At 41.0% G+C, this 67797-nt stretch overlaps 1 protein-coding gene, 1 long non-coding RNA gene and 1 pseudogene across 8 annotated transcripts in view; 2 read left to right on the top strand and 1 right to left on the bottom strand.

Moving 5' to 3' along the window:
- Positions 1–45260: 45260 nt before the first annotated feature.
- On the bottom strand, positions 45261–45350 carry LOC142137204 (U6 spliceosomal RNA; annotated as a pseudogene).
- A 1913-nt stretch (positions 45351–47263) lies between these two features.
- Positions 47264–60742, top strand: LOC142137056 (uncharacterized). Its single transcript, XR_012687725.1, has 3 exons — positions 47264–47349; positions 51486–51588; positions 60683–60742. It is a non-coding gene; the product is annotated as an uncharacterized LOC142137056 (long non-coding RNA).
- Positions 60743–65478: 4736 nt separating this feature from the next.
- SLIT2 (slit guidance ligand 2) overlaps positions 65479–67797 on the top strand; it is a 216233-nt gene continuing 213914 nt past the window's right edge. For 2 of the 7 annotated variants that reach the window (XM_075194718.1, XM_075194719.1), the window contains exon 1: positions 65486–66620. In XM_075194718.1, coding sequence (XP_075050819.1) covers positions 66415–66620 — 206 coding nt within the window. In that variant the 5' untranslated portion in view covers positions 65486–66414. Of the gene's footprint in view, positions 66621–67797 lie in introns of all 7 variants that reach the window. The other 5 variants (XM_075194722.1, XM_075194716.1, XM_075194717.1 and 2 more) reach the window with 5 other exon arrangements.

The raw sequence follows: 67797 nt of genomic DNA on the forward strand, positions 1-67797 counted from the left end.
CTTTTTCATCACTGTGTGTCCCTCCTCTTCTTCATCAATTTGTGCCTCTCTCCCCCTCTTCTTCATCACTCTGTGCCTTTCTCCCCTCTTCTTCATCACTCTGTCCCTTTCTGCTCCCCTCCCCTTGTCTCCATTCTTTTACTTACCTGCCTATTGTCTTCTTTTATCTCTTTTCTTCTCTTCTTGTCTTCTGTCTTCTTTCTTCTTTCTTCCATGCTGGGTCCTCTATGCGCCACTCCTCATTGAATGTCGGCCCCGACATTCAATGCGAACGGAGCAGAAAGGAGGGAGGAGGGGTGCCGGCGCCGCGACGTCGTAAATATATATATATATGTATATTATTTTTATTTATTTTTTAAAAAAACTGCTCCCACCACCAATGAAGGGGGCAGAGTTTACAGGGGACAGGGCCTACCGAGGGATATCCCGGCTCCCCAGCAGGCCAGTCCGACCCTGCTATTAGGCGCTCTGCTTTCCTTTTCCTTTTAGAATATCCTTGCCGGACCTACCATCCGGGTGATTGCAACACAGCTGCCGCTCACAGAAGTGTTTGGGTGCAATATATGAATCTGGCACCACCTATGTTTGTATATCTACATCTAGACAATAGCTCCCATTACCATAGTAGCTGGTACATATTCAAAAAGTAGAGAGGGCACTCACCATTTAAAACAGATAGATCATTCTTTATTGTCAATCTAGTTCCTTTATATTACAGTCTATGCTTGTTTTGTCTGTTGTTCAATGAAAATCTGTCTTGAAAAAGGTCTGGATGTAGGACTGAAACGTAGATTATAATATAAAGGAACTGGATTGAAAATAAAGAATAATCTATCTGTTCTAAATGGCGAGTGCCCTCTCTACTTTTTTAATATATATATATATATATATATATATATATATATATATTTATATATATATATATATATATATATATATATATATATGTAGTGGTGTTACTAAATCAGCTAGCAGATCTCACAATTCAGTAGAGATGCCATTGTTTCTCTTCTTTTCTATATAATTCCTGTGTTAAGTATGATAATCCTCACATAGTGCAAAACTTGTGCTTGTGCTGGTAGAAGGCATGTGTGTGATGTCATTTGACATCAATGGGTCATGGCCAGGCCCAGAAATGACAAATAATATGACAGAGTGCAGGTAAAGTAGTAATGGGGTGGCTTGTAGTCTGCACAGAGCGCTACCTTAATTCTATGTCTAGCCTATACATTACCGGGTAAGGAAATTACATTTCGAAGTTTACAGTCCCTTTAAGGCAAACAATAGGGCAGCCACCGTTTGTATCGATGCCTAGAATATGCAGGGGAAATAAGATTCTTTGTGCAGGATAATTTGCATCTATACTTTCTGGAAAATGAGCCTTCCTATTGTGAAGATGTGAATTAAGGTTGCTTTAAATTTTGAGCAGATGATATATATCAAATCACTGGAAATTGAGCAATGGAATAATAAGCTGTTCTGTAATTACTGTGTATGTTAAATAGTGGACAAATCTTACTCCATATGTTAGTGTTTTTATTAATAAAATGTTTAACTAGAGAATTGCAACAGGCTATATGGTGATGTACATCTGCCGAAAAGTCTGCTTAATGTCCCAATAACAAGGTAAATACATTATACAAATAATGTTTCATCAATTCATATTTTTTGCCAATAAATAGAATTAAATTAATCACAAAATGAAAAATAATTTCATCCATAAACTCTTAAAGACCAAATTATTTAACGTAATGTTCACCTTATTTAGGCACTATTTGTTAAATCCATCTGGACATTAATTTCTTGACATTTTTGATGGCAGTAGAACTGTAATGGTACACATTTTATAATTGCTGGGTTTAAATTTATTTTAGCTTTGATTTGGGATATTGTAGACCAGACCCCAATCCCTCAACCCAAACTAAAACCAAAATGCAAGGTCAGTTCCCCTTTTGTCGTGGATGTCATGACTCTCTCACAATAAACAAGACTAGTGAGGGCAGATATGGGAGGATGATATGGACACTTACATTTCTCTGGGAAAGTATGTAAACAAAGAATTTGGTGCACAATATAAATCCATGCAATAATTAATATTATTTTTGATTTCTAAAATAACAACATATTATGTAGTGCTTTACAGAGGAAGCAAAACATACGTTAAGGGCATTATAACAATTGTAGGTACAACATTTATTATGCAGAGTGCTGGTAACAAATGGTGTTCAAGGTGATGTTTCCTGTAGTTTAGAGCACCATGCCTAAAATATGCTTGTTCAATGGGCAATTCACGCATGTCTCGGATTCACTCAAGCCACACCCAGGTTAGCCAAAACCACGCCTCTGATCCACCTGTAGCACACCATTTTCAGTGAGAGCATGACCACTTTTCCATCAGGCCACACCCCTTTCAGCAGCCAACAATATGGACTGTAGGGAGGTATGGCAGATGTAACAATCCCTGAACAGCAGCAATTAATATGATACGGGCAGCACAGTGGCTAAGTGATTATCACTTCTGCCTCACAGCACTGGGGTCATGAGTTCAATTCCCGACCATGGCCTTATCTGTATGGAGTTTGTATGTTCTCCCCGTTTTTGCGTGGCTTTCCTCCGGAAGCTCCAGTTTCCTCCCACACACCAAAAACATATTAGTAGGTTAATTGGCTGCTATCAAAATTGACCCTAGTCTCTCTCTGTCTGTTTGTATATTAGGGAATTTAGAGTGTAAGCTCCATTGGGGCAGGGACTGATGTGAATGAGTTCTCTGTACAGCACTGCGGAACCAGTGGTGCTATATAAATAAATGATGATGATGATGATGATGAATTAATTACACTACATTTTTCTTTATACAGAACTTTCTGGGTTTCTGGAGATTTAACTGTAAATAACATGCAGAATATGAGAATGAAAAAAAAATGAAAAATGACAAACCAGATGATTTTTACATGCCACTGCATCCCCTTACCTCCCCTGAGTTATTTAATTACAATGTCAGGGCAAAATGAGCCATTAAACAACAGTACATTGGAGTGGGGATGGGGAAGAGCAGACAGTGCTTAGACATGTCTTTATACTTGAAGCACACCTGGGGGTAAATGTATCAAGCTGAGAGTTTTCCGGCGGGTTTGAAAAGTGGAGAAGTTGCCTATAGCAACCAATCACATTCTAACTATCATTATGTAGAATGTACTAAATAAATGATAGCTAGAATCTGATTGGTTTTTCAAACCCACCAGAAAACTCTCAGCTTGATACATCTACCCCCTGGTGTGCCTGTGCCTGGATCAATTGAATACATGTAAGCCACAGAGCAAAATTAGGAGACATACAATTTATATGGTAGAAATAACACTTAAGGGCAGATTAGATTAGCCAATTAGCCACAAGTTTTCGTAGGAACCTCACGGGAGGTGTTTCTGTGCAAAATACCATCAATTATGGTACAGATATCTTCACTCATCTTTGCTCGTACTTATATGATGTGCAACAAAAAAGTGAGCTTTTAACAATAAACATTTCCATGGAACCTTGTTACCCCTTTGTGTCAGCAAGTTTTGATAAAAAATTAAATATATTTTCAAAGTCAACAACCTATTACTTTGGACTAATTTTGTTGTTATGTTAGTATGTAAATAAGATACCAGCCACACTACCTATACAGAAAGTCACATTAACTCCGAAATACTAAATATTCTTTTTACATGAACATTTTACGCATATAACTTTGCCTCATTAGGAGCACAGTCACTGTACATATATTTAATTCACTAGCAGCAGATGAGTAAATGAACGGGTATAGCATAAGATCAAGCTTTTATATAAACAGTCATCTGTCAACTTCCAATTTCCTTGCCAACTTCTAGTGAACGTATGGGATTTTCATCCTTGAATGGATCTCTTTGAAAACTGCACTCATGCAATATGTAATCCCAAAGCACTGATACTTGCCAAACTTCCTCACTTCAGAGTGAACACAACTGTAGTTAAAATAAAGGACAGCCGATGAACAGAGTAATTATGTACTTAATAAAGAAGGATGACTCTTGCATCTCTGCAGACGATACACCTCAACCTCAAAGTTCAATAAAAGCCATTTGTCTACACATTAATAATGCTGGCTTTATGATACTAAACACATCAGTTGCATGACTGATGTACACAAAAGGGGAAATATTACTAAACGCATCACAATTCGCTTAACAAAAAGTTAAAAAATCTAAAAAAAAATAAATTTGAGCAAAGTTAAGTATAATTGAATTTTGTACTTCATTACAAAATGCATCCTGGCTCAGTGGTTAACACTAATGCCTCACATTGCTTTGATCGATTGCCACAATGGTCTTGTCTGTGCGGTGTTAATGGGCTTTCAAGAAAATATGAACCTTTGTGTGTGTGTGTGTGTGTGTGTGTGTGTGTGTGTTATAGAATTTAGATTTTAAGCTTCAATGGGGCAGAGGCCAATGTGAATGATTCCACCCAAGATGGCTGCCTTCACCTCTGCAACAATGTACAGTGCTTTGAGTTCCATTAGGCAGCATGGTGGCTTAGTGGTTAGCAGTTCTGCATAATAGCACTTGGGTCATGAGTTCGATTCCCGACCGTGGCCTTATCTGTGCAGTGTTTGTTTATTCTCCCTGTGTTTGTGTGGGTTTCCTCCGGGGTGCTCTGGTTTCCACCCACACTCCAAAAACATACTGGTAGGTTAATTGGCTACTATTAAATTGACCTTAGTCTCTCTTGGTGTGTATGTTAGTAAATTTAGACTGTAATCTCCAATGGGGCAGGGACTGATGTGAGTGAATTCTCTGTAAAGCGCTGTGGAATTAGTAGCACTAAAATAAATAATAATGATGATTAGGAGAAAATCGCTATATAAATAAAGAGTTATTATAATATACCTGCATGTAAAGAAAAGCACTAACCTGATTTTTGTGGTCTACAGCTTTACGAAAACTGGCAAGGTCAAAATTGATGTGCTGCATATATAAACCTTGATATGGATACTAAGGAGTCTATTTACAAATATGCAATGAGCCATACAACTGGAGAAAACAGCTGTTTTTTCCATATAATGGCCATTACGTCATTAATTAAGAGTTCAGCGCAGTAGAAATCATTGATTTCTCCTTCCATAACCCATTTAACGTTTCTGAACGCAGCCCCCATATAGTAATATGGGTACTGCCAAACTATGCCATTTACAAAGCTGCAATTCCACATTGCATCGGTAGGCATATAAGTTTTATTAAATACCCGCGATACTACATTATGCATCGTATCGTTATGATGTGATACATAACGTTGCCTATCGTAATTCACTAGGCTAAAATAGTAAAAAGCCCCCTAACTATGTGTACAAGTTAGTGTGTTTGTGTATAAGAAATATTACCTAGTGATTATTGTTGTAATGTCCAATAAACAGACAAAATTATAAACATTTACTTGCAATTATTTGTATCGTGTGTCAAATATCATTATGACATTGTGAATTGTCTTTTTTAAAAACTACCCAATTTTCACAAATTCTGATTATTCTGGAAATACTTTTTAGACGATTTACATTTTTATCCATATGTTCCTAATTCCAGCATTAATGAATGTGAAGGAGGAAGAGCAATCTGATTTGCACCGAGAGGGCACTTTATTAGGTATACTTTGCCACTGCTTGTTAATGCAAATATCTAATCAGCCAATCATATGGCAGCAGCTCAATGCATAAAAACATGTAAACATGGTCAAAAACCGCTGATCTCCTGGGATTTTCATGCACAACAGTCTCGAGAGCTTACAGAGAATGCGCAAAACAATAAAACAGTACGCTCTGTGGGTGAAAACGCCTTGTTAATGAGAGCTGTCAGAGGAGAATGGCCAGACTGGTTCAAACTGACAGGAAGGTAACAATAAACCCAAATAACCATGGTTACAACAGTGCTATACCGAAGAGCATCTCTGAACGCACAGAACATCGAACCTTAAAGTGGATGGGCTACAGCAGCAGAAGACCACACAGGGTTCCACTCCTGGTAACTAAGAAAAGGAAACTGAGACTATAGTGGGCACAGGCTCTCCAAAACTGGACAATTGAAGATTGTTAAAACGTTGCCTAGTGTGACGAATCTTGATTTCTGCAGCAATATGCAGATGGTTGGGTCAGAATTTGGGGTACACAACATTTAATCCATGGATCTATGACATCTATCTATGATCTGCCTTGGTAGTGGTGTAATGGTGTGGGAAAGGTTTTCTTGGCACACATTCGGCCCATTAATACCAATTGAGCATTGACTAAATGCAGGGCTGCCATCAGAAACTGTGGTGCCCAGTATTAATTATCTGGCAGGGCCCCCTAGTTTGTTCGGGCCCCTCACAGCTATACCGGCCGTACCCCGTTGATGGCGACCCTGGACTCAAGTGACTCAGAAATGTGTAGACACAAACAAAACCTGGTGGAGACAAGAAGACGAACTAATATGCATGTTGATAGGAGAATATATAAATAATTAGAACAATGGCTCGTAGTCTCTCCAAATCCAGTACACTGCGGTCTGTATGTCACAGCATTTAGTGAAAGTTATGGAGGCATTTCAAAAGTCTAAATAATATAACATAAGGCTCAGAGCCCAACATTAAACAAATGGTTCCCTTGGTGGGATAGTAGTTTGAGAACCCTCTCTTCCGATCACAAAGTCTTTTCATGAACTGAACCTTACAATGTTATCAACAGTGGCACCATATACACATTATATCAGTATGATGTTACAAGCAGTACCCATACATGATCATACCAGCAGTTCCCCTATATACGTATGAGAACTGTGCCTATATATATGACTTTACCCAGCATTGCCCATATACAAGAATTTATCCAGCAATGCCCATATACATGAATTTATCCAGCAATGCCCATATACATTAATTTATCCAGCAATGCCCATATACATTACTCTGAGCCCAGCAATGCCCATATACATGACTCGATGCCCAGCAATGCCCATATCATTAATTTATCCAGCAATACAATGCTCCACCATCCCCCACCTTATCCTATTATATGCTCTGGCCCCCCTCTACTGGTATATGCTCACCCCCTTCCCCATATAAGTGCACTACTTCCCTTACCTTGTTGCCCGGCCGCCTGTCTTCTACCCCCCTCAGTGATGCGGTGGCTCCCAGTCATTGATAGACTGGGCACGCGGCAGACAGTGATGACATCACTGCGTTGCACGCAACCCAGCCTATCACTGCCTGGGAGTCGCAGCATCGCAAAGACAAAAGGGGCCTGGTCGGTCAGACAAAGGGGTCTGGACAGTCTAGGGGGCCTGGACAGATGGAGAGATCTATCCAGGCCTGCTAGTCTCTCCTGGCCCCTCACAGCTGTAGGGGCCGTATCCCTCAAATGGTGGCCCTGATTAAATGCCACAGTCTACCTGAGTATTGTTGATGACCATGTGCATCTCTTTATGTCCACAGTCTACCCATTTTCTAATCGTTACTACCAGCAGGCTAACGCAACATGCTTTAAAGCACATGTCATCTCAAGGTGGTTCCACGAACATGACAATGAAATGGCCTCTTCACTCACCAAATCTCAATCCAATGGAGCGTCTTTGGGATATCGTGGAATGGGAGATTCGCAGCATGAATGTGCAGCCAACAGATCTGCAGCAACTGTGTGATGCTCTTATGTCAACATATATCAGAATCTCTAAGGAATGCTTCCAGCACCTTGTTGAATCTATGCCACAGATAATTCTAGGGACAAAGGGGGTTCCTACCCGGTACTAGAAAAGTGGACCTAATTAAGTGGCCACTGAGCGTGTATATTAAGGCTGCATGCAATTGTTCCTTTCTACAAATATCTGTATTACATTTCTCACAAGCACATTTAGTCTAACAATGAAAATGACTAACACACTCCAACACGTGTACACGTGTAACTGGTAAATTAGTCTGCCAGGGAATGCTCAGAATGCTGCATCTTTGTTATCAGGAATATGTAACCAAGTTTACATAAACTGTCATTATAATAAGTGAATTCATTTCCTGACCTGGCTGATGATATCAGGAAGATCAAGGAATAACTGTGAGCAGCTTAGTATAGATACCACCAGCACAGTTTGAGGTTAAAGGCATAAATCTTGGCACTAGATATATAAGAAAAAAATATCAATTAACATAAAAAATGTCTAAACACATGTAGAAATATTAGCATATATCTTCTTTAGTGTCTCATATCTGAACTCTTAACATTCTTCTTGGGCACAATGGAGTGAGCAGTAAATAATATACACAGGTAGCTCCTATGTAATTGACTGTTCAGTCAGTCCTGTCTGACTATATTTACAGACAGCGGGAAACATTTCCTGTTCTGTAGGTGGTATAAATTAATATTTATAACATAAGTAAAGTACATTATAACCATGTTTAGTTAACATGTCATGCTAGAGACTTTAGCTCACCTAGAGCCACCTACACGTGTAGGACAGAATTGAATTAGCCACAAAGTGTCTCAGGAATGTCCGTGAGCAGAGCCGTAACTTAGAATTCTAGCGCCTGGGGCAAGAAAGACAAATGCCGCCCCCCCTAGCACTCAAAATTAACCTAAAATATTCCTTAATTGCGCCCCCCTTCAGCGTTGCGCCCTGGGCGATCGCCCCTGTCACACAGCCCTAGTTACGGCCCTGTCCGTGAGACACTGCGCAGCGGAGCTTTGACAGAAATCTCTGCTCAAAATGAGCGGAGATTTCTACCATAATTGTTGGCAATGTCCGTGCGACACATCACCTAATTGAATACTCACTGTAGAGAGCTTAAGTTCCCCTGCCCACCAACAAGTAGCTCTTTGATTTTTATAACAGAATGATTCTAATATCTGGACTTGAGCTGAACAAACCTCAATGTTAATAGTTCTAAGAGAAAGAAAAGTAAGATATATGGAAAAAACACTACAGCAGCTTTTTGTACTTAGAATTATAAATTTAAATATATGTTTACATTCATTAATATCCCAATTTACAGATTATTTCTTGAATATAACGAGTTCAAAATATAACACAGGGATGTCAGTATACTTAAAGTTGCCTGTTAGTAATTACGGGTGAGTTTTCAGAGGAAATTACAGTTACAATTACAATTACAGTTACTAAATGTAAATTCTTTGTAATATAAAAAATAAATAAATACAAAAGTCATTAAATACATTAATATAACATGTAATTAATAACATAAAGAAACAATGACATAAACCATGCTATCTGTAAATATGATTCCTAATGTAAATGGATATTAGAAGGAGAATCTCCAACAGTTTAATTTGACACAATGGGCAATAATTTATTTTCAGATTTTCGATTCACAAATTGTACATGTATAAAATTTCATACACAATGAAAATCTTTGTCAATTTGCTTTTATTTTTTATGCTTTTTATATAATTTTATGTTTAAAAAGGCACATCTTAAAAAACTATTTTGTTTTAAATTTTGTTTCAGTATATGTGAGAAGGATTTTGCAGAATCACTGAATTTCAGACAATGTTGAACATTTCCAAATTGTTTTGCTCACGGACTATATACAGTATAATCCAAAAAGTTTGACATATATCATATGTCAGGGCGGCGCGGGGGACAATGAACAGCACTGTAGTCATGGGCTCCATTCTGACCAGGTTACTATCTGTGGCTGGATCACTTATAAATAACTTATTCTTTAAATACATTTAAATTATTAGCACAGTGCGCCAATTTATATAATTGCAAATGTACTGATTTTTGATACTGTGTATTAGAAATGTACTGATGTCTGAGGTATTGATTTCTGAGACAGTATGTCATGTTTGGGTTTTGTGACATTTCTATAGGAAATCCCAAGTAAGCATATGTGGGAAAAGGATGTGTTTTTGCAAAAGTCTGGAGACAGGTAATCTCATGTTAATTAGACCTTTTCATCGCTAAGTGACCAACACATCTGTTAAGCCTGAAAACACAGGAGGGGTAGACTTTCTATGGCTGTAAGACTCAGGATGCAAGTGGTCACAGATTAATGTGAATTATGCAAATTTAATGCGTTAAAAGCATAATTAGAGAAAATGTTATAACCTGATAGTAAACATTCAATGTAAAACCTGAAATGTTATGGTGCCACTAGCAGTAATGTAAAAAGGTGTTAAACCCCTCCAGGCTGCATGAAGTACCTGGATTTTTTAGAGGGGCAGGAGGCTGGATTACTTCCTGCCAGGGTATTGTATTGACCATGTAATGTAGTAGTAGTATTATATCATCTGTAACTTCTGGAAAGATTGCTAGTATCACGCATGTAACTGTCCTTATTAGTACACTTGATCTAATAAAACATCACTGCTTCAAGATCCTGCTGTGACGCCTACTTACCTGCAGAAATTCCTGTGACCTACAGATTAGGCCAATCTAATCCGTTATCCGGCTGTTCTGCGGTTGGGACCCAGTACCAACACTATGGTTGCTATCCTGCAGCTCCTCCCAGTGTGATAGGTGAGGGGGAACCATCCACAGCAACCCTGATCTAAAGTAAGAGGTCAGGGGTACCCGCCAGGTGCCCAGCGATGGGGTATACTAGCAATGAAACTTACCCAGAAGGAAGTGGTTCTAGATGCTGGTGAATGAGCCTAGTGGTGGCAGCAGGCCCCTCCTACTGCGGTTAGCGGAGCGCAATTTGGGATAAAGAAAGGGGATGGTGGCAAGGCAAGCCCAGTCGGTCTCCAGCAACAGATGGACAGGGTGGCATAGGCGGTCCATCGTGTCACATTTTCTTGTAGAGTTTGTACACACCTGTGTTTGCATGGTATTCCTCTGGGTCCTCCCACAAAAACATACCCCTAGGATAAGGTCAGTGTGTTTGTGTGGTAGAAGATACTGTAGACTGTAAGCTTCACTGAGGCAGAGACTGATGTGGATGATTAAAAACACATTAGGGAGGACAAGCAAGGCTTGCAAAGGGGTTAATTGCTCCGTGGATGACTTTTGTTGTTACAGGACAGTGCTGGCAAGAAGAGATGCTGCATGTAAAGAATTTCTCCACTTTTGGACAACCCATTTTCATTTTGACCTGTCCCTCATGCAGCAAATATAGGGAGTCCCACCCTTGGGACCACTGTTACCTACAGCCAATATCTGTCAGGAATCAATATGCACTGTGCGCCTAGTGCAGGAGAACTGAAAACGAAAATTTCTATTCAGACCAGAGCTTATCACACATTGTAAATTAATAGCGGAAGTACTCTCCAGGGGGCAGTGGGGAAAGTTGTCAAAAAGTGAACAAATCCTTTAATTGACTCAAGTAGACCATCATAATTTTATACTGAATCTGTATCTCAGTAATCAGGTATTGTATGAAATAGTTAATTGCACTAGAGTCTATAATGAAACAAGGTTATACTCTAACAATACAGTGTCGGACAGTTATATTTATAGAAGCATATTTTGTGCCCAAGCATTTTTTTTAAAAAAAACAAACTTTTATTTCCACTTTCAAATACAACAGTACAGTTAATAACGGGTGTAAGGTAAGCTAAACAAAAGATTGTTATTCTACCAATGTGCAATAAACATTTTCAATACCACTGATAACGTAGCTTGCAATGGCATTTAAGGAGTAACTTAGTGCGTGGATAATTTAGCTATATGCCTGTGTGTCCTATGAAGGGATAAGGAGGGTGTAGAAAGGGTGAGGGAAGGGTGAGGCTAAGTCCGAGAACCTCAAGAAGCACAGGATGGGTGGGCATATCTTTAAAGAGAAGTGCGGCTGGATCACGTAAAAGTAACTTATTGTAGAAATTAATTTCAATTAGTGGCACAGGCGCCAATTTATATAATTGCAAATGTACTGATTTTTTTATACTGTGTTATATGTCTGTATTAGACATGTCCTGATTTCTAATGTATTATGCTAGGTTAGAGAAAATCTGTTTTACTGCAGGCAGGAAATGCTAAGTAAGTATTTTCATCTCAGAAGTGACAAACACATGTTTTAGACTGAATGCTCAGCAGGAGGTCATTACCTATCATCCTGTCTTGTTAAAAAGATAGACGTGCTACATAAATAATGCAACCAGCAATTCATTTAGGAAAGCAATGTAAATTTTGTTAAAGCTTAAAATTGCTTAAAACTCCAAGTCTAGAGAAATATCACATCCTGATGTTAAATTATCTGATGTAGTATCTCAGATGTTTTGGTGCCCGCTAGGATCAGGGGGCTGGGCTATACTCTGCCAACATGTGTCAGAATCTGTTTTTCCATGTAATGTATCATTCCATCTGTAACCTACCTTTGGCAATTCCTGTAACCTACAGATTAGACCCATCTAATCCGATATCCGGCTGTTCTGAGGTTGGGATCCAGCTTCCAGTGCCAACGCTCTGCCTGCTACCCTGCAGCTCAGGCCAGTGTGATAGACCAGGAGGAACCATCCACAGCAACCCTGATCTAAAGGAGGAGGTGTACCAGCCCAGGTGCCCAGTGAGGAGGTACACTAGTAGCGAGAGATACCCAGAAGGAAGTGGTTCAAGCCCCTCCTACTGCATTTTACAGGGGCACAATTTGGGATAAAGAAAGGGAACGGTGGCAAGGCAAACCCTGCCGGTCCCCACAGACAGGCCAGCATACGAGATCTATCCTTTCACAAGAATCATCAGTATTCAGAAAGTAAAAGTGGAGACAAACATGTGGTAGTCCCCAAAGGAGGTCCGATAGTCGGCTAATGGGGAGATTTTGGGGGGTTGAGGTGTTATAATATTACCATAGGCTCCAGTTCAGGATAAATTTATGGGTGTTATTATTCAAGAAGACTGACATTTTCTCCATGGACACAAAGTGCCATATTTTATTGTGCACCTGTTGCAAGAGGGGGCTGTCTAGTTTTCCAATGATTTGATATCAAGCATTTAGCTGAATTAAGAATTTGTGTGGTCAATTTATCTGAGAATTTATCTGTAGACCCAGATGAAAGTATCATGGATCCATAGATATATGTATTAGACTTGTAATGTCGTTTGCTACCGTCACCAGTAAAGATTGTCCGATGCGATTAATGTGGTTCCAACGTACAAAGAGATTTAATAGCAAAATAGATCAATGTATAACAAAATACAAGAAAGTATAGCCAATACATTACGCTGCTTATTGGATCCAGTAACAGTCATTCAATCCTGAAGTCTGTGTGGTGAGAGAGACTGAGTGATACCGTCAAGTGGCTTTTAATACAGTTTTAGTTGATCAAAAGTGATGTGAGGATGTCACAGTGTAGACAAAGATAACACTAAGATAGTTCTTCGATGGTCCAGTACAATGCAGGCCATAGGTCAGTTCAAACGATACTTCTCCAAAGGTGGGGGCAACTTACTCCAAAAGCTGTGCTTGTGTCTTGCCTCAGGGAACCACCGAAAATCTGGTTTAAACTAACCCATTAACAGAGCATCTTTGAGAATTAACCTTCACTAATTATAACTTGCAACCGCAATATGTAATCGCTTATCCGATGGTACCAGATTCCTGCTGGTGAAATGTGGATTAAAATAAGATCAAACACAATACCTTTCTTATGACCTGAACCATAAATATATTTAATGTAGGTTTACCTTTGTAATGAATGTCTAAAATGTAATAATAAAAGCATGTGAGTTGGAAACTTTATTAAAAGTGAACTGTTTACAAATGTGAATGTGAATATAAGCGTATTTACTGTGTTTTCCTATGTGATTGCGTAATAAGCCACAGTACGCCGTTGCATACGAATTGCAATCTCATAGGAAAACATTACAATCGATATTTATTAACGTAGAACATTTTCATCCAAGTCCCGGATTTCTCACAAGTACGCTTAGTTTCAGCCGTATCATTTTCACCAGCTACAGGGCACGTGAAAGTGCCAACTGATAGTGATGACTGACACTAAATAGTTTTTGTTTTAAAAACTACTTGTATGTGTGTCACTTTCACAGAACATGTGTATGCAAGTAAGATAGACTATAAAAATGCATTGTATGTATAGTATGCATTTATGCAAAAAAAAAAAAAAATGTTCATTTAGTTTTAAAAAAACTATATTTTTATTAATGATTATATTGTTAAGAGTTGTTCATCTAGGGTCTGGCACACTTACCTTTGAATTCCCATCGCTTCCTCCCCTGAGGCGCTGCGTCCAAGCAGTGACAGGTGCCATTTTGGATTCAGGTCTGCGTATGTTCAGATTTATCTTTTATCTCTTCTGTAATTCAGTCATAGGCGGATTAATCATTCCTTCCACTTAGCTCTCCCAGCTATTTAAGGCACCTGTGCCTTTCCCAAGGTTCCAGATCTTCTTGTCCTTCAGCCTGCTCAGTTGAGGATTATTTGGATTCCAGCAGTAACATGTCATACTTGGAATGCAGTGTATCCAGTTATACCTGGTTATCCTGAACACCTGTGCCTGCAGTTATCCTACTGTTCCTGGTATCCAGCACTCCTGCTTGTGAGGTAACCTGGAAACCCAAGCAGGCCATACCTGCAGTATCTAATCTTCCCAGGTACCAGTACTCCTGCTTCACAGCAATCTGGAATTCCTGGTAACCTGTACCTGAAACAAATAAGGCCAAACGCCCTTGTGGAGGTCCCTGGTGAACATCTTCACCCTGTTAAATTCGGTGCCTCAGTAGTCGGTAGAGTGAAACTACACAGGCCACGAAGAATCCGATAGGCTTGCCTGTAACGTGATATTTATTTTTAATAAAAATTGTGCTTATACTGCAGTCTGTTCTGTCTGTCTCTCTGTCAGCAATTAATGTCTAGGCAGAAAGTACTAACACCCAGATTCAAAAAGAAAATGGACCTTGAGATATGCTTAGATTTGTATATGGTTGGAAATACGCTCAAGTTCCATGTTCTTTTTTTAAAAACACAACTTTTGTGAGTCAAGCCCATAGTGTCTAATTTGTAAATATTCAAAGGGTCTTGCCAGCCAGAGCCCAAACCTTTATTGCTGTATCTCCAACACAGAGCATATCTGGCAGGAGAAGCAAATTATTCGATGTGAAAGCGTTAAAGGTGGCCTTTCTTTAGCCGGTACGACCACAACAGCTGCCAAAGAGAAGACTCTGCAAGAGGTGGACTCGAAAGCAGTCTACCTAGGTGCATGGTTGGTCGCAAACCAGGCCGCCGACTGGCTTATGTTGGATGCAAATTAAAAGAGACAGTAATCTAGGAATCCCCTCCTCCATTGGAGGTGGCGCGTCTCAAGATGGTGCTCAGGGGCTCGTTTTGTTCAAAACTAAGTGAATAAACCATTTAAATAGCTGGAGTCCAAACATTTTGGGTGTTGGGTGTTAATCAAGCTCATAAAAAAATTAAAGGCCTCGCTAAAGGCCTCATTTACAGCTAGCAGCAAAGCAAAAAAGAGGAGCACATTTGAACCTTGGGAAAACCATGTTGCAATGCAGGAGGTCAAATCTAAAAAACGTGAGCAGATTTAGAGTTTGGAGGGGGCATGTCCTAGGTTAACTCTAAATTGCAGTGTAAAAATACAGGTGTCCAGTATGTCTGTGCTACATGCAATAGCAGCCAGTATTTTCCTTACATGCAAAAACATAAATGCAAAAAATAAAAATTAATTTGCAGCCTTTGCATTGCAGCATGGCTTGTCCAGGAATAAATCTGCACCTTTCAGAACTCCTACATATTAATATTGTCAATAAGTCAAATAATTATATGAAAAAAACTATATTGATTGATATTGGTTTACCGTGCGATTGCGATTAGTACGCCATGTGTTGTGACGCAAGCGCACGATAAATAACGCACGCATACACTTACATATTCACTTGTACATAGCTTATTTTATAATAGTTCCAACCCACAGTTGTTTATGAACAGATGTTATTGAATTTATAGTTTAAATATTATAATGTTAGAAGCAATTTATTGAGATCTAAGGTTCAGCTTAGAGGAAACAAATCATGTTTGGTGTCTTTCTAATCCCTTATTTTTCCTTAGTTATCCGGTTCCATCAGCTATAAGATAGCACTTCTTGTATGCTAGTTATGGAATATAGGGAATTAGTGATCAGAATGGTATTGTGTGTATAATGTAAATAGACCCGTTTGAACTAGCTTTCGGCGGGAAGATTGGTATGCATCTGATTGGAGAGCTGTGTATCGTTCGAACTGACCTATGAACTACACTATACTGGACTGTCCTGGTGCCTGAACCTATGAAAACATGCCAAGTCATCTGTGTTGTATTTCTTTTGCTTTTACTATTAAATCGCATTGTGAGTTGGAACCACACAAATCGCAGTGGACAATGATTATTGGTAAGTGATAAAATAACTTTAATAATATACAATTCCACATAGATAACTCTTTACTTCCTCATCACCGTATACGTAGCCTCAGTTCTTTAAAGAAGCAATCATATACCAGGATCACTTCACAATAGCTTTTCAACAATATGTTATTAGATTTATTAGTCAAAGAAATCATTATCATGCAGGTAAACATAGTACATCATTGGTTGCTAAGATAAGGGATGCTGCAACGTTACCGTGGGACATATATTTGCCCACCCCTAGGTTAATAGAAGCCAGCTGTCTCCTAGTATTAATCTACATTCTATTTAAATCAGAACAACAAACTTTGAGGGTCATAAGTAACATTTTGTAACCAGACCAATCTTTCTCTCTGAATATATCCTGATCTAATATATAAAACTTCAGTATGGGTTGCTGTGCTACTCAATACAAATTATTTATCTGCTCTTGATATGAAGGTGAATTCCATTTCAATGTGTATCTCCGGAGTCTGAATGGTTCTAAAATGAAACCTTTTATATGAAAATATTCAATTTATCTCAGCAGCTGTCTTGCATCATTAATAACTCATTCAGACCCCATGTAGTATCCAGTTTCAAAAGTGTAGATTTTTATAGAGTAGCTCCTTGAATTATCCTGGTCTCCCTGATGCTAATTAATCCACATTGTGCTGCAAAAACTCAGCAACAGAAAGTAAACAAAGTACTTAAACTAGAATGCAATTACTGATATTATGAGTATTTTATGCATATTGTATGAAAACTCAGTCTCAGTCCTGTTCATTTGATAAAATAGATAAAAAAGACTTGCAATACAGTATTTAGATTAAATTTTCAGATGAAAGCAGAGACGTAAAATATTTAGGAAGTGTAATTGTAAACATTCAGTTTAGAAATCATATCAATAAGACCAAAATTATCTTTGTCACTCTAGGTCTTAACAAGACAAGCCAAGTAGCCACAATATATAAGAAAACCTTTACTGCTGGTACCTAAATACTTGGAGTGGTTGCTACAGATCTCAGTGAGTATATATCTCTCCTAGAACTTGAAAGCTCATGCTGTTTCTTACAGCTCCAAGTCTAGTTTCTAGATTCTGTCATTTTCCCTATTTCTGATAGACCTAACAAATCGATATAAAAATATATTGCCCTGGAAAAATGGAAAGCCAAAAAGATAAAAGGGTATATTTACTAAACTGCGGGTTGGAAAAAGTGGATATGTTACCTATAGCAGCCAATCAGATTCTAGCTGTCATTTTGTAGAATGTACTAAACAAATGATAACTGTCACAGGTTTGATTGAACTGAAGGTTTACTTGCTGGTATTGGCGCTGCTAAGCTAGAAGACTCAGAGTCTAACACGCCTCTGGTCCCCCGCAAGGGAATTTGTTGCAAAAGGCTTGCGGGTCGCGGGCCTCCAGGTTAGCCAACAGCAAAGTAATAGGTGAACAGATGTTGTCGTACAGGCGGAGGTCAAACCATGCGGACAAACGAAGTACCAGAGGGTCAGGCAGAAGCGGAGTCAGGAAGTCAAGGGTCAAACCAGAAGATATATGCTAGAACACAAGCAGGAGATCTGGAGCATAGGAAGACCAAGATACTCTGGCACCCTAATGGGTGCCTGCCTTAAATAGTGTTATGTGGCTCCTGATTAGTGGCAGTGGAATTGGCGGTCAAAAACAGCTGACTGCCGTCAGAGAGGAAAAACAAGCGTCCCATTGCCTAGCAATGGAGACACCAAATTACTGTACATGCGCCCACGGCCGGGCCCGGAAGAGAGGATGAAGCATCCCGTTGCCTAGCAACGTGACGCGGTGCAGTGAGGGCAGACAGCTGTCCCTGGCACCTACTGTGTGTGCATGAACTGACAATAACTAGAATCTGATTGGCCACATCTCCACTTTTTAAAAACCGCAGTTTAGTCATTATACCCCAAAGTCCTTCTCCAGGGACAATCACATTTGACCAGCCCCTCTGATCTCAAAATGTTTTAGTCTCTGGATATATATTTATATATTCTCTATCAATCTCTCTTAGATCATACTAAATATAAAGCTGCCGACCATTGGAGGAGATGTGCTGGATATTTTGTAGACTTCTAATCAGATTCCAAAGTGATCAGTTACCCTGTTGCAAACATGATCTGGATGCATAAGATGTTGATAGGATGATCCAAGCAGAGCCGCCATCAGGGGGGTACAGGGGGTACCCGTGTACCGGACCCGGGCTCACCAGGGGGCCTGGCGGCACAATCTAACCAGGGGGCCCGCTATCTTCAGCCTGGCTGTCACTGTGACAGCCAGACTAAAGACAGCAGCGAAGACGCTTCAGCAGGGGAACGCATCCACCAACAGGAAGTTCCAAATACTGAACTTCCGGTTGGTGGAACGCGTATGCGTTCCACTCGGGAGTTAAGGTCAGAAGTATCTCTCTCCCTCCCTCTCCCCTAATACTAATATATATATATATATATATATATATATTTTTGGTCGGATTGTATATGAATTGATGTTAATGGATATGTGAAGACATATTTTATATGGGGTGTTATACATCTTTCATATCTAATTTATGTATGTAATTTGAATTGTTAACTTTTGGTTAGATTGTTTATAACCTGATATTTGTAGATATCAGCATATACTGCTAAATGCCATATTAATAAGGAGGGGATCTACTTGGAAATGGCGTTGGTATGGCTAAGGGTTATAATCCACGAGAAAATGGCGCTCTCCACTGTTCAAAAATGAGGACAAGTTTATGAATGTTCTGTTGATAAGTATAAGGAGGCTCGTTTTTTTCGAGAAAGTTATTATGTTTTAGTGTTGCATATCTACAAAGCTATGTTATAGTTATAACGTGGAAACAAACAATGTATATCTAATAATGAAATAAGGTTTCTGCATTGTTAAATGATAGATCTTCCGATACCGGAAGTGATGGAGGGCCCGTTACCGGAAGTGAGGTCACATCACTCAGTCCGGCCGGATCTTTGGATAATGACTGTTACAGGTATTTGTGCTTTATGGGACCATATAAACTGGACATTTGGACTAACATACCATACTACATACCCAGAATCCTCTTGAAAAAGTCGAGTGACGAAACGCGTTGAGGGGGATAAGGCGTTTTCTGTGTGTTGTTTTCCGTGGATCACCACATCTACCCCGGCCAGGTGGTTTTGAGAGATCCGTGATTACCATCAGGAAAGACTGCAGATAAGCCTATATTTGTTTTATATGATGTACGGGCGCATTTTATATATATTAAGGATTTTATCTTTGTAATAAAACACTTTTATGGATCATAATGTTATGAGCTTGTGTTGGTACCCAGCTTTGAGGAATTGTTGATAGCCTTAATTGGCATACTACACCATAATAGTTTTGTTCTGAGTCCATAGTGATCTGAACTTCTGGAACCATAAGGACTGGACATCAAGGAGTCTATATAGGATGTCGGGAATCTAATTACAGATAAGCTGTTTATTATTTGTCTTTTGGTACGAGGCCAATTCACTTGTTTGCCACATTGAGAAGACTAATTGTTGGTCATTTAATACACTATGCGTGGCGCTTCTCTTTTTTTGTCTTTTAGAATTATTTGAGCAATTACAAATGAGTGCTTGTTTTTTGAGGAGCTGCCTGCTGCGTAAATTTGTATGTTTTTTATATTTATGTGGTGTATGAGGTACACACATATATATGTAAATCATTGTCACACAATTTGGTGTTTTTCTAATACTGCACTAAGCGCCTTTTGCTTATTATCTTTCTATATATATATATATATATATATATATATATATATATATACATAAACACACATACATATAATCACTTTTTTTTTACATAAAATATATATTATATATATCATATAATATATATTTTCTGTAAAAAAAAAGTGATTATATGTGTGTATATATATATATATATATATTAGGGCCCCCCTTAACTTACCTTTCAATCGCCTAAGTCTGACCCCCTTCATGGAAGGACCAGGGAGGGAGCTGGATCGTGACCACAAAAGGCAATTTTTTTTTTATTTATTTATTTTCTACAGGATTATTTTTTTCACTGCCTTGGGCCCCCTTTCCCCCTGGGCCCCCAGGCACCTGCCCATCGTACCCAGTCAGAAAGATGGCCCTGGTTCATGGGGGAGGGTCATCGGGCAGGGTCATGGGGGGGGTGGGTCATCGGGGCAAGGGGGGGCCGTGCCTGCTTCATTGTACTGGGCTCCACGATTTCTGATGGCGGCCCGGGTTCCAAGAGAAAGGAGTGGGACATGACTGTAATGAACGTAATGTGCACGGTTATCGGCCAACTGCACTCATTGGGTCCATTTTGATTCTCTTGCTTTGCCTAAGCTCTGACTGATAACATCTGACTAATTTAGCTTCATATGTATGTGGTCACACATCTGGTACTGTGTGCGGGCAGCTAATGATAAACTTACAAGGCAGCACACACCCTTACCCAGGTCAATACAAAGGAAAATGTTCTACTTTATCTCTTAATACTGACTTGTTTTTTATCATCATCATCATCATCATCATCATCACCACCACTAATTCCACAGAGCTGTACATAGAGATGATAGTGTGTGTCTGGAATCCCCCAAGCCAAAAAATATTGGCAAAAAATGTTATACCACACCATCACATTGTACTGTACTTTGTAGACTATACAAGGAAAGATTCATAAATGCCAAACTTGTGTGTAGAGTATATTATATGTGTAATAAAACAAAGGTTTGAAAGGCAGCCATGAAAATAGTCCCTACATTAGTTCCCATTCTACTGTGTCTTTTACACCTACTAATTGTACATAAGCATGACAAAATCAACACACATCATTTTTTGAAGCAATTTTTGAAGCAATTCTCTGCAAAGAAATTTCGCAAATCTTTGTGTTGAACACTTGATTAATAATAAATATTGCATAGTAATTTTGTACTGTGCCTTCTGCGTCTATATGATTTACCAACTGAGTACCATTTTTATGCTGAATTTCTTGTTTTTCAATTTCAAGGCTCATGTTATATTGTCCAAACATTTGTTTGCATTACTCTCTTTTGTGCAGCATGGTTTTTAATATTTCAACACTGATTTTGTTGTAGGTACCAATAAATGTAAGCTTAATTTTATCAATAATTTACATTTGTATTCCTGTGAGTGATTGTTCAGGTAGGTCCCAGTGCACTGCTGTGCCCTATAATGCTGATGAGACGACCGTTTGTGGCTTAAATTAATCTCTCTTTATTGCTTTTGTGAGTTTAAAGGGTTTTTATTAACATGCTTTTTTATATTGGGCAAAAATTACCTATAAATGTGTGTCTTTGCCAGAGTGCAGATGGAAGAAGAGAAATGCATTGCATCATGTTTTTTGCGAGCAAAAATCAAGTGTTTTTGTGGAGTAAAAGTGTTTATGCCCTTTGAGCAAAGCACTGAACATCTCTACAAATGTGCTCTCTCCACCCATTAATGATAATTGTTGTACAAAATGTGTTTTTTCCACTGCTTCACAAAACTAGGAGCCCCAGGACACTGCCTCCAATCCGAGATAGGGACACACTTCCAATTCCTCCTATTGACCAGAGCAAACTTCTGCTCTTCTACAAACCTAGGAGGAGAGGTGACTAGGAAAGGAAAGAACTTGTGTTTAACGTTTATTTATTACATTACTTATTATTTATGTAACACCCCCTCTGGCATTGTTGTTCACACCTCCTGTGTGACCCAGAGGAGACACAACAGTAATGGCTGCTTAGCAACATAAGATTGGTATGAGCTGATCAGAACTTGTGTGGGGAGATTGATGAAGATGGATGGAGTATGAGGACAGGCTCCATTCATTAAGCCCATTAACCGGGTCTTTGAAGTTACCAGTGTTTCCGTTGGTAATCAGGAGCTGCACCTGAGTGGTCTCTTACTGCCTGGGGACAGGGGCTGCAGAGTCTCTGTGAGAGAGAGCCTGATATCTGCCTGTAAGTAACTGTGCTGAAACTTCTTTATGTTTAGTCTTAGGGCTAGATTTACTAAACTGCGGGTTTGAAAAAGTGGAGATGTTGCCTATAGCAACCAATCAGATTCTAGCTGTCATTTATTTAGTGCACTCTACAAAATGACAGCTAGAATCTGATTGGTTGCTATAGGCAACATCTCCACTTTTTCAAACCCGCAGTTTAGTAAATATACCCCTTAGTGGGTTAGTCAGGAGTGACCAGTGTTACAGCCGAACGGCAAGGTGTTTATTTTAAAGTTTTGTTTTCTAACTGAATAAAACTGACTGGGCCACTTGCAGGAAATCTCTCGGCTGTTCTAAATACCATCTACCCCAGGAGATGATACCTGTCCCCCTACCCAGTCACATTGGTCATGTCTCATTCTAGAAAATAAAGAAAAATGTATATATTTTTTTTTATAATTAGGGATTTCTTTCTCTTTTCATCATAAGTATTCAGTCAAAGATTTTATCCTGCACAAATAGCCATAATTCCATGTATATGTACAACTGTTAATCAGTGGCAAATATAACTTTACATACTGTACTGTAGGTGACAAATCAGAAAATGGAAACATTTTAGATGGACTTCCATTACTTACCGGGGAGCATGCAGGATTTTCATTAAAAAAAAAAAAGCGAGAGCACTGCTGCAGAAACCCCTCCCCTCCGCTAAAGAAGTGCCCCTACATAGCGGCACTGTACTATACAGCAGCCACAGCACTGTCAAAGAAGCGTCCGCGGCTCTGCTGTATACAATACAGTCCTGCCGCGGACGCTTCTTTGACAGCGCCGCGCCTGCTATTATAGTACGGTGCCGCTATGTAGGGGCAGAGGGGAGGGGTTTAGAAACCCCCCCCTGCGTGCGCCCCTGACTTATATGTGACAGTAAAGCCCCATTTGGACTTTCAGTCTCCCTGGCTGCAGCGCTGATGATGATTGGTTCCCCCCGCACTGAGCTGCTCCAGCTGTGGTTCTGTAACTGGATACCAGACATGTAATTCCAGGTTACAGATGTGTAAAACATATGGCTGGGAGGAATTGGTTTAGCTAAAGATCACTGGGCAAAATATGATCCACTTATATTTTCCCACTGCTCATAACACACTAATAAATTTTGTACACCGTGCACCTACTTCATCAATGTTTCACCTGCACTTTCTGGGGGCTCTCTGAAATCTGGCTCTTGCCTGCTCCCCTCACGCCTGTCTCCTCTTATCTCCTATCTGCCCCCAACTTAATTATTCTTGCCCTGGGCCTACTAGGTATAAGCCCACTGCTGTTACCCCTATTGTTTCTCCCCTGACTACTGTCTCATCAGTCTAAACCAGTGGTTCCCAAACTTTTGCAGTTTGCGGCACCCTTAGAGTCTCCATAATTTTTTTAAGGCACCCCTCCAAAATAATTACCGAGCAGTCCTGTTTTGAAAGTAGTTGGGTCAAAAAATTGTAATAAGTATTTAGGTCAGGACAGAAATGCTTATTTAGTTGTATGCAAAAATGCCCCCTCTGCATCCAGATACTCTGCCCTCTGTCACGCTGTCACCCCTCCTCTGCCCTCTGCCACGCTGTCTCCCTCCTGTCACGCTGTCCCCCTCCACTGCCCCTCTCACGCTGTCCTCCTCCTCTGCCCTGTCACGCTGTCCCAGCTCATCTGCCACACTGTCCCCCTCCTCTGCCCTCTGTCCCGCTGTCCCCATCCTCTGCCCTCTGTCACGTTGTCCCAGCTCCTCTGTCACGCTGTCCCAGCTCATCTGCCACGCTGTCCCCCTCCACTGCCCTCTGTCATGCTGTCCCCCTCCTCTGCTCTCTGTCATGCTGTACCCCTCCTCTGCGCTCTGTCACGCTGTCCCAGCTCCTCTGCCCTCTGTCCCCCTCCTCTGCCACGCTATCCCAGCTCCTCTGCCCTCTGTCACGCTGTCCCAGCTCCTCTGCCACGCTGTCCCCCTCCTCTACCCTCTGTCCCCCTCCTCTGCCCTCTGTCACGCTGTCCCAGCCCCTCTGCCCTCGGTCATGCTGTCCCAGCTCCTCTGCCACGCTGTCCCCCTCCTGTCACGCTGTCCCTCTCCTCTGTCCCCCTCCTGTCACGCTGTCACTCTCCTCTGTATTCCTCTTGTCACGCTGTCACTCTCCTCTGTCCCCCTCCTGTCACGTTGTCACTCTCCTCTGTCACGCTGTCACTCTCCTCTGTCCCCCTCCTGTCACGTTGACACTCTCCTCTGTCCCGTTGCAACTCTCCTCTGTCCCTCTCCTGTCACGCTGTCACTCTCCTCTGTCCCTCTCCTGTCACGTTGTCACTCTCCTCTGTCCCTCCTCTGTCACGCTGTCACTCTCCTCTGTCCCCTTCCTGTCACGCTGTCACTCTCCTCTGTCCCCCTCTTGTCACGTTGTCACTCTCCTCTGTCCCTCCTCTGTCACGCTGTCACTCTCCTCTGTCCCCTTCCTGTCACGCTGTCACTCTCCTCTGTCCCCCTCCTGTCACGTTGTCACTCTCCTCTGTCCCTCCTCTGTCACGCTGTCACTCTCCTCTGTCCCTCCTCTGTCATGCTGTCACTCTCCTCTGTCCCTCTCCTGTCACGCTGTCACTCTCCTCTGTCCCCCTCCTGTCACGCTGTCACTCTCCACTGTCCCCCTCCTGTCACGCTGTCACTCTCCTCTGTCCCCCTCCTGTCACGCTGTCACTCTCCTCTGTCCCTCCTCTGTCATGCTGTCACTCTCCTCTGTCCCTCTCCTGTCACGCTGTCACTCTCCTCTGTCCCCCTCCTGTCACGCTGTCACTCTCTTCTGTCCCCCTCCTGTCATGTTGTCACTCTCCTCTGTCCCCCTCCTGTCACGCTGTCACTCTCCTCTGTCCCTCTCCTGTCACGCTGTTACTCTCCTCTGTCCCTCTCCTCTGTCCCTCTCCTGTCACGCTGTTACTCTCCTCTGTCCCTCTCCTGTCATTCTCCTCTGTCCCTCTCCTGTCACGCTGTCACTCTCCTCTGTCCCTCTCCTCTGTCCCTCTCCTGTCACTCTCCTCTGTCCCTCTCCTGTCCCTCTCCTGCACTCTCTCACTTTGCCCCCTCTGCCGCGCGCGGCACCCCTGAGACAGCGCCGCGGCACCCCTGGGAGCCGCGGCGCACAGTTTGGGAACCACCGGTCTAAACCATTAGATCATGGTGTGCATGGCTGCACTCTGTGCAGAAGTGTCGGGCAGTGTGGGTGGTGGTGCACCTTAAATTAAGCTGTAGGATGGTTAAGTACATTGGGTGTTGGGTGTCATTATTGTAGGAGTATGTTGGGAATATAGCAAGACATGGGGTGTAATGTGGGAGTGGGGTAAAGGCATAGCACGGATATTGGGGTTATTAGAGATGAGATGGGGCATTACTGTAATTATAGGAGTAGGTCTTCTAGGGTGCACTAAGGGACTACAGTATGGTGGTATGTGGAACTTCTTTATTGGTGGAATTGGCAATGATTGACATGGGATGCTACAAGTACTATAGTCAGAACTAATTGTACCACCCGGTTGAGCAGGGAGTAATTTTAGCATGTTGTATACATGTCACAACAAGGTTCCAACCCCAACAAATGATTGCATGGGCTTTGGTGATATATCTGCTTCTCAAAGTCCAGTGTAAGTCACTGCCAAAACATCTGGATGAGAATCTATGAGCTATGTATATTGGGAATCTTTATTAGTTAATATGCAGGTTCGCTGGGGGAGCAAGGAGACGATCACTGCCTGACTATGATTAATGGGCAGTAACCACTAGGAGGCAGTATACAACATTGTGTTCTAATTAGTTGTCAGCTTTGATATTTCAGTTTCCTATTAGCTTTGCCCGATACGGTGAGAGCACAAAACTTAATAAAGGGAAAATTCACTTTACAATGTACGGGGAAAGCCAGTTTCAACAGTATATACATTATCCCACATGAATATTTTATACTTGTATATATTAGCAAATACGCCATTCTAGAACCAAATAGAAAGATTTTCTTTAAATTTACTACAATGTGAAAGTGACAGCAATGTCAGCTAAATGATCTGGATACAAAATTAAAATAAAACATTTACTCCGTTGAGATCTTGAGGGTATTTTAAGAAGCTACAATCTATGGCAACACTTACAGAATGGCTTCTTACTGGTGTAACTATTACAATGCTAAACTGCTTAGCTTACAGGGAACAGTGAATACAGTTAAACTGAGGGATGATAAACATATCTTTACTATAAAATTGAGCATCATTACTGCCCAGTTACCATCTCAATAATTTAAAGGTATATGTTCATAGTAAGTTTCTTGCACATTGTATTCAAATTGTTCATTTGCAGCATTGATAATTATGTTGCTTATTTTTAAAAGCATTTTTAATTTGTTTAGTGAAGTAGTAGTACCAAAAAAAATTAACAGATCTATTTGCTGTTAATGCCTCCATGAACACTGGATGGAGCCAGAGAGCCTCCATATATATTGTCCCGGGTGAGATAGTATATGCCAGGCTCTTTCAGTATCCTGTTTAATTAATTTATGGCCTATGAGCGGGTATAGAACATCAAACTTCCACATGGTAGCCAAACAGTTACAATCTGACTCTTAAGGATTGGTTCATGTAGATCAATATCAGAAAAAGTTTATCATATGGGAAATGAACATTAATGTCCTGGATGTTAAATAATAGACTGTACTAATCATTTCAATTGTTATTTTGCATACTGTATTGGACTATTACTGTCAGAAAATGTATAAATAGACTTTCATTAGTTCTGTATGTGAGTGGAATTCTGATTTTAACAAAACTCTTGTTAGCGTATGTTCAGCTTATCTGTGTTTTCATATGGGGCAGCATGGTGGCTTAGTGATTAGCACTTCTGCCTCACAGTGTTGGGATCGTGAGTTCGATGCCTGACCATGGCCTTATCTGTGTGGCGTTTGTATGTTCTCCCCGTGTTAGCGTGGGTTTCCTCTGGGTACTCAGGTTTCCACCCACACTCCAAAAACATACTGGTAGGTTAATTGGCTGCAATTAAATTGATCCTAGTCTCTCTCTCTCTCTGAGTTCTCTGTACAGCGCTGCTGAATTAGTGGCGCTATATAAATAGATGATGATGATTACCCTGAAATCCGTGTGACACATACAGCCCGGTATTGTGATACCGAAATATGTCCTGACATACCGGTTGGGAATCACTGGCCTAGTTAGATATCTGGTAAATGTCTCAGGTGGTGGTAGTCAGCATATCGATGCCAACTACCCCGACAACACTTACCCCGACATGATGACTCCGAAAGGCTCCTTCCCAACGATCAGTGATGACGACTACTCTTCAAAGCGACTTCAACCAATCACGATAAAGTAAGATGCCGGCTCCACTTCATGACGTCTCAGGTGTACAACATGTCTCCTGTATTACTGAAGCTTTGGTAGAATTCATGTTATTCACTTTCTAACAGAAACTGGTACAAAATGCTCTACTCCAAATTTACTCACTTATTTTCCTATCACAGTGTCCTGGGCAGAATAAGCTTATTAAAAAGAAATGTGTTGGGTTTATTACCGGCACCCTGCAAAAATTACAGTGCACTTAGTGAGGGAAAAGTTGTGTACTTTAATGAACATGGTGATAATGTCTAGTGTATTGTACTGAGTTTGAGATTATAGTCTTTGTGTGTCTTATTAAAATAAGTGGGACATACACAGTATAACCGTATATTTCAATGAACTCTAGCATAGGGCATGAAGCATATATAATTAAAAACACAAAAGTTTCTGGGCTGGTTTGTGGAAAATATTTCTGCAGGTAATATGTGACTTGAAGGGGTATATTTACTAAACTGCGGGTTTGAAAAAGTGAAGATGTCTATAGCAACCAATCAGATTCTAGCTGTAATTTTGTAGAATGTACTAAATAAATGATAGCTAGAATCTGATTGGTTGCTATAGACAACAGCTCCACTTTTTCAAACCCGCAGCTTAGTAAATATACCCCGAAGTGTGTGTAGGGGGCTCAACAGTAACATACAACATGGGATCGAAGCTGGTGTAAGTGATCATGAATGCTGGCGGTTTTGAGCCGTCCATGCCTTGTTGTGTATATTGACTGGTGTATAGAAGGTGATGGGAAGCTCACTAAGGCTGGGTACAAACTACAGATGTTTCAACCGAGTATCGGGCCAATCACACGATAAACAACTGGTCGACAAAATATCGCATTAGTGTGTATGCTCCAACAATGATAGATTATTGTTCCAAAGCACATCGTATCATTTGATTTGATTTTATAAATGGACTAAAAATCTCGTTCAACGATGGAACGATGTTGTTCCAGTTCTGTATTGGGTATGCACCCATGACGTATAGATTGTAAGCTTGCGAGCAGAGTTCTCTTACCTCTCTGTCTGTATTTATTAACCAGCATTGTCTTATTAATGTTTGTTCCCAATTGTAAAGCGCTACGGAATTTGCTGGCGCTATATAAATAAATGTTGATGATGATGACCGGCTTGGATCTCTATGGGGTGTGCAGGGTCACAATCTTTTCAGCTGATTGCTATGACAGATGAAGAGCACAGATCTGAAGGTAAATCATGTAAAACGTGTATAGTGTGTACACATGAATCGCCATGCTGATCGGGATTTTCAGTTGTTGGTAAAACCGTTAAGGATATCGGGAGAAATGTTCTATAGTATGTCACACTGAAGTCACAGGAACAAATGCTCAGCAGGAAGTTGAAGCTTGAACCCTGTATCTCAGCACTTTACAGGACTAAACAATAAAAAATTTTAATTTGAACCATGAAGGCAAAATCCACTGCTAATCTGTTACAAAAGTATTTCTGTTAAAAAGTGAAATAAGTAAGTTATTTCACTAATGGCAGCCTACATCTTTAGATCAGTTTCCTAATGGGATCTGAAGCAGGGCAAAGAGCTAAGGCGGCAAAAGAGTTATTGTGGAAGAGTGGTCCCAGGACCCGGGAATATCCTGCTGTCACTGCGTTCTCCTGCTCACGTCAACAAAGGGAAATGTTGGTGACGTATGATCAATAGCCGGGTCGTATAAAAGCGACCTAGCCGAGAAGAACAAAAATGTTTTTTTTCCTGCTGTCTCCACTATCTGCTGTATGTTGTGTGTGTATCACGACTTGGAACTAGATAAACACATTTCAGGATCATTTTCTTGGATTTCTCCAAGTATGTTAAGTAAATATGGAAAGTTACATAGAAAAGTGTATTGTCTTTTGCTTTTGGTTTGTTTCCCTATCTAATGTCAGTAAAAGAAGAAATAAACTACAGGTAGCGGATCTCCAGGGAAACCTGTCATCCTGAAAGTTTTGAAACCCAGGACTGGAAAAGTAAATAATTGCTGCTTCTCAGTGATCATAAACACAAACATCATCAATAAATAACCACTCGGCCACTGTGAGGAGCACTGCTAGAGAGTTTAATAAAGAGGCAGTGCAGGGAGAGTCTTCTTTCCTGTGAGGCTGGACCACTGGTAGCGTGATCTGGCATCATAACCTCCATTTTTCCTTTGTTCTCTGGTGATCAGGTCCTCGCTTTACTCCAGCCGCCAAGCAGATCTGCTGGAGGGCAGGAGATGTAGATTGGCATTCCCTGCCAATGGTACCTGAACACACAGGTGCTTATAACTCTATGCTGTAACATTCCTGATTATTTTCTGGTGGCAAGTGGTGGGACAATCAGCCTCAGTGAAAGAACACAATGAAAGCTCAGTGACTTCTGTAGTTTGAACCCAACGCTCATCATCATCATCATCATCATCATTTATATAGCGCCACTAATTCCGCAGCGCTGTACAGAGAACTCACTCACATCAGTCCCTGCCCCATTAAAGCTCACAGTCTAAATTCCCTAACATACAAAGAGACAGACAGACACAGACTAGGGTCAATTTGTTAACCTACCAGTATGTTTTTGGAGTGTGGGAGGAAACCCCCGCAAGCACAGGGAGAACATACAAACTCCACACAGATAAGGCCATGGTTGGGAATCGAACTCATGACCCCAGCGCTGTGAGGCAGAAGTGCTAACCATTTAGCCACTGTGCTGCTCACATTGAGAGCTGTGCTCAATGGAGAGAGGTAGGAATGGAATTGTAATGTGTGTGACAGCTCACTGTCACCATTGCTGTCTGTTGTTTCGCTACAGTAGTTCACAATCAGTTGTGCACTGCGCCATAGTAAATACCCTCAGGGCAGTCATAAGTGTTCAAAACAGATATGCCCTGTTAGACAAACCTTGTCTTTAGTTAGATCCCCACCATGTAGCACTTTAGTAGGTATCTTGCTGTGGAACTGTTGGAACACACTGGAGGAAATTCAATTAACCGCGAAGTGTCTCATGGACGTTCCGGAGACACTTCGAAGGGGAGTTTTCTGTAAAACCTCCGCTCATTTTTCCTTCCCCATAGACGTTATATGATTTTACCATATGTGCCGGTGATGTCCGCGTGCCAGATCGCCGGTAATTGAATGCCCCACACTGTGTCATACAGCTGGGAGAGGAGCAGAGTTTTGGCAGGAGAATGAAACTGCCTAAGGCGGAGGTGTGTAGTAAATGCTGCACATGATTGGACAGAAGCCGCAGCCATCCGCATTTATCACACTTACCTCCTTAGCAGACAGAATCCTTAAGATGGGTTAAGATAGTGCTAACAGCTCTCAGCTCTGCCAGTTGTCAAACATAGTGGGAGATTCAATTAGACGCAAGGTCCCAAAGGGACCACCCAGGATGCGTCTTCGCAGGATGTTTCTGGTAATGATATTCACTAATTTTTACTAACACCTCATAGAGGTGCAAGCAAAAATGAGTGATGTTTTCAGTACCGTAATAGCACATTGTGCAAAGTTCATACAGGATCTCGCGGCTAATTGAATCTGCCCTATAATATTATAGTCATTCAGTAAAGGTAACGGTGGGTGTAACCCCAAGAAATATGACAGTAGCCACAAACTCTTATTCTCCTATCCAGCAATTTTAAATGTGTTCTTATTAAAATAAATTACATGTTATAAATATAAATTAAGTGTCATGAATAGGCTGCTATGATATGAATGTGTAATTTATTTGATATATGTAGACAGAATCCTTATAACGGGATGTGTACTTAGTGTGCCAGAGATAAAAGTGAACCGCTAATCACATCATTGATTGTCTTTTTTTATCTGGTCCAATGCAAATCAAATTGATTGGTGACACCAGAAATGACTTTGCAAATTGGATTTAGAAGGATAGAGCCAGCATGTTGCCCTCAGAATTTTATTATTAGCTTATTTATTTTCACAGTTTGATGCAGAAGAGACACTTAAATAGATTGACGATGCAAACATAATTTAACAATATACAAAGCAGTCTGTTAAGCTGGTTTTAATTCTTTATTGGCGTTTAATTAGAATTCCATTCATCCACATCTGAACAGTTCATTTTGTATTTCCCATACAGTGCAAAATTTACAGGTTATATATATATATATATGAATATAAATGGAATTGGTTTCCATGGCCGAGCAGCTGAATGTAAGCCTCACATCACCAAGACCAATGCCAAGTGTCGGATGGCATGGTGTAAAGCACACAGACACTGGACTGTGGAGCAGTGGAAACGTGTTCTGTGGAGTGACGAATCCCACTTCTCTGTTTGGCAGCCAGATGGGATAAGTCTGAGTATGGCGGATGCCAGGATAACATTACCTGCCTGACTGCATTATGCCAACTGTGAAGATTAGTGGAGGAGGGATAATGGTATGGGGCTGTTTTTCAAGGTTTGGGCTAGACCCTTTATCTCCAGTGAAGGGCAATCTTAATGCTTCAGCATGCCAAGTCATTTTGAACAATGCTATACTTGCAACTTTGAGGCAACAGTTTGGGGAAGGTCCTTTTTTACTCCAACATGACTGTGCCCCAGTGCACAAAGCAAGGACTACAAAGACATGGTTTGATGAGTTCGGTGTGGAAGAACTTGATTGGCCCGCACAGAGCCCTGACCTCAACCCAAACAAACACCTTTGGGATGAACTGGAACGGAGATTGCGAGCCAGGCCTTCTCCTCCAACATCAGTGCCTGACCTCATAAATGTTCTGCAGAATGAATGGGCACAAATTCCCACAGAAGCACTCTAACATTTTGTGGAAAGCTTTCCAAGAAGAGTGGAAGCTGTTATCGCTGTTAAAGTACTACGGAATATGTTGGCGCTATATAAATAAATGATGATGATGATGATGATCGCTGCAAAAGGGGGACCAATTCAATATTAAAGTATATGTATTTGAATACAATGTCATTACAGTCCCTGTTGGTGTAATGGTCAAGCGTCCAAATATTTATGTCCATATAGTGTATATAATGCCAACATACTCCGGAGTGTTTTACATTTCTATTACGTAAGTTTGCTGTAAAATTAATGGAAATGTGATTATCAAAAAGTGTGAAAAAAAGAAATAAGAACAAAAAAATGTGGTCTAATCTATTAAAAAAATGTATTCTACATTAAAGGCATTCAAACACTTTTGTGTAAAGCTTACCCATATGATTTGCCTAATGGAGTAGTAAAGAATTACATTTATATAATCATTTGTGCAAATAGACTTTCTGTGCAGCCTGTGACAGTGTCTGCTACAAAAAGCAGGTAAAATTCTAGGGGGGGTATTCAATTGTTCGTCCGGCCGCCGAAAAACTCGCGCTCTAAAACTATTACCGTTAATACGGTAATTACTCGCTGAATTTCAGATCGCAGCTCAGACGAGCTGAAATTCAGCGAGTAAATTACCGTATGAACGGTTTTTACGCGCAATATTACCGTATTAACGGTAATAGTTTTAGAGCGCAAGTTTTTCGGTGGTCCGGACGAACAATTGAATACCCCCCTAGGGGTCTTGGTCCGCACATCCTAATTTCCAAATACATTAAAAGGTGCTACACTGCTGTTACTGAAAGTACAAGACGCATTCCAAAATACAGATGCAGGAGCACACTTTAAGCACTAAGAACATATTTAGACATTATTACAGACAGATATATGTTAAATTCTGCAGTAATATAAACTCTACAGTATAACTTCTAGAATAAACAAGAGGGTCGTAGTGCACATTTTGATTAAACTGGGAAAACCCATCTAGCACGTCATGGTGCCCTCATTCAGAAGCGTACCTACGGTAAAAATTTATACGTTTATAACATGGCACTAACCGCCTTTAGTGCCACTTAGTGGTCAATTGGGCACATTTAGACACATTTGGTGAAGGTGTCCCTGCTTTCTGGAAAGAAGTTAGAGATTTCATTGTAGGTTAATTAAATGTCCAACTTCCATACTCACCTGAGTTTTATTTGCTTCCGCTCCTAATCCAAGATGTCTCAAAATATTCGATAAGTCGATAAGACATGTCTGTTCGGCAGCCACCTGCCTGATAGATTTAAAATGCAAGCCACCTGACCCGCCGTTGATTGGCAGAATATTTTCTATTCATACAATGGAGTATAAGACAATTTTGCAAGACATCAAGAAATCATTCACTGCCACTTGGTTAATGTATTTCAAATTACATTCTCAGCTCTGAGTTGCTCAATAACCCTATTGAAATTTTATGGACCTTTCTACATCATCATTGGCAAACTTTGGCTTGACAAGCCTTTCGGCACCCAGTTCCCCCGATCCCTTTCTCCCGACACTCATCCTTCGAGAAGTGTGTCCATTAGACTAAACGCAGTTAAAATCATGCGGGTGAGAGACTTGCTAAAGAACCTATTATCTGTGGATTCCTGGATTTTCAGCCAATGGGAGCAGGAAGGGGTTGGGACAAAGTTATAAGTCAGTGCACAGTGCACAGAGGATACAGTTCTTCCTGCTTCCAGATTCCTCCCGCCCTCCCTGCAATTTCTTGGGTACTTTGGAGTTGTAGATGGTTAGAGTAGGAGAGCAGTGCAGTCGGTAACTGTGCATATGGTGCTCGGGTGATCTTGTCATAGGTCACTGCCCCTCTGTGGTTATGGTGTCATACCATGGTTGGTCCGTATGTTAGGAGGACCATTGGGCCTGTTTTGTATGGTTTATACTGGCGGAGTTTATAGGGGGTGTAGTCTTGCCATTGGACTTGATCTTAGCACCGGCCAATAGATAAGGCGGCGGTTCCCAAAGTGTGCGCCGCGGCTCCCAGGGGTGCCGCGGCGCTGTCACTGGGGTGCCGCCGGCCAGCCCTAGAAAAAAGAAAGCAAACAGAAACTTACCAATCCACGCGGCGCCGGGACCCTGCAGTCTCCTCACTCCCGCAGCAGCTTTCACTGAATATCGACGTCAGTGACAGCTGCGCGAGAGAGGAGGCTGAAGGGTCCTAGCGCCGCGCGGATTGGTAAGTTTCCGTTTGCTTTCTTTTTTCTAGGGCTGGCGCGGGGCAGAGGAGGAGGGCAGATGGCAGAGGAGGAGGGCAGATGGCAGAGGAGGGGGACAGAGAGCAGAGGAGGAGGGCAGATGGCAGAGGATGGGGACAGATGGCAGAGGAGGAGGGCAGATGGCATAGGAGGGGGACAGAGAGCAGAGGAGGGCAGATGGCAGAGGAGGGGGACAGATGGCAGAGGAGGAGGGCAGATGGCAGAGGAGGGGGACAGATGGCAAAGGAGGGGGACAGATGGCAGAGGAGGGGGACAGAGAGCAGAGGAGGGGGACAGATGGCAGAGGAGGAGGGCAGATGGCAGAGGAGGAGGGCAGATGGCAGAGGAGGGGGACAGATGGCAGAGGAGGGGGACAGATGGCAGAGGAGGGGGACAGAGAGCAGAGGAGGAGGGCAGATGGCAGAGGAGGGGGACAGATGGCAGAGGAGGAGGGCAGATGGCAGAGGAGGAGGACAGAGAGCAGAAGAGGAGGGCAGATGGCAGAGGAGGGGGGCAGATGGCAGAGGAGGGGACAGATGGCAGAGGAGGAGGGCAGATGGCAGAGGAGGAGGGCAGATGGCAGAGGAGGGGGACAGAGAGCAGAGGAGGAGGGCAGATGGCAGAGGAGGGGGACAGATGGCAGAGGAGGAGGGCAGATGGCAGAGGAGGGCGACAGATGGCAAAGGAGGGGGACAGATGGCAGAGGAGGGGGACAGAGAGCAGAGGAGGGGGACAGATGGCAGAGGAGGATGGCAGATGGCAGAGGAGGGGGACAGAGAGCAGAGGAAGAGGGCAGATGGCAGAGGAGGGGGACAGATGGCAGAGGAGGGGGACAGAGAGCAGAGGAGGAGGGCAGATGGCAGAGGAGGGGGACAGATGGCAGAGGAGGAGGGCAGATGGCAGAGGAGGGGGACAGAGAGCAGAAGAGGAGGGCAGATGGCAGAGGAGGGGGACAGATGGCAGAGGAGGGGACAGATGGCAGAGGAGGAGGGCAGATGGCAGAGGAGGGGGACAGAGAGCAGAGGAGGAGGGCAGATGGCAGAGGAGGAGGGCAGATGGCAGAGGAGGGGGACAGATGGCAGAGGAGGAGGGCAGATGGCAGAGGAGGAGGGCAGATGGCAGAGGAGGAGTGCAGATGGCAGAGGAGGGGGACAGAGAGCAGAGGAGGAGGGCAGATGGCAGAGGAGGGGGACAGATGGCAGAGGAGGGGGACAGATGGCAGAGGAGGAGGGCAGATGGCACAGGAGGGGGACAGATGGCAGAGGAGGGTGACAGCGTGAGAGAGGGCAGAGGAGGGTGACAGCGTGAGAGAGGGCAGAGGAGAGTGACAGCGTGAGAGAGGGCAGAGGAGGGTGACAGCGTGAGAGAGGGCAGAGGAGGGTGACAGCGTGAGAGAGGGCAGAGGAGGGGACAGAGGGCAGAGGGGGCAACGTGAGAGAGGGCAGTGTGCCTGGATGCAGAGGGAGCAGTGTGCCTGATGCAGAGGGGGCAGTGTGCCTGGTTGCAGAGGGGGCAGTGTGCCTGGATGCAGAGGGGGCAGAGTGTCTGGATGCAGAGGGGCATTTTTGCATACAACTAAATAAGTATATCTGTCGTGACCTAAATACTTATTACAATTTTTTGACCCAACTACTTCTAAAACAGGACTGCTCAGTAATTATTTTGGAGGGGTGCCTTGAAAAAATTTGGAGACTCTAAGGGTGCCGCGAACTGCAAAAGTTTGGGAACCACTGAGATAAGGTATGATCCTGGGTTGGTGGTCCTATGGTCTGACCTTTCCACCTTTATTGGTTTTGCGTTCCTGACTGCCCTGCTCTCAACCGTCTTACATCCCTATTAGTTTAAATATTAATAAATACCGTCATTCATTCCAACTTTAATTTGGTGTCCGTGTCTTTATTTGGTTTGGCAAAGGGTATGTCACAGGTGTGTTATTTGGGGAAAGCTTCCCCGCTATGCATTTTATCTCCCCTTTGTTTATTTTTTATATTGTTAGTAGTGTAACCTCTCAAACTCTCAGAGGTTTTGTATGATTCTAATATTTCAATCTCCATGTTACAGATACCCGTTTTTCTTCTCAATAATCACATTTTTTTTTTTTGTTTAGAAATTAGAATTTTGGATTTGATGTGGAGTTATATTATATACCAACACTTGTATTTGCATTTTGTCACCTGTTTATGTTTTGAGTTATACGATGTACAAACGGGTTACGCAGTTTAAAATAGTCCCAATATCTGGTACCGGGCAAACTCAAGTCCCAGAAAAAGTAATTCCTCTTACAAAAGGCTGTTCATCCTCCCACAAAGCAGAGGCAGCCCCATGTAGATGTGCCCTCTTCACCACTTAATCTGATTTAAATAATTTTATACTGCTAACTGGATTCTTGTATTTTGCATGTTGGCTTATCTGTACTCCACAAGGAATGTCCACAATCCTCCCATCAGTTGGTGCAAACTTTTGCAATCCTCTCAGATGCTGCCCTCTGGTCCCATAAGTCCATGTGGTACCCACTAAACCAAGACGCAGTTGCATTAAAGTAAGAAGGGATTACACAGAATTAAAGATGAGCGGGCTCGGATTTTCACCCGAACAGTGCGGATCCGACGGGATCCGAGCACTGTTCGGGTACTTCCGGCCGCCAAAGGAATCCAAAACGAGGCTATGACATCCAAGTCTCGCGTTGGATCTCGCGAGACTCGGATGTCATAAATGCCCCGCTCGCGGCCGCCATCTTCATTCTCCCTGCGATCACTGAAGAGGGAGGTTGTTGAGATCCTGTGCTCTGTCCTACTGATTAGTTTAGTCAAGTGGTGCTTTGTCCAGTGCTCTGTCCTGCTGAGTCCAGTAGTACTTTGTCCAGTGCTCTGTCCTGCTGATTCCAGTGGTGCTTTGGCCAGTGTCTGTCCTGCTGATTCCAGTGGTGCTTTGGCCAGTGTCTGTCCTGCTGAGTCCAGTGGTGCTTTTGTCCTGTGTTTTTTTCTGCTAAGTCCATAGTAAGTTTATAATTATGAAAAAATCTTTAAAAAAAATAAAAAAAATAAAATAAAAAAAAAATAATTTAAAAAATAATTTAAAAAGTATAAAAAATATTCTAGAGCAATATATTCTTGCAGTCCCAAAAAATAGGAACTGCAATCTATATTACTACGTTCACTGTTTCTGCAGTCCCAAAAAATAGGAACTGCAATCTATATTACTACGTTCACTGTTTCTGCAGTCCCAAAAAATAGGAACTGCAATCTATATTACTACGTTCACTGTTCCTGCAGTGCCGAAATATCAGACTTGCCAACTCTCCCGAAATATCCGGGAGACTCCCGCATTTTGCGAGAGTCTCCCGGGCTCCCGGGTGAGTGTGGCAATCCCCCGCATCTGGATAATTCTGCCCACTTCCTAGTAAAGTGGGCAGAATTAAGTCCCAAACGCCGCGATTCCCGGTGAATCGCGGCGTTTGGCCCCGCCCCCCGCTGTCAAATGACGCATTTTGCGTCATCACGTCATGGGGGCAGGTCCAAAATGACGTCACTTGGAGCCCCGCCGCCCCGTCACGCCCACCTCCTCTGCAGGCTCCCGGATTTCACCAACAGAAAGTTGGTAAGTATGCGAAATATTAGTATCAGATATTAAACTACGTTCACTGTTCCTGCAGTGCAGAAATATTAGTATCAGATATTAAACTACGTTCACTGTTCCTGCAGTGCAGAAATATTAGTATCAGATATTAAACTACGTTCACTGTTCCTGCAGTGCAGAAATATTAGTATCAGATATTAAACTACGTTCACTGTTCCTGCAGTGCAGAAATATTAGTATCAGATATTAAACTACGTTCACTGTTCCTGCTACATCAAAAAAGCATGAACCTGCCCTGCCATCAATTAAAACAAGAGGTAGTGACGCGCTTGAACTCCACCCTCTATATGCTGCAGAGGATGGAGGAGCAGCAAAAGGCCATTCAAGCCTACACAGCCACCTACGATGGGCCACGTGTTTGTGCCGCCCACTTGTGTCGCTTAGCTTAGACATCCAGCTACCTCAGCGCAAACTTTTGGATTAAAAACAATATTGTGAGGTGTTCAGAATAGCCTGGAAATTAGTGGAAATGAATGTTATTGAGGTTAATAATAGTGTAGGAGCGGGAAAAAAACCAAAATATGGATTTTAGCACTTTTTATTAGAGATGTGCACCGGCGACTTTTGAGGTCTCGTGTTTTGTGTTTTGGATCCGGATTTTCGTTATTTTTGAGGTTCGGATTTGTCTCGCAAAACACTTGACGAAAGGTCTCGGTTCGGATTTAAGGTATTGGATTCGGATTTTTTTTGAAAAAAACATAAAAAGTTTAAAAATCAAGTTTTTGGGCTTATTTTCACTCCTAGGCTATTATTAACCTCAATAACATTCAATAACAAGCATTTCCACTAATTTACAGTGTATTCTGAACACCTCACAATATAGTTATTAGTCCAAAACGTTGCAACAAGGTATCTTTCTGGACTGCGTAGAGGAGTGGGTCACCACAATATATATTAAAAACCCTGAACTTTTATGATTCGCACCAATAATTGTACCTGGACTGCGTAGAGGAGTGGGTCACCACAATATCTTAAAAACCCTGAACTTTTATGAATCGCACCAATAAATGTACCTGGACTGCGTAGAGGAGTGGGTCACCACAATATATTAAAAACCCTGAACTTTTATGAATCGCACCAATAAATGTACCTGGACTGCGTAGAGGAGTGGGTCACCACAATATATATAATAAGAAAACCATCAACTTGTTTGATTCGCACCAATAAATGTACCTGGACTGCGTAGAGGAGTGGGTCACCACAATATATTAAAAACCCTGAACTTTTATGAATCGCACCAATAAATGTACCTGGACTGCGTAGAGGAGTGGGTCACCACAATATATATAATAAGAAAACCATCAACTTGTTTGATTCGCACCAATAAATGTACCTGGACTGCGTAGAGGAGTGGGTCACCACAATATATTAAAAACCCTGAACTTTTATGAATCGCACCAATAAATGTACCTGGACTGCGTAGAGGAGTGGGTCACCACAATATATATAATAAGAAAACCATCAACTGGTTTGATTCGCACCAATAAATGTACCTGGACTGCGTAGAGGAGTGGGTCACCACAATATATTAAAAACCCTGAACTTTTATGAATCGCACCAATAAATGTACCTGGACTGCGTAGAGGAGTGGGTCACCACAATATATATAATAAGAAAACCATCAACTTGTTTGATTCGCACCAATAAATGTACCTGGACTGCGTAGAGGAGTGGGTCACCACAATATATTAAAAACCCTGAACTTTTATGAATCGCACCAATAAATGTACCTGGACTGCGTAGAAGAGTGGGTCACCACAATATATATAATAAGAAAACCATCAACTTGTTTGATTCGCACCAATAAATGTACCTGGACTGCGTAGAGGAGTGGGTCACCACAATATATTAAAAACCCTGAACTTTTATGAATCGCACCAATAAATGTACCTGGACTGCGTAGAGGAGTGGGTCACCACAATATATATAATAAGAAAACCATCAACTTGTTTGATTCGCACCAATAAATGTACCTGGACTGCGTAGAGGAGTGGGTCACCACAATATATTAAAAACCCTGAACTTTTATGAATCGCACCAATAAATGTACCTGGACTGCGTAGAGGAGTGGGTCACCACAAGATATATTAAAAACCCTGAACTTTTATGATTCGCACCAATAAATGTACCTGGACTGCGTAGAGGAGTGGGCACTGGGCACCACAATAAAATATATAAAAAACCTTCAACAGGTCTGCATTACACTACACATACGGCTGCTCCTCCATCCTCTCCATCATATACATGTTGGAGTTTTAGCGTGTGACAACCTCTTGTTTTTGATAATGTCAGTGCATTTGGAATATTTTTCAATTTGCCCCACACCACTGAATGTACTTTATCTATGATACGCATCTATCTATCTTGACTGCGTAGTGTGGTGGCCCCGGTACACAATTTGGTACCGAGGCCACAATATAATTTAAAAACCCTCCACGTGTCGGAATTCCACCAAACAAGTATCTGGACTGCATAGTGGGGTGGCCCCGGTACCCAATTTGATACCGGGGCCACAATAAAATAAATACACCCTCCACGTGTCAGAATTCCACCAAACAAGTATCTGGACTGCGTAGTGGGGTGGCCCCGGTACCCAATTTGATACCGGGGCCACAATACCTCCTCCAAACATGCTACAGACAATTCGTCATTGACAGACCCCAGACAGACAGGGTCGTAGTGTTATTGTTTGACTTTGTAAACCCAAAAAAATGTCCCTGTTGCACTTGCACATAGTCGTGCAATGAAGACTGACTTTTTCATTTAAAGGCACGATCTTTCAAGTGTAGTGTTTGTAAGTCTAAGTCATATTATACTTTTGGTAAAATTGGTTTTTTTTGTTCCTCTTTATGGTAATTAATTAGTAATAGAATTAAAGTAGGAAATAGAATTAAATAGAATTAAAGTAGGAAATAGAGTGGTATAGAGTTGTAGTGTGGTATAGATAGAGTGGTCCACACAATATAATAATAAAACCCTCAACTGGTCTGAATTCCACCAAACAAGTATCTTGACTGCGTAGTGTGGTGGCCCCGGTACACAATTTGGTACCGAGGCCACAATATAATTTAAAAACCCTCCACGTGTCGGAATTCCACCAAACAAGTATCTGGACTGCATAGTGGGGTGGCCCCGGTACCCAATTTGATACCGGGGCCACATTACCTCCTCCAATTTCCAAGTGTAGTGTTTATAACATCTTAACACTACACTAATTCTAGCACGTCAAAACCTCTTGTTTTAAATAATGACAGGGCATTTAACTTTTGATTTAATTTATTGAATTTGTTGGCATTTTCTTTTACTTTTTGAACATGGCAAACGACTGTTGAATGGTCACATAATGCCAAAAAAAAAGTTGCAAGATGGAATTGTCCTTGGGCCCTCCCACCCACCCTTATGTTGTTGAAATAGGACATGCACACTTTAACAAACCAATCATTTCAGCGACAGGGCCTACCAAACAACTGTGGCTGAAATGATTGGTTTGTTTGGGCCCCCACACCAATAAAACAATTCATCTCTCCCTGTACAAACTAAACAGGCTCTACTGAGGAAAGATGTCGTCCTTATCCTCAACCTCTGATTCCTCTCCCCCTACAGTGTGTACTTCCTCCTCCTCACACATTATCAATTCGTCCCCGCTGGACTCCACAACCACAGTCCCTCTGTACTGTCTGGAGGGCAGTGCTGTACTTCATTGAGGAATTGATTATTCATTTTTATAAACATCATTTTTTCAACGTTGTGAGGAAGCAACCTCCTTCGCCGCTCACTGACCAGGTTCCCCGCTGCACTAAAAACTCTTTCCGAGTACACACTGGAGGGGGGACAACTCAGTTAAAAAATAGAGCCAGTTTGTACAGGGGCTTCCAAACTGCCTTTTGGAGTTCTACCACGTCACTACCTCTAGTTAATTTAGATTGCAAGGCTTGTAAATATAAATACTTTGAAGATAAAAAAAAGCAGGCTGCACAGACTGTGGAGCTAGAAAGTGAAATTAAATGGACCACGTTACTTTGGTGGCTATCTATGCCCCCCCCCCCGCCCTACACTTGTAGTTGAATATAAATAAAGCAGCCTGCATAGACTGTAGAACTAGCAATTCAAATATACAAAGAAATGGACAAAGGCAGTTTGGTATCTGTCTGCATCAGATCCCGTCTCCACTAGGAGTAAAACAGAAAACTTTTCAGCCGTTATATAATCTAGAATATAAATAGAAATTGAGAAATGCAATTTGGTATCTGTCTGCATCATAATCATCAACATCCTCCTCAGCGCCAGCTACATCAATATCCTCCTCCCAGTGCACAACATTCACACCTTCATTAGCCAAATCTGTAACTGGACTGTGGGTGATCCTTCCAGCATATGCAGAGGGCGTGCTGCAAATGCTGGATGGAGTCACCTCTTCCCGTACAGTGATGGGAAGGTCAGGGTTCACAACCAACAACACCCTTGGACTCGCCTTGGGGATTTGTGATGTCATCTGTTTAGAAGGCAGAGTTCTTTGCTGTTTTGTTGTTGTTGCTGACAGCATAACTCTCTTAAATTTTTTGTAGGGGGGGGGAGGAGGGCTTTGATCCTTGGGTGAAGTTGGACCACTAGTCATGAACACGGGACAGGGCCTAAGCCGTTCCTTGCCACTACTTGTCGTAATTGGCATATTGCCAACTTTACGTTTCTCCTCAGATGATTTTAAGTTTCTTTTTTTGCTGTTTTTTGAGAACTTGGGCTTTTTGGATTTTACATGCCCTGTACTAGGAGATTGGGCATCGTGCTTGCCAGACGACGTTGATGGCATTTCATCGTCTATGTCATGACTAGTGGCAGCAGCTTCAGCATTAGGAGGAAGTGGGTCTTGATCTTTCCCTACTTTATCCTCCAAATTTTTGCTCTCCATTATATGTAGCACAAGATACTGCAGAATGTGTGAACTTGGTAATATTGCAGTACCAATGGGCTTATACTGCAGAATTGGTTTTGCAAATTTTTGTTGTAATTAAAAAAAATTTAAATTATTTTTTTGTATTTTTTTTTATAACTTTTTTTTAATTTTTTAAACACTTGGGAATAGTGGGGAAATAACTATGCCCTTAGAAGCACAGAGCACAGGACACAGCACCACTGGACTGAACAGGACACGGCACAGGACCCAGCAGCACTACGGAACTCAGCAGGACAGAGCACAGGACACAGCACCACTGGACTGATACTGCAGAATGTGTGAACTTGGTAATATTGCAGTACCAATGGACTTATACTGCTGGATTGGTTTTGCAAATTTGGTTATAATTATTATATATTTTTTTTTTTTTAAATTTTTTATTATTTTTTACTTTTTTTTTATTTTTTAAAAACTTGGGAATAATGGGGAAATAACTATGCCCTTAGAAGCACAGAGCACAGGACACAGCACCACTGGACTGAACAGGACACGGCACAGGACCCAGCAGCACTACGGAACTCAGCAGGACAGAGCACAGGACACAGCACCACTGGACTGATACTGCAGAATGTGTAAACTTTGTAATATTGCAGTACCACTGGACTTTTACTGCTGAATGTGTGAACTTGGTAATATTGCAGTACCAATGGGCTTATACTGCAGGATTGGTTGTGAAAATTTTGTGGTAATTAAAAAATATTAAAGTAGTTTTTGGTATTTTTTAAAAAAACTTTTTTTTATTTTTTTAAACACAGGGGAATATTGGGGAAATAACTATGCCCTTAGAAGCACAGAGCACAGGACACAGCACCACTGGACTGAACAGGACACAGCACAGGACCCAGCAGCACCACTGACCTCAGAAGGACAGAGCACAGCACACAGCACCACTGGACTGATACTGCAGAACACAGCACAGCACAGCACAGCACAGCACAGCACAGCACAGCACAGCACAGCACAGCACTAAACAGCACAGCACAGCACAGCACTAAACAGCACAGAACTAAACAGCACAGAACTAAACAGCACAGAACTAAACAGCACAGAGGACCACCTAACACACCCTCCCTCTACCCTGATCAATGCCCGAGTGAAGATGGCGGCGACTAGCGGGGAATTTATAGGATCCGAGTATCGCGAGATCCGACAACGGGATTATGAGTCAGAGCCTCAGTTTCACTTTTGAATTTGGCGCCAATACCCGGATCTGTCTCGGATCCGACTCGGATCCGCAACGTTCGGGTGGGCTCGGATTTCAGAAATCCGAGCGCGCTCATCCCTACTTTTTATGCTTTTTTTAAAAAAAATCAGAACCCAAAATCAGAATCAAAACCTTTCGTGGGGTGTTTTGGCAAAACAAATCAGAACCCAAAACCTCAAGCTAATCAGAACCCAAAACCCAAAACCCCAAAAGTGGCCGGTGCACACCCTTACACAAAATTGATGCTGCGACTTTTCACTTCTACGCATAATAAGTGACCCTTAAAGTCTCCCACAGAATGGTCTTCATCCAAACATAGAACATAAAAACTGGCAGTATTTTCAGACTCAGATGCCTCCCTGCTTCTTTCCATGTGTGGAGATAGTGGGGGGGAGCTGCGTTAGATTAGGAGGGTGGCACCGGGCTATGACATGATAGCTCAGCTCCACACTCCCAGCCCATCCTTCATATCAGCGTCCGGCACTTAGATGTGGAAAATAGAAACACTGAATGAGTTATGTTTTCCCCTAAACCTTGGCACTGTAGACAACTGCCTTTGATCGCCTAGTAGTAGTGTTGGCCCATCTTGCTGATGATGGGATAGATGTGTCTGCTCTGACTACTCATCTTCTATTGAGTATGCTATTAATCTACTATACACATATAATATCTAAGAAATATTTAGCTGTAGGATAGGGATTACTGGACCTGTTTATTAAAATTTTAACTATTTATTTATTGCGTTGATAAAAATAAATTATTGGCTTTTTTTTTTTTTAAATATGGAACGCTTCACGAATTTGCATGTCATCCTTGCTAATCTTTTCTGTATTGTTCCAATTTTAGTATATGTGCTGTCGAAGCATCCTCCGCGTCCTCCGACCTGACCCTAACTCTTCCCGACACATATCTCCCCCTCTGCTATAGGCTCAACACACCCCAATTACCCTCTAAATACTTACAGTGCTTATCTATGTGGTCCTACCCCCCTCACCTCCCCCCTCACAATCCCGGTTATTTTTGTCTAAAGGTTTCCTAATGTGCGATACACCACAATAACTGTTGTGATTTTACTGTGTATGCTACACACTGTTATCATTTTGCTGTCTGTATTTTCTTGATAGACCACTGCAAATAAAAAATGATAAAAAAATAAATAAATTATTGCCTGCATTTGATAAAAATATATCGGTGAGGCAGCTGAGCACTATTATTATTCAGCTGCCAGGAGATACTGGACCAGAGCGGCAATAGTAACTTCCCAGGCTAGTCTCCGGCGTTATGAGCATGCACAATGGACCTCAAATTCCCCCCGAAGTACCGCAGCGTTAACGCTATTACCATTATTACGGTAAGTTTAACCCAGCAATAAAACTACCATAATAATGGTATTTATGCACACTATTACCGTAATAACAGTAATAGTGCGCAGGCCGCATTACTTGTTTAAGTAACTTGGCCAATTGAATTCACCCCTTAGTCTCATTATTAAAAAAAAAAAAAAAGTTAAAATGTACTATGAAAAAAAGAAACACACACAGCTTAACATTATATATACAAAATATCTTACATTCATGTCTGTACTATATCTTCGTTGCCAACATTTTAAAAGAGGGACACGTTGTAGACCATAGAGCACTACAATCCCTATCATGACAACTATACTGAATTGATTGCAAACCTGCCAACCGTCCTTTTTTAAATACTCCTCTTCAATAAATTTTCACTTGTAAATCCCATTGAATAAGAATAGATGGAGAGAACTGAATTAAAAATGCAGAAAAAAAGAGGAGTTTTACTGTGTAGCTGGTCAATACTTAAAAGTAGGGACATTTCTAGGGAAACACATTTCCAGGGACTACTCTTTAAAACCTTGGCTTGTCCCTGGAAACTAAGGACAGCTGACAACTAGTAATATATGTGACCACAGAGCCCCTTCATTATGTTTTTTTGCTAACTTTGTCCCTCCACAGCTTCTGTAGCCTGGAAACTGTAGTTTGGTGTTTGAGCCTTCAGGGCTCCCTTAGTTCGTGCAGTAGTCTGCAGCCATTTTGTTTGCCAGTAGTTGCTGTATTGTGGGCTTCTGGCAGTGAAACACTGGTGTAAATGCAGAGGGAATAAAAGGTGGTGTGTGCAGGGAGCCATGCTGCAGCCTGTGAGTATTCACAAAGTATTACAGTGCACACACCAGGAACACAGAGCATATTAAACCAATGACACAGAAAACACACAAAGTAAATGCATAAATAAGACTGTATTGTTATTTTTTAGCTCCTATTTTTATTCTTATTCCATTTACTGTCAATTAGATTTTACTTTTTCCCATCCTTCTCTCAGTAGTTTGTGGTCTTTTCAGTCACTCTCTTAGGGCTAGATTTACTAAGCTGGGGGTTTGAAAAAGTGAGGATGTTGCCTATAGCAACCAATCAGATTCTAGCTTTCATTTATTTAGTGCATTCTACAAAATGACAGCTAGAATCTGATTGGTTGCTATAGGCAACATCTCAACTTTTTCAAACGCGCAGCTTAGTAAATCTAGCCCTTAGTATTTATTGATATTGTCCCAGCATCTTTTCTTACTGCCAAACTCCATTTTCTTTTCAAAACTATTATGCTTATTGCCATGCTTTTTTTATTTTTATTTAGTTTCAATGTTATTTAATTTCTACACCTGGTGCGCAGTGATTGTAGAGACAGTACACTTTCTTAATTCCCAAAATTATAAATTTGGGAATTGAACATAGCCACACCCCTCCATGTTGGGGCGTGGTTGCAGGACATTGTGGGTGTACTACTTTTCCAGAGAGGGGAAGGTTTGCAGTTGTAAAGAGCTAGGCCACCCCAAGGTGCCCTCCTCTCCCCTTGGTAAGTGCATGTATTGGTGGGCTAAGATACCACTGTCTGCTGAAGTGTAAATTATCCCCCATCTGATAGGAGTTGGGTGGATCAGGGATGTTACTTGCTAGAACGAAAAAAAAATACAGCACTAAGAAACTAATAATAATAATAAATTCTTGCACTACATATGATAACAGAAATAATAATAATAAAGTCTCTCACGAATCAGCAGTACAGATATCAATATTTTTAATTTAATCTGCAAACATATAAATCACACAAACTCTTTAATAACATGATATAATCAATAAAAATAATATAATAAATTCTAAACCTATAAAACTGATACTAATCTCATGAGTTTATCTAAAAACCTAATATGATCTCGTAGACATTGATTTTATCCCAGCAAGTCAATTTGATACAGATCTCCCACAAAATATATGAGGGATTATATTACTAATATTGATGTCTTTACTGGTGATATGTGAGAGACTTTATTATTATTTTTGTTGTTATATGTAGTGTCCTTTTGGTTTATTAGCTCTGTATATTTATTTGTGGAGGATTGCAGCTTCCCTGATGTAGCTGCTTAACTGTTGCATTGTATTTTGATTTAAGTTGTTAAAAAATATAGTGGACCTGATTCATTAAGGAAAGTAAAGCAAAAAAAAAATGAGTGACTTTGCACCTTGGAAAAACCATGTTGCATTGGAGGGGGAGGTAAACTTAAAATGTGGGGACAGATTTATATTTGGGATAGGGCATGTCCTAGATCAATTTAAAATTTCAGTGTATAAATAAAGCTATCAAGTATGTGTGTGCTACATGAAAACACAGCCAGTATTTATCTTATGTGCAAAATAATAAAGTAATATGCACCCATTGCATGTTAGCATGGTTTTGTCCAGGAGGAAACATTTTTTTGCTTTACTTTCCTTAATGAATCAGGCCCACTGTGCGCAATCCATCAAGTGTTTTTTTTTCTTTTTCTAAGTTTTTTGACGTTACTTGCTAACTGGAGATAAGGCGAAGGGGTGTACCGAATTTTGCAAGCGGGAAAATAAGCTTATATTTCTGTGACTTATTTTATATAGGATATATATGGCATGCATGCCAACTTACAATCATTCAAAACTTCTCCCCCGGGAGATCACGTGACGGGGTAGGAGGGGGTGTGGTGGCGTAGTCGCATCACCATAGTCCCACCTCCACTATAAAATGCCGAAATTCATGGCATTGAATAGCGGGGGTGGTGCGTAATTATGTGATTAAGCACCGCCCCGCCATTTAATGCCGTGAATTTCTGCGAATCCGGGAGGTTTGCCTATTCGGGAGCCTCCCGGGATATAGCATATATACACGACTTTGATTATAAATACTTGTGCTATAATAAACCTCAAAAGGTTGCTTTCAAGGAGGTTTGGCGTGTAAATGTTTGGGTTTTGTTTACTTTTCTAGTGAACTTTAATGGGGCCTATTCATGAAAGGAAGAAAAGCTTTTCTCTGTCCAAAACAGGTGTTTTTGCCAGAGTTAGGGTATCTCCCTATCTATCTAATGATTGCTGCTGGTGGTAGCCCCCTCTGGTAAACAGTTTTGACAGCTCCTCCCAGTGATAGTCCTTCGCCATAGGAAGCTATTTTAACAAGGGTCACAAACCAACTACCACCACGGTTATTCTTTCGCTATGAGATCATCATAACGGAGATAGATGACAGTAAATAATGCTTTATAATTTAAATAAATCATCTTTCCCTAAGATAATATTAAAATAATATATTTTTTTGTCCATTATCCCCTCCTCCCTCTAAGTGGTACTGAAGACCCAAGTTTGGGCTTTCACTGTGCATGCTTGAATTGACAGAGCCAGGTCACTCCTGCGCAGATGCAGGAAGACTGACTGGCCAAGCAGTAAGAGTTCTTTTACCACTGGGAGACAGTATCACCACGCAGCTAAGTATCACTCAGCTGCTCCGATATTTTAATGGTAAATTGCAAGATTTTCTATCACTGCCATAAACAGCGATCGAAAATCTATGTTCTCTCCACAAATTGATAAATAGAGGACAAAATCTGATACGAACGGTTATATGTAGATATGATTGGATCTTCTCTATCTAAATGTTTTTTTTTACAATCCCACATTAACGTAATATTAAAGTCCATTCATGTTAAGTCCCTGCACTGCTCCTGAGTGCTGATTGTAAGCTATTATGCCTATAGGGTTTGTTGGAGCTCCTGGGTTCGATATTCTGTCTCCCCTGAAACAGCTAGTTGCTATTATATGATAGCACATTATAGTATGCCATCAAAGTACAGCACATTATGATGAACTGTGTGTGTCAGGAGAGCCAAAACCTGGGAACTCTCAAATGTTGCAAGTTCAACGGCCTAACCATTTAGCCGGGGCCACAAATTTTTGCATTGCTTGCATCATGGTTATATGCACTGTATGTACAGTAAGGTTATAGGAGTGAGTGGAGATTAGGACAGTTGTGTGAGTTTGCCAATATAAGTAGTATAGTTAGGAGTAGAGTACGCTCTAATAAAGAGTTTGGTTTTCAGAGAGAGAGAGAGCGCGCTTAAAGTTTTGAAGGATGAGAGAACGAGAGCCTTTGTGTGAGTGGTAGGGAATTGAGGAATAGGGTAGTGACACAGGACTAGACTGGAGTGAGAGGTGGTTGTCAGAGGCCAGGGGCAGGTCAGAGAAAGATCAAAGAGGGTGTAAGAGAGAATATTTTTGAGACGAGGTTTGAGATATATGAAGGGGTGGTGGTATTGAGGACTATTTAGGTTTGGGTACATAATTTGAATTTAATGTTGGAGGATGTGGGGAGCCAGAGTAGGGATTTGCAGAGTGGTCCAAAGGATTTGGAGCTTGAGAGAGGAAGAACATTCATTTCTGCTGCATTTAGGATGGATTGAAGCCGGGATAGATGGGTGAGGGGAATGCCAGGAAGGAGGAGGGTGCAGTAGTTGAGATGGGAAATGGAGTGAATGGATAAGAGTTTTGGTTGCAGCTTGGGTAAGAGAAGATTATATTCTGGCAATATTTCAACGTTTCGGTTGACAGGACTGGATGTGAGGAATAAAGCAGAGGGAGGGAATAAAGAAGTATGACACCTAGTCAGTGGGCTTGGGAGACTGAGGTAATTGTGATGTTGATGGTGAAGGAGATTTAAGGGAAAGAGGTGACTCTTATAGGAGGAAAGAATATAAGCATTGTCTTGGAACTATAATTTCAATAGAATAAAATATAGAAGTCTTAATTGTCTTCTATGACTATGAGAATCCAGCAAATAACCAACTGCTGGAAAACTGCGGATTCTTTTAAGTACACCCCATTTCTTAAGCTATTTGTCTACAATGTTCAAATTAGACTTTGTAACATGTAACCTACACTTTTTTCCTGCATAATATTTAGTCAAACAAGTTTAGAGAATATATATCTATATTTACAATTTCCCCTTGTTTCACTAATCAAATTGATGGCATTTGTAGCTCTAATGGATCTCCTACATTGGTGATCATGTGGTATGAAAGCATCCTTGTTATCTGACAGTCACACAGATCGAGTGTGTGACAGTCAATTACCAGAGTAGCTGGTCCCATAGATGACCAGTATTTACAGAAGGACAGAGAGAGTGCAATCAAGATGCATGTGAATGTGCCCTGCAGTCTTACGCAGCCAATCGAAGAGCATTATTCCAAGTTTAGTCCTAGTCTGAAAGTGGAATCTAGAGCCACACTAACTACTTGCCTTCAAGTTCCCACTCACCTCGCCTTTTGCCTCCACCCTCTTACTTTGCCTCCTGAAAAAAGATGTTGTTGGGAGATCCAAACAGTAAAGTTTTGTATCTATATTACTGAATAGTTCCACAATTATTCTGCTGTTTTCAGGCTCTCAGAGTGTAACAAAGCCCTGCTTGGGATAATTATGACATTGAAAATACACTGAAATATTTCTATTTATGTTTGTTTATTTTATCGAATACCAAGAACGTAAAAGAATATAGTTGGATGGAAGACGCGTCACATAAATCATCAGAAAACATCTCTGTGTGTGTACATATACACAGCGATCAGGACTCCTAACAGAAATAATGGTGAACAGTATAAGATAAGTGAGTTATTAACAAATTATTGCATATTTATTTTATAGTTTTCCATCTTGCAGGCCGTTTGAATCTAATTGGAGGGTGGGAACAAAGCATCAGTTTTGGAAGATGAAAGGATCAATAGGGGAGAAAGAACATCAATCAATGGTAAGCTCTGTGACTGGAGAGAGGTATGCAATCAGTGTTATTACTCTGGAGGGCTGTACCTATTAATTACAGGTGGGGCGTGATCTAGTAGTGAAACCTGGAACAGAAGTCTGAAAAGCACAGACTATGTTGTAAGGTCAGTTATATAGGTGCTGCTTGTGGGAGGTCCCTGATAAAAACCATACACTCCTATTATTATGACAGGAGATGCACTGGATTTATTTATAGCACCTTGATTTATTTAATTATTGAAAGTAAACAGATGAAATACTGCACTCAAGTATCAAGTAAGGCAATAAACATTTGCTCAGGACATGAAATAATATTTGTGGATGACCTGCCAGTTCCCAAAATGCAAACTGGCAGAGGTGGCTTGCTTCTTAACCACCCCATAAGTCACTTTCATTTAAAGGCATAGGTAGTGTTACAGGGCTGGTTTCAACATTACAGAACCACTTTGGTTAATTGTTCCCAATTAGCAATAGTATTATAATGAACATTTATATACTGTATGCTATAGGTGTAATTTATATCTCTGTTCTTTTTTTTTTGTTCTAACAAAGTCAATCATATTATTGAAGGGAAGGGTGAGTTGTGCTCGGTCATCTTGGTGGAGGAGAGGGAAGGAGGAGACAGGTTTGGTCATGTTGGTGGAGGAGACAGGTTCGGTCATGCTGGTGGAGGAGAGGGAAGGAGGAGACGAGTTTGGTCATGCTGGTGGAGGAGAGGGAAGGAGGAGACTGGTTCGGTCATGCTGGTGGAGGAGAGGTAAGGAGGAGACTGGTTCGGTCATGCTGGTGGAGGAGAGGTAAGGAGGAGACTGGTTCGGTCATGCTGGTGGAGGAGAGGTAAGGAGGAGACTGGTTCGGTCATGCTGGTGGAGGAAAGGTAAGGAGGAGACTGGTTCAGTCATGCTGGTGGAGGAGAGGTAAGGAGGAGATTGGTTCAGTCATGCTGGTGGAGGAAAGGTAAGGAGGAGACTGGTTCGGTCATGCTGGTGGAGGAGAGGTAAGGAGGAGACTGGTTCGGTCATGCTGGTGGAGGAGAGGTAAGGAGGAGACTGGTTCGGTCATGCTGGTGAAGGAGAGGTAAGGAGGAGACTGGTTCGGTCATGCTGGTGGAGGAGAGGGAAGGAGGAGACGGGTTCTGTCATGCTGGTGGTGGAGACGGCTTCGGTCATGCTGGTGGAGGAGAGGGAAGAAGGAGACGGGTACGGTCATGCTATTTGCACTATGGTAAAGTAGTGTGTCAGTGTAACTATACTAAATAATCTGTGGGTTAATTAAGGGTAAGGCCAATGTGAAAATTAAAATGTTGAAAATGTTCATAGTTTAAATAACAATCACGTATAAATAGGAACTTTGAATATAGTGCATATACGTACTTTCAATGCACACTAATAAGAATCAGGGATTGGTCACGACAATATTGATTTATTGGTCTTACTTTAACAATTTGCTGCAGATGCATCCGGGGAGCAAGGAAAATACCAGAAATCCACCGCAGCCTGGTTATACCACTAGCTTGGGCATATCACAGATGATTATAATTTTAGTCCTGCCACAGCATCTCAATTGAATCCAAGTCAGGACTTTGAATAAGCCACTCAAAAAAATTAATTCTGTTTCTTTTGAGCCATTCAGAGGTGGACTTGCTCTTGTGTTTTGGTTCGTTGTCTTGCTGCATAACCCAATTGTGCTTGAGCTTTATATCACGAACTGATGACCGGACATTCTCCCTTCTGGGAATTTTCTGGTAGAGCGCAAAATTCACAATTCCGTCACTTATGGCAAGTCACCCAGGTTCTGAAGTAGCAAAGTAAACTCCATACCATCACGCTACCACCACCCTGTTTAACTGTTGGTATGCTGTTTTTATTGTAGCAGACCCATGTCTACCAAGAAGTTCTCTTTTGACTCATCAGTCCATATGTTTTTTGGCAAATGTGAGATGAGCCTTTATGTTTCTCTTGGTTAGCAGTGGTTTTCACGGTGCAGCTCTCCCATTGATACCATTTTCACCCAATCTTACGTGGAATCATGAATGCTGACATTAACTGAGGCGAGAGAGGCCTGCAGTTCCTTAGATGTTCATCTGGGTTCTTTTGTAACTTCCTGGATGAGTCGTCATTGTGCTCTTGAAGGAATTTTGGTAGGCCGACCACTCCAGGGAATATTGACTACTCTTCCAAGTTTTATCCGTTTGGAGATGATAGCTCTCACTGTGCTTCACTGGAGTCCCAGAGCCTTAGAAATGGCTTTGTAACACTTTCCAGACTGAAATATTTCAATAATTTTTCTTTCTCAACTCTTCTGGAATTTCTGTTGATCGTGGCATACTGTTGCTGCTTGTTGAGACCTTTTAGCCAACTTCACATTGGAAAGGTGCTATTTAAGTGATGTTCAGCTTCAACAGGACTGACAGTAATCAAGCCTGATTGTGATAGTCTAATTGAACCCAATTATCAATTAAGTTTGGTTCATTGGTTGAATTAATTATTAAGGGGGCTATTTCACGCACAGCCAGTTGGTGTTGGATAACATTTTCTTCAATAAATGAAATGACTATTTAGAAACTGTATTTTGTATTTTCTTTGTTTTTCTTTGTCTTATACTCCGTTTTGTTTGAAGATATATCTAAAACAATAAAGTGCGACAAATATGCAAAATTAGAAGAAATCCGGAAGGGGGCAAAAACTTTTTCACACCACTGTATATATCCACTATCTTCCTGCATAATAATCCAACAAAAGATTGGGGCTTCCCATGAGTTGATGTGCAATATGGTGGGTGTTTGCACAAAGCTCCTGCCATGTTAGATCGATAGAGGTCCTTACCATGGAATGCCGACCAGTTGTGAGATTCTCAGGTATTGCTTCCAGCAGAATGAGGTGGAAAGAGGCAGACGGATGTAGGCAATGTACAGTATGGGTGTGCATAGCCTATAAAAACACATTGTATGTATAGCACATATTAAGAACATCTTGATTTATGTGTTTAATGTACCAAAAAATACTTATTTTAAGCCAACTATATTTTTATTAATGATCATTCTGTTTAGAGTTGTTCATTTATTTTATTATATAACTGTTTTATTTTTATTTTTTTATGTGTTCTGATATGGCCTTATATGGCACATACACTCATGTGTATACTGCAGACTGTTCTGTCTGTTAACACTCGGCAAATATTGTGTATGTAGAGTGTACTTAGACCCAGATTCAAATCGAAACACATTTTGAGATCCGCTTGGATTTGAATACAGTCAGCACTTCGCAAAAGTTCTGTGCTTGTTTTTTTAAAAAAAACCTGCAACTTGGCGTTACCCTATGAATCTGTCCCTCTATTAACATATCATATTTAAATGGAATATTTTTAATGAAGACAATTCTTGTTAGTGCTTTCTTCCTATCTCTCTATCCTACTTGGCCTTTCACATATAATTGCAAACTTAGTGATAGTTAGAGATGAAATTCAAGCCTGGTAGAATCTGATTTTCAGTTGTCAACTCACATGGACTAAATTTATTACTCAAAAAGAGGATATATCCTGGATTTATCAGAGGGATGGTAAGGCTACAGCAAGTGGGCATGTGTGTAGTTATCATTATAGCTCCTTCCATGCAGCCAGGCCATTCATTGCAATGTCATGTTTATTTTATTGGCTATAGATTAGTTTGCATAATAAGTGAGAATTATTACTATTATGTACTTAATGAGCATTAGTTCACATTTTACCAAGCTGGAACACCCGTGAACATTGCAGGTAACGTTGAATTGGCTAATCAGAAAGTGTGTGCATGTGTGTACAGGTCGTTTCCCCCATAGGCTTTGTTTAATAGACTTGCGGAACTTATATTTAACCCTTTCATATTACAATTATGTTTATAAGGCTTTAGTACCCTCCGAACTGTCACCTGCTGAATGTTACACCCATAAAAGTTTGAAGTATCATCATCACCATTTATTTATATAGCGCCACTAATTCCGCAACGCTGTACAGAGAACTCACTCACATCAGTCCCTGCCCCATTGGGGCTTACAGTCTAAATTCCCTAACATACACACACACACAGGCAGATTAGGGTCAATTTGTTATCAGCCAATTAACCTACCAGTATGTTTTTTTTTTTTGTGGGGGGAAACCAGAACACCCAGAGGAAACCCACGCAAACACAGGGAGAACATACAAACTCCTTACAGCTAAGTATGTTGCACTCACTCCTGGTTGTTGCTGCTGTTCTTATTGCAGTCTGGATTCGAGTGAGATTACCAAGGTTTCGTAGTATAGTTCAACACCCATCTCTAGAATATATTTGGCCAGCCACCCAACTACATCTATTAACCTACTGAACTTAAAATAATGGGAGACCATGAAATGAGTGTTTTTTAATTACTAGTAACTGTAATGGAGCTAGGACGCTCCCTCCCTATGGACCCAACATGAGTCCTATGTAATATCAGATGTGCCTACTGTACCTGAGAGCGGAGCCTGGAGCTATAGCCGTTGTCAGCTTCTGCTTTATCCCCAGCTCTGATTCACAGCCTAAGTATGTGAGCAAAACAAAATAACATATAGATGAAGAATGCAATGGAGGAATCCTCCCACTGCTCAACTATTTAAAATATTCACTTGGCATCTTTTTACATGTAGCTGAGATTACCGTAGTGTAAACTAACGTTCTTTCAGATAGAAGTCACATATCCTCTTCAAGAAGAGATAAAATGATATTATATGGCAAACACATATTAGTCAACTTAAATTATTTGCAAAAATAACACTGCTGTGATTTCAACACTTCATTCCAGTGTATAGTGCCATGAAAAATGACTAAGGCTGGGATTTAAAAAGCTAACATTATGTCATTGAGTAATTGAAGGTTTTCTCCTGTTAGTTACAGTCCCAATAGAAGAAGCTTGTCAGGTCCAATCATCCCTTCCTTGTAATGACAATTGTCCCCTGAGGCAGGGATGCAGAATGAGAAACTGTTGAGAATGAAAAATGAAGGAACAATTACATATACTTTTAGTCTTTCAGTGACAGATTGCTGTGTAATACTCGCTACTCATCTTTTTTCAATTTATACATAAACATAGCCAACAAATGACAACGGTAACCGTACATAAGTAATGATACAGCTACTGTTTTCACCAATGTAACTAGAAAGACCGGGGCAGAAGCCTTATTGGTAGATCTGTAGGTGAAGTGTAAACATACACTAGAAGAAGAATTCCACCCAAAACTAAAGACGTAGTTTTGGGTAGCGTTCACTTGGATAAGATAAAATACAGAGATCTACATATCGTCTGTTAGGCGTCATTATCCAGATTTGCTGTCGCCCCCAAATTATCCCAACTATCCATCGCTGTGATCCTCCTATCGCTTGACTGACTCAAACAAGCAGCAGTGTTGTTAGCTTCCTGTCCCACGGTTGTCCCAACAACGCGGTTAGTTTAAATAAGACTGCTTGTAACCCCTTATGATTGGAATGGTAGAATGGGGAGGGGGGGGCGTGTAAGGTTCTTTTGAGCAAATGCGACTTATGTAGACTAAGGGCTAGATTTACTAAACTGCGGGTTTGAAAAAGTGGAGATGTTGCCTATAGCAACCAATCAGATTCTAGCTGTCATTTATTTAGTGCATTCTACAAAACAATAGCTAAAATCTGATTGGTTGCCATAGGCAACATCTCCACTTTTTCAAACCCGCAGCTTTGTAAATATACCCCTGAGACTCAGATGCACATGTGCCTATCAGGAGACTGGAAACTCTGGGATAAGTTATAAACTGATAATGATCAGCTAAGATGTCTGGCTCGGCATACCTGTGTAAAATGTGTCTGTTTTTTTGGATGCAGTTTGCGTTTTAGACGGAAATTACTTCCAACTCTATATGTTTAGTTTTCGTTGTAATTATAGTTTATCTTGAATTAAAGGTGGGAGATGAACAGCGATTAAAAACCTTCTGTTCTACATCAGGTGTTGTGCATGTGATTGCTTCACAGCTCAGATGCTGATGGCACAACGCAAAGATGATTGAAATGGGTGTAATACATGTACAGTTAACTACAACACATTTGTTTTAGACTGTATAGATGCTTTATATACAACCATTGTCTTTTTAGCCACATGGAGAAGGCAACATTTACATAGTTGGAAATACGGATCATTGGTGCTTTGGGAAATGTATCCACAACACACATGGCATTCATAGGGAATGTTGGACAGAACATGAATTTAAAATGCACGTGGTACTCTCCAGGCTTTGAACCCCATGGTAAAGTCTGCGATGTACGCTCACAAATATGCTAAAAATAGAAATTATGGGCCTTGTTTTCTTGCATATGAAATTATGGGCCTTGTTTTCTTGCAAATGGATCAATGATAGTTCTGCATATACTGCAAAAAAGTTTTGACGGAACCCTGGCATTCTTGTACCCTAATACAAGTAATTACAGCAATAGCGGTTATAGTTCGGTCATTGTTTGTAATTTACATGTTCTACTTAGGGACCAATGATTACAAATATAGTTGATGCCGTGTTCATCATGTGGTTGAACGCAGATCAGGCACCGGGACACACGACCATATATTTAATTTGCTGTTTTTCTGTATATGAATTTTTCTAGAACCACAGTTCATTACAATATCCAGTAAAGATTATAAAGTGAGCATACTTTTAAACCTGGCGTATTTTCATGCTGTGATAATAACCTGCTTCTGCTTCTCCCACTTGCATCCAACAAGAGTGACCTTAGCTAGTATTAAAGGAATTTTTGCAGATAATTAACTAATTCAGACTGGACTATTGCAGTTTGAAAATAAGTTGGTAAAGCAGAAGCAGACAATTTTGACAGTATGAAAAAGAGGCAGTTATGAAGACTGTACAAGTAATGAATTATAATGACCATATTGTTGTGTATAATATAGTAGGGGTAATGTCACAGAGAGCTACAAAACGCCAAGCGCATAGGAGCGTTTTGCAGCTTTACATAGACAACTGGGATGAAAGCAGACCGTTGTAGGTGTAGCCCTATGTGACATTAACCTAAGTCAGTCATAAAGTACTAATGAACTTATTAATGTATTCATACTATTAACTGGTGTTATTCCATCAGCTCTGCTTGTGATCTAACGTATATATTTTTATATGTTGCTTTCTGGTAAATTTTCCAGTATTTATTGTTCTTTGCTAATTGCGCCTGACATAATTGTATATTTGGCAGTTAGGTGGTATATCTGTCTTTTGTGCCTGTCAACAGCTGCTTTCACTTGTTAAGGTTTAATTACTGCATGTGTACTATTGCCTAATCTCATCCGTAGAGCCAGGAAACGCTGAGGAATAAATGTTATAACTAAAATGGGAAACGCTCCAGCGTCTAGTGGGTTAATGCGCTTGGGTTGTTTGTCCCTCTCACCACTCACTGAAAACCCCCAAAATAAATCACATATTTTTATAGCACGTATTTCTGTTCACACAATTAAAGCAAAAGGAAATTAAGAACATCTTCATATAGCCACAAAAACACACCCTGAGTCCAATTTTGTGGAGATGAAACTATTTGAATGGAAATAATCTGCCTCAGGGCTTGTCCACATGACCAGTTTTGCTGCTTGGGAAGTTTCAGGACGCCCTATAGAGTGTCCATATTCAGAGGTAGCTCTAGGCGATGGTTCCTTTGTAGTATCTACATTGCACATAGTCATGGCAAGAAAAATTACTTGTATAGATTGACTCACTGCAAATACACCCAAAATACAGAGTTTGTTTGCCTGCCTGTGGGCAGTACATAGTAAAACGATAGCACTCGCCCCAGATTGCTCCTGATTTCTGCTCAAACATCTGTGCTCCTCTCAGTGTTTATTCTGCATCTGGAAGTATAGGAAGTTGTCTTGTACAGTATCAGAAGACATCTCAGAGAAAGCGCGCTCATCTTCTTGTCTGTATGTGCCCTACGCAATCCAGAATGTCTGATGCCAAAGAAAAATACTGTATCATGAACTGTGTTCTGTACCAAACAATATCTAACCCTCTTAAGTTACATCGGCATCTTTGTGTCTGACTGTTTGCTCAGTGTGGACAGCGGTATGAATACCCTTAGTCTGTTCAAACACACTGCAATATGGAAGACTAATGTGCTGCATTCTGTATCAGTTACTCTTTGAAGATGAGTTATTATTATTATTAATAATAATAATAATAATAATAATAATAATAATATCTGTAAAGCTACCTTTCAAACCCTGCAGTGTGAAATTCCTGTGGCTCATGCAAAATGGGTGTAAATTACTCTCGCAAGTACACTTTGTGCGTCAGCCAATATGCAGAGCTGTACACATCTGGAGAGGCGACTGGTTTACAATAAGTTATCATCACTGAGTTTTTGCACCTGCCCTATAGCAAGTGCAATACATACGTGTCATAATAGGCATGTTTCTGTAGGTCTTATTGTACGCGGTCTCCGCATATACCCTTGCTCTTCCCCGTTACACGTCTCCAGTCACAAGGACGCACAAGGGACAGATACGCCAAGTCTGCTTATGTATCATCATCATCATCGTCAACATTTATTTATATAGCGCCAGCAAATTCCGTAGCGCTTTACAATTGGATTCATTCTCTTTGTGGGCACGCATAGTACGCATTTGCGCAATTTTAACTTCTCATTAGGCCCACTGTGTGCAGTTATATTTAGGCCTATGCTAATTGTAGCCTGTTCTCTGCATTCGTGCCAACACGTTACAGGTACTGCAGTAACTATGTGAAGCTCGCCTTGGGGTCACTTTGTAGTATTGTTACATATCAGTCACGTTCTGTGACAAATGTTCCCTTTATAACTATTGGGCCTATGGGAGAATGGCCACATATTGATATAGATATATTGCATCATTAACATCTGAGTTACTACTTATGTTCCATTCAAAGATGGTTTATGTGAAACTGAATGTGTTTTATACTTTTGCAATTCCTGTCACATGGCAGTATATTGGCATTCAAAATCCTACATTTGTGTCATTGTAATACATTTTCCTTTTCTATTAAATAGTATTTAAAATATATCTGATTGCGAATTCTTTTTAACGCTTGTTTTGCAGGTCCGCTTTCTATGAAATAAATGGTGAAAAATAGTGAAGAGGACCGTTGTGTGAAGAAAGGTAAATTGTCTCCATATTATGTACATTTTGTACCTTGCCAAGTCTTGTTCCAGATGGTGATGTCTGGCCATAATGCTCCATTTAGCTGTTCCAGAACCTCCTCCCTTATTAACAAATCAAACAAACCTAAGACGTCTTATTTATCTGATAAAACAGTGTGTCAAGGTTAGAAATTGCAAATCATTGGTTGGTTATTCTAGGCGGTTAATCAATTACACGGTGGAAGGAAGTTTTCTACCTTCCCGCTCTCAGGGGGAGAATGTATTTTCTCAGTAGTTTTAATCTGTGTCCCCTCATTGCTAAGGAGGAATGTTGGTGTGTCTCTTGGTAAGACAAAGCCACCCTGCAGCTCAGAGGAGTGATGGTTTCTGTTCCCACTTTGTGTCCCTCCATTCTTCTCCTCTCACACTGCTTAACCTCCTTAGCATTTGTTTGTGTTTCTTTGCTAACAGTAAATAGACTCAAGAGAAGCCTGACATTAGGAGGGTGGTGCAATGAGTGTAGGTCCGTCCCAATACTCCGCTGCCTTCCAGGCGATTTCACTGAAAGTTATTTGAAACCAGAATTTTCATGGACATTTTAGTGAGAATTAAGTAGGAGCCGTGTACATTCCACAATTCTGACCTCTCAAAAATGTGATCTATCTCCAAATTGGCACTTTTATACCTAGTGATTGTAGGTGATCACCAGTTATAGGGGAGGCTTTTGTAAAATGCAGCAAACATTGATTAGAGATGTTCTTTGTATGGTTGTGTACACACAGAGCTTTATATGCTCTATGGTCCGTTTAATCCGAGCTACATTCATACGCATGGTCACCACACTATCAACATCTTTTCAAATAGAAGTCATGGTTTCCTATGGAAAAGTAAATGCAGACTTTGTAGTAAGTGCTGAATGGACAATGATGGCTACTTGCTCTTGTAACTTGCGGTCATGGTCAGTTCAACATTTAATATTTCATGTTTACTCCTTTTATAGGATCTATCTGACATGATGCTGAATAAAGCTCCTGCTGAATGGATTGCGGATGTTTAATCAGTTTCCTATGTACGCAGCCCTATACTGAATCCTGACTACCATACAGCCATGGAATGCTGCAGTCTGGCTAAATAGGTGGGTTCTGGTGGTTCTAATAATGACTAGAGAGTTGTCAATAGTCTATTATGGAGTACACATCACTTATTTGGATGTTAGTTATTGTAACGGATATAAAGGGCCCCACTTCAGTTGCCGCTGAATCTGACAGAAATTCAACTTAAGCATCAAACAGTTTTTTTTATCTTCACAAGTTTGTAGGAAGCATCAGAGTTATATTCTGTTCTCTAAGAGGCAGCAGTGCTTACTGTTACTGTGTATTACTGTCTTTTTATCAGACGCCTAATCATACACTCTATAATAATTACTGCAATCTTGATCTTCGTTGACAAGTGATCTATAATGTTTTCTTTTCTATTGGAATGTTGCTGATATGTCAGTTTATTGTGACTGCTCACCACTAGTGGGAGCTTGTATGTTATCACCGTTGCTGCATATTATAACAGCACTGCTGAAGCTCATACATTCCCTGTGATGGGTGCTTATGCATTCCTGTCCCAGAACTCTGATGCTTCCGTAAAAAGTTTAATTTCATACCTGTTCATATAACCTCTTACAAGTTAACAAGATAAAGAGTAGAAGGGCACTAATTGTCAAAAGCAAGAGATTTTGTTTGTATTAGGAATCAGCAGACCTTTTCTAAGGCAGAGTGCACACTACAGAAATTTTCTCCCAATGTGTTATCTACAACGATTTTACCAACAACTGATTAAAAAAAACAACAAAAAAAAATAAACCTGATCAGCATGCTGATTCATGTGTACACACTATATACGTTTTACAAGATTTACCTTCAGATCTGTGCTCTTCATCTGTCATAACCATCGGCTGAAAAGATCATGATTATGTAAACTCTATGGAGATCCTGGTCGTGATTGCATACACACTGAATTGGAATGACAACGTTCCATCATTGAACAAGATTTTTAGTTTCAAAAGCCAATGAAACGATGCAATGTTCTGTGGAATGATAATCGCTCATTGTTGTAGTGTACACACTTATGCGATATCTGGCTGAACAGTCCTTTATCGGGTGACTGGTCGAATAATCAGCTGAAAACCCTACAGTGTGTACCCAGCCTAAGAGTTTGGGATTTGCACCAATAATGGCATTTCACAGTCTAAACAATGTTGTGGAGTTAAATGTATAGTTATAGTAAAATATATATATATATATATATATATATATATATATATATATATATATATATATATATATACCGGTATCAAGGGCCAGAAGGACTGAGATTAAAATTATCTTGCCAGCAGGAGAATAACCATTATCAAGGCATCTGTGGTAAGGTGAGTACCTCCTGAGCGGTGGGGGTCCCAGACATCCAACCATTAGCTGTTTACCTTAAGAATAGAACAATGAGTAAAGTTCTTCAAGGCAAAGGGACAATTTTTTTCACAGTGTACTCAGGACTCTATATATAATTTTTAACGGGTTTGTCTACCTTTGGACAACTCCACCTCTGTATGGAGCAAGTAGGGGACATCTTTCCCCTGATCCCCCTGTTACATGCTGATAATGATAAATGAGAACGCCGTCTCTTTTAGACCTGTCCTGTCTGATAGGGTTGAGTACAACCTTTATTTTCAGCTTTAATAGGATTGGATGAATTGAGTTTAGCTGCTCTGTGGCTGGTTTAACTTGTACAGTCCTGCCCAGTCCCCGACTGAAGGTGTGTGGGGGGGGAGGAGTGAATGCAGGGCAGGGTAATAACTATAAAGGGGTGATGTCTAAACCTGGACAGCATTGTCCCCACTAAAAAAAATGACATATTTTGATTTAAGCGAGTCAGAATGTATAAAGTATACAATGAATTCTAATTCATACATTGCTACAATTACCAGAACATTTGCTATTTGTACATTCCGTGCTATGCAATCAAACCAAATAGGAAGTATTGTATGTAAACACAGGGCAATATGATCTGTTTGATGCAATACAAAAAAGATGTGTATTTTCCCAGATTAGACCATATGTGAAACGGGACATTCCAGAAACGATCAAGAATATGTATTATGCAGGTTAAAGTAAAATTGCTGTAGTAGTGTAGGTCCGTGCCATAAGGAAGCCTGAGCTCTGTTTCTTACGTCTCTTCCCTGACAGCTTGTTTCCTTCTACAGGGTTAGCGTCGAGCAGCTTGCTGGGAATAGAGGAGCTGGCCCTTTAAGAGGCAGTGATGCAAGTAATGCAGGTGGTGTAATTAGGCTGGCTGCTTTTTTTGAAGATAAGTATCCTGGTCCTTCTACTTTCTTTTTATTGTGTGAGAGAAATAGTATACCAGTGATCTGGAAATTGACTTATTAAGTGTCCCTAGCCCTTAGTAATGGAAAGCCCCTTCTTTCTGATCAGATCTCTGCACTACAGCATATGATGATATTACACGTCTAAGTCTAACTGGGGTTTTGTCCACACAATGGTTAATACCGTGGTATAGACAACTCTACTTTTTAATTTTATAATTTATATATTTTTTTATAAGGTGCAGAAATAATGCAAAAACTGCTTTGTTTCTTTTCCATAAATCATTTTTAAAACAGTTGAAAAAAAATGACTAATTAGTCAATGCCAAAGGGTGAAATCTGTATAACTTTTAAACATAAAACCTATAAGACTTTGGGGATGATTTGCTAATGGAGAAAATGTTACTGCAGTTCTCTGTTCGTTTCTAACACCCTCATCAGGACAGTAGAAAATGAAACACATTGTTAGATCTTCTTAACCTTCACCGAACCAGAGAGGGCATTGGGAATGTACCCGTCCAGCTACAATATGTGGGTGTAATACACCCCTGTCAACAACCCATGTATCAGGGCTGGACTGGAATTTAAATAATAGTTTGAGAAAAACATTGAAAGCAGTGTGACCATTTCTAGTGCATATCAACCACCATCTTAATCTCCCTGGATTACCCTATTACCATCCTCTACACTGCTAACACAAGACAACATCCCTCTGACCAACATTGCCACACACACAGCACACAATACTTTTACCTTTGCATTCTAGCTGGTCCATTGTGCACTATGATATAGCACGTGCCCTTGTGTTTCAAACTCCCATTGTCCTATAGATTGTAAGCTTGCGAGCAGGGTTCTCTTACCTCTCTGTCTGTCTGTATTACCCAGTATTGTCTTATCAATGTTTGTTCCCAATTGTAAAGCGCTACGGAATCTGCTGGCGCTATATAAATAAATGTTGATGATGATTCAAAGTGCGGCGTACAATAAATAGTAAATTATCCCTGACCAAACTACAAGTCTTATATTCAGGTTTTGTTATTTTACAACACACTTATATTTGTCCCCTTTATTTTACTGATATACATATCTTGCTGCCTAGTAGTTGTGTGTAAAAAAAAAAAACAAAAAAAACAAAACAAAATGAATTGACAATTGAATGTGGTTATTAATATACAATGAGGTAGATAATATTTTTTTTAGAACAGCAGCAATGATACTTATTAAGTATGATTGTTTTTTTTTTTTGTTTTTTTTAAATGACAGCTATTACAATTTTACAGCCGATACATGAAAAAAGTTGAATCTATAACAAAAAAAGACGGATACATAATTGCCACCGTAGTGGCCCTTGGAGTTCAAAAGGACACTTTTTATCAGCACTCACAGGAGTGTATCGCAGGCATCCGAACTGCAGACATGTACAGATCGTTTTAATTGATCAGACTGTGTGAGAGAGACCACAGCTCTGCAGAAGGGTTCATCACAAGCCGACTCATCATTGTTGACTTTGGAGTGGCAGATGGATAATATGGGGAACAACCAGGCATAATAAAATGACTTAGACTCTGTCTTTAGTATGGAGACCAGTCTGCTCCTTATCAGAAGCCCCCTGTGCTGTCAGCAGAAAGGATGGTCCCATGGTGGCGACAGGATTGCATTGCAGCCCTATAGGAGGCATTTGGTTGTAAAGAAATGTGGTTTTGTGTGTTTAAGTGGGACCATGCTATTGGATTTGGAAGTGACTGGGGTAAGGTGCTGTGCCTTTAAGAGCAGTGTGTTTGTTTAGAAGCTCCTCCTCTCCCTCAGTCTGCAATGTGCAGTTAGTTAGCAGACAGGCTCTGTGAAGCAGCATGTATAGTGTATTCTCTGTATATACACAAGGCTGAAGTGACATGCTATGCAGTGAATGAAACTAAGTTATTGTGCAGATACCTGGCTGCCACTAACTGCATACACTGAGCCTGAGGAGAGCACAGTAACACAAAGGCTGACGGAGATGCAGAAATTCATTCACTGCCTGAAGGATTGCTCTGGCCGCTGAAGGCAGCAATCACATTCAACTCCGTGTCCTCTGACGGGAATATAAAAGCTTGTGCTCAGGAAAAGAGAAGTTGCTTTTGGTTCTAAGATTTGTGCACAAAACATGCATTTTGGATAAGCCACTAATGTGCTACATCTGCCAGATTGCAAACTTGCAAATAAAGCAAGTTCCTCAAGATCAAAAACTGAGATTGGCTGTCTGATATCTCCAGCTTGGTGAAAACTAACCATTATTTCTTGGCTTCTTCCCCTCTTGGCTTCCCGTTGGTTGGTTTTAACGAATGTTAGTGGGATTTGTTAAGAAGAAAATGTGTGGCGTTGGTTTCTGGAAGCTCTCCATCTCTGTGGGTATAGTGTTGGTGATCCTGAGCGAGGTGGCACCTCAGCCATGCCCAACTCAGTGCACTTGTACCGGGACCACAGTGGACTGTCATGGGCTTGCTCTGCGTAGCGTACCTCGCAACATTCCCCGGAATACAGAACGACTGTGAGTATATCCATCCATCTTCCTTGTATGCAGGTCTTTTAGTTACACTACATATTGTATGCCTCTTTTATGTAAAACTCATTCACATGGAAATAGTGTCTTATCCAGTGCTGGCTTAAATCTCTAAAGAAAACCTAGAAAATCAGCATTTGTAGTCAGTATTATATAATAGTGCACACACTTTACCAGGCAAGTGCCAGACTCAGTCTGAATGAAATCTCAATTCCTCCCTTCAGTAGACCATGCTTCCCCCTCCGCAGCACAGTCCCAGCAGTCGTTCAAGCGCAACCATCATTAATATTTATGCATGATGTGACATAATAAGTGGCGCAATTACCTTACTCAACGCCTCCTAGGTCCACCATGCCACAGATTTCCCCAGCCATGGGACGTAGAATCATTCTTCCTCTGTTTACCAGCGTGTGTGGATGTAAATCTTTGTAGCATTGATTTTTGCACACAACAACACATTTAGAGCACAGTGCAGAACATATTGCTGATAACGTCACTGGTGCAAAAGAGAATGTGTCCAGATTGTCCGCATAGGTTTGCTGGGACATCTAATAAGACACATGTAATATCTACCACACAATACAGACTGTCTAACAGATAACATACTGGGATAGAGAAGTTGTGTCTGATTTTATCTCCGGCAGGCTGTCAGTTTCACTTGTGCTGCAGAGTGGGATAGTGTGATAAAGCATAGTAAAGTGTCACACTTCAAATTGCAAATACCTATCGTAAATTATACTTTCAGCTAAACAATCCTTTTAAACATTGTAGTATGTTTTAAAACTTTGGAAATTGGTATCTCACAATACACCCCATTATTAGTTTAGAGATTCGTAATCCTTAAATAACAGACATATGTTTTAGATAATCCGTAACATGGCCAAAATTGCATTTTTAAACTTTGTACGATTTGATTTATGGACAAGACCTTGTCTCGGGATAAAATGAATAGACTGCTGTGGGAGCCCTTACCATCTCAGTGTTGACAAGTCTAAGTTTTTCTTAGCACATCTAGAAAAATGCTCTGAAAGATATTGTACAGAACCTATGCGTTGCCTAGTTTTGTCTGGTGATAGAAACTTCCTTACTCACAGGACATAACTTTTTTTGTTTGGTTAAGGCTTCTGTCTAGGGGAAGACTGACCAGTCCTTTCACATCTCATTC

The sequence above is a fragment of the Mixophyes fleayi genome, chromosome 1 (genome assembly GCF_038048845.1).
Source record: "Mixophyes fleayi isolate aMixFle1 chromosome 1, aMixFle1.hap1, whole genome shotgun sequence".
In the NCBI taxonomy this organism is placed as follows: domain Eukaryota; kingdom Metazoa; phylum Chordata; class Amphibia; order Anura; family Limnodynastidae; genus Mixophyes; species Mixophyes fleayi.